At 29.7% G+C, this 72089-nt stretch overlaps 4 protein-coding genes across 5 annotated transcripts in view; all 4 read left to right on the top strand.

Annotated features, from left to right (window-relative positions):
• The first annotated feature begins 14022 nt into the window (after positions 1-14022).
• LOC105257342 (aminopeptidase N-like) lies at positions 14023-20581 on the top strand. The gene is made up of 12 exons (XM_025410124.1): positions 14023-14169; positions 14466-14991; positions 15624-16082; positions 16706-16889; positions 17224-17380; positions 17589-17670; positions 18191-18567; positions 18963-19237; positions 19386-19576; positions 19772-19844; positions 20157-20238; positions 20386-20581. The coding sequence occupies exons 2-11, from the start codon at positions 14486-14488 to the stop codon at positions 20160-20162; spliced, it is 2310 nt and encodes a 769-aa protein (XP_025265909.1). The 5' UTR covers positions 14023-14169; positions 14466-14485; the 3' UTR covers positions 20163-20238; positions 20386-20581.
• A 1940-nt stretch (positions 20582-22521) lies between these two features.
• LOC105257344 (aminopeptidase N-like) lies at positions 22522-28752 on the top strand. Its single transcript, XM_025410050.1, has 13 exons — positions 22522-22663; positions 22900-23429; positions 24072-24530; positions 25203-25386; positions 25717-25873; positions 26082-26163; positions 26496-26664; positions 26869-26875; positions 27263-27537; positions 27688-27878; positions 28066-28365; positions 28457-28556; positions 28747-28752. The coding sequence occupies exons 2-13, from the start codon at positions 22900-22902 to the stop codon at positions 28750-28752; spliced, it is 2460 nt and encodes an 819-aa protein (XP_025265835.1). The 5' UTR covers positions 22522-22663.
• A 3760-nt stretch (positions 28753-32512) lies between these two features.
• LOC105257345 (luciferin 4-monooxygenase-like) lies at positions 32513-34438 on the top strand. Its single transcript, XM_011267905.1, has 4 exons — positions 32513-32713; positions 33409-33599; positions 33730-33967; positions 34244-34438. The coding sequence occupies exons 1-4, from the start codon at positions 32513-32515 to the stop codon at positions 34436-34438; spliced, it is 825 nt and encodes a 274-aa protein (XP_011266207.1).
• Positions 34439-68009: 33571 nt separating this feature from the next.
• Positions 68010-72089, top strand: part of LOC105257340 (nephrin) — a 243633-nt gene continuing 239553 nt past the window's right edge. For both annotated transcript variants that reach the window (XM_011267899.2, XM_025409989.1), the window contains exon 1: positions 68010-68871. The gene's annotated coding sequence lies outside the window, so the exon portion shown is untranslated. The remainder of the gene's footprint in view (positions 68872-72089) is intronic.

Raw genomic sequence — 72089 nt, forward strand, 5'->3', positions numbered from 1 at the left:
TATATAATTTCTCTATTAAAAAATATATTATTATTATTATTAAATAATAAATTATAAAATATATATATATATATATAAATTTAAAAATTTATATACCGTAAAAGCATAAAATTTTTTGGAAGAGAAAATTAAAAACGTTATCATTTTTAATATATTATAATTTTTCACTGTATCATATATATTTATCATTTAAGTTAAATTCACCATATGTCACATGTAAAATATAACTTTTACATTTGGTATTCAACGTTTTTATTTTAATAATCAATTTATTATCATTAGATGCAATTATCCCATACATGTTTTTACAAAAACTGCAATTGGTTCATGATAGCGGCAATATATCGCTGATTGTGAGAAACAATTTAATTATTTTGTTTTAATTAATCAACAAAGGCGGATCGAATTGCAGCATCGGGAATTGAAACACATGCCGTCGAGGCAGATATTTCTCTCGGTGTTTCCGCGAGATATGATTGCTCCAGGCGGCAGACTTTGCTCTCAGACCATTAGAGAGGCAAAAGGGATGAGAATAAAGACTTTTCAATCGGGTTTATTCAGACTGGCGATACCCCATCCTCCTCTCTCTTTCCTCCCCGGCTAGCATTCGCTTCGCTCGTTCAGAGGAATTGGAAAAACACAGAGGAAACGGAACTTGAAACGCTGCGTCGTCCCGGAAAAATGGCGCGCCGGAAATTGGGACTTACCCCCTCTAATTTTACGTACCAGAAGTGTCTTGATCGGAAGCGAATCGAGGGAGAAAATGGCGCGAACCATCCGAATACAAATAGCTCGCCGCAAAGGACTCCACTTAGTGTCAGGATGCAGTCGGCATGACTGCAGATTACGATACCATTCGCGACTACGTGCATTCCATGAAAGCTTTAAATAAAATACCAATTTTATCTATGTACTTTCATCCCTTTATTTTTCGATGAACAATTTCTATTCGTGCATGATTTATACATGTATACATTCGCCTGTCTTTAAATTCATCGTGCGTGGAATCATCTGCCGCTCTAAGATTATCATTTCTATTATCGCACGAGAATATATTTACAAAATGATTTTTTGCGATTAAAATGGAAATGTAATTTCGCTGTAAGTAGCAGCAATGACTCCCTATTGTATCGAGCGATTTATGCAAAAGATATTCGAAATATATAATGGAGATCCAATTTCGTTAAAATGCTAAGTTACATATTCTTGTGTCTTTGGAGTATGAATAAATTACGTTTTATAATCTCTCATGGATATCTCTTAGAACATGAATAAATTTGCATCACAATGTAACCCCCGGTATCAAGAAAACGTTGTAAATTTTAATCGAAAACGTAAACTTTTTTGATACTCGCTGGAAATTCGTGCGTTTATCAAGATTCTTCTCAGAAACCTCCTTCTTGCACGTGTGCGTTTGCACTGTCCGAGAGATTATTCAGCCTTGAGTCTCGCGAAATGAAGCCGTTCTTTAAGTACAACCCTCATAAGCCGACATCGAAATTATAGTGGCTTTCGTCGATTCGCTTGCTTTCGATTCATGTCGCAGTCTAATTTACGCAGTTTTGCGCAAAGCTAATTATTGAGGAAGAGGAAAAGGAGTGCGGGAGGGAGACAGGTCGACATTTCATGTAATCTAGCACAGGGAGAGGGAAACATCGAGACAGTCCAGCTGCCTCCGCCGCCACCGTTCGGCCCATCCTGCCGCGGACAAAGAGGGATTAGCATGGGAATTACTTCCGGCCGGACGATAAAGCCCCCGACGCGCGGAAAGTTCAAAGCCGAACCGACGTAGCTTGTTCGTAAGCGCGCTCGTTGCAGGCCATGCACGGCGGAGGAGGAAATTGACGTCCCCGCTCGCTCGCTTCGGGAGAGGAGGCTCTTCGACCTTCCCCTCTGATATTATTCCAGTTTCGAAAGTACCTTCCATTGCACCGCTGAATGTACCACCGAAGGACCAATCGTGCTCTCGATGTCGCACGACTTTCTCACTGTCGACGTCTTCGAAATCGTTTGATTTCGCAAAACGAGGCGCGAGCGGGAAATTGAATTCTCCTCTTTCTCTCCGCGCGATTTTTTGCCCCTTTCATACTTTTTGTCTTTACGTTACACGTACAATGGAGACAAGAGCCGTTCCATCGATCGTGTTATCATGCGGGGATTGTGTTAGATGGCTGGACTTTTGGCGCCACTAGCTTACTGGAAAAGCGAGCGGACTACGAGAGTAGAATAATAACGTGAAGCGCTCTCGAGCGAGAGGCTCGCGTGCTTTGTAAATTGCTTGTAGAGCGAGAATTCGATACGCCAGCAGCATGTGCCATGTAAAACGCTGTTTGTTTGCATTGTCGTTTATTGCGAGACGTGACTGCGAGGCAGGAGGAATTCATTCGCATAGCCGATGACCGCCCTGTCAGATTAATGTCTTCCTGTAGAGGCCCGCTTTTCGTTTACTCGCGCTGAGAAAAAAAAATATACAGAGGAAAACGAACGGCATAAACGCGGAAGCAGACTTCTTAGAAATTTTGGTTTATTTTTCATTTTGTTGCTATTTGTTTAATGCCTTAAACTAACAGAGAATTCCGTGTTTTACGATATTTGTGTAAAAAGATAGATTCGATTCAGGGGGAGAGAGAAAGAGACAATACGCGCTTTCGCGATCTATTGTGAATCAGATACGAGATGCAATATAAACTTTCACAGCGTGATTGGAAAACAACGCGACAACAACGCGTGGGCGGACGACAGATTTTACTTGCAAGGGATTTTCCGCGCACACAAAATACATAAAATGGGCGGAAAGCTCAGGATAAAAGCTGAGAGTTAGAAGAAACGATCCTTTACAATCCTTCGTGTTTTGATTTTTAACCGCGTTCGCGTGCTCTCCTTCCTACACATTTTATATCCAATCTCATAAGGAAGCCTCCTCGATAAGGAGAAAAGGTAAACGTTATTACAGTCGAGAAGAATGCAATCGATGTTTTATGAGCCCGGATCGACAATGAGAGTTCTCGAGGAGCAAAATTGAAGTCCAAACACGCGGAAAATCGCCGTGTAAAATATGAGAAACAAAGATGATCGAGAGAGGACGAGCAAAATTTTGTTCGATATGTAAGTCAAACAGCATGACCGCAGAAGGATATAAACGGGGAATTGAACTTATCGCCTCGAACCTCATCGTTGTTTCACGATCGGAAGGGTCTGGATCGATGGCTGGTTTTAAACGAAAAACGGAACGGCAGAGAAATATCTTTAGCGTTCAAATGGAGCGAGAGTCGTAACGGGAAAGGAAAAGGATGAAGAGCGAGAAGAAGTACGTCGACACGAATGATGAAACAAAGGTAGAGAAATGAGCATAGTGACGGTCGCGAAATATTACTCGAAATATAGCGCAGCATTAATATTCTGTTTTATATCGAACCGACGAGACAAAGTGAAAAAGTTTTCTCCGATGAAACGAGAGCGACGCTGTTTTCTCGGCTCTTTCGGAGATTCTCTCACTCCTTCTTTCCACCCTTCGTCGAACTTCATTTCGTCGACGACGAAAAATGGGAAGAGATATTGAGAGACGGCAATGCAATAATTAATGTTTTCACGAAACGAAAGATTAATAAAGTGATATTGCTTGCGAAAGCCTCGTGGAAATATTTGTGTGATTTTAAATTTTATTACATTTTATTAAATCGACGTACGGAATAAAATCCTCTTATATTCGTAATAGAAAAAAGATGCATTCGGAATTTTTATTTTCAGGATCCTCTCGCAGAATGAGAGGACTCCTCCTACTTTAATTTGTACGAGATTCCGTTGCAAATTCACTTATTTTCTTCTCTTCAATGGGAAAAAAATAGTAACCAACTCGCTTTAATCTATCGCGTTTAAAAGATACAGTATTTATAAAAAGCAGTGATATTTTATAGAAAATATTGGAGGACGAATTTAACATTATCTGTAGAATTTTCTTGTATGCGTCGCAATTCATCGCTTTAAATCGAGAAGCTTCACTCTAAAGAAAGAGAGAAAAGTATTGACGCGATCGTTATCGTTTCTTCGCGGCAGCGCAGATGGAATAAGTGAAATAAATTTAATGGAGCTCGCGAGTCGCGGTTCGTTTAGGTGATTCCGAGCGCGAAGGTTTCGACGCGAAGGGTTCGCGCGAGAGCCGAGCTTTTTTCGCGTAATTTATAACGTGTCGTTGCGAATGAGGAAAGTTAAGTGGTCGGCCGTGCGCGTCGTATCTCCGAGTTGGAAATGCCTCCGAGGTCTTTAAAAAGTCCCGCAAACTTCATTAAGAAATTCGGCGCCTCGGGGGGCACGAGCGCATCCATTCTCGCGCTTTATACATACGAAAGTCCGGCGCGGCGGAAAAAGAACTTTTAAATTTAGTTGGCTTAACTGACTCCGCCCGGCAGTTTAAATGAAATTACATGATTTCGGAGCGGGACGAGAGACTTAACGACTTGCTACTCCCTGTCTCCCCCTCCTCCCTCCTCCCTCCTTCCACCCTCGCCCCCTCGGCAAGTCTGACGTCTCGCTCATAACGTAATCCCCGGTTGATATACATCGAGGCGAGCCAGATTCCCCAGATGAACTAGAAAAGTTGGTTCGCTCCGTCATTAAGTTGGCTTTGTTAACTAACTCGTAACATCTTTATTCGGCCGACGACATTCGATAACGAAACGTGCTACGAATTTATTTAGGCTGAATGAAATCAAATATTAAGATTAAGATCAATCGAAACAATTATTTCTTATTTTATTTAGTCTACTTAATTAGAAGTGAAGAAATTATTTTATCATTTTAAAGTTATCGAAAGTTATCGTAAATAGTTTTACCGAGTAATTTCCGAATAAATGTATTATCATATTTATAACGAAAAGATTCTATAGTCTGATTAGAGTCTCTCTGTGCAAAATAAAATAAATTTTAAACATGGTGTAATAGATATCGTGTGCTTTCGACTATATGAATTTTTGTTATTAATTTAGTCAATCTTATTGTTGATGACAAAATGGATTTGATCATCTATTTTAATATGCAAAATTTTTATTGCTTTTCTTAAAATAAAATCAAATTGAAATAATTTTATCTATAATTTCAAAATTATATCAAAATTCATTAACCTATTTGATCAAAAAATGTGCAAAAAATATGTGCATGATTGATTATGTTAGAAAGAGTTTTGCTACAATGGTTTTAACCCATTTTAAGCGAGCGGCATTTTCCTTATTTCATCAATTAGTAATCAAAAGCGCGCGACGATAACAGAACACTCCGTGTATCCGGTCCATCCTTTGGCCAAACTGTGTTTCCGTCCTATCGATTACTCGTTGCAATCAGTAATTCGATTTATGCTGTCCGAGAACATTGCTGTTGATCGACAAAAGCGCGGCCGCTAAAGGATCGAGAAACGAAACGGTAGCTCGACGACGACAAGGTGCTCGTGTAATCAAGGAAACGATCGAATTATAGCTGCTTGCGAAAGGCTGATTGCTCGCCCACGGGGAAATTACCCTCTCTTCGTTTGGTCGACACTACTCGGGGACTCGGACCTTTAATTGGCGCTCGTAATTAAGCGTTTCCTTTTTCGCTCGTCCTGATCTGCGACGTGATCGTTCCAGAACAGCGTATATGCGAGAAACAGAATGCAAGAAATAGAAATAAGATGGTAGTATAGTTTGAAATATGCTGGAACCATCATACGCGATTTAAGTCGCTTGCATAAAATTGTAAATAATCACGGCAAAATCAAATTTCTCGCTAAATGTAATTTCTGCAAACAATTTTACTCGAAACTATATCTTTTGGAGTTACTCTATTTGGACTACCCTCGAAATTAACCCTCTTATTTAAGTGTGTGTCATTTATTGCAGCAAATCAAAATAAAAAGAGAAAATTCAATATATATTTAAAATTTAATATATATTAATTTAAGAAAAATTAATATGTGAAAAAATAAATTCCTGTTTCTGTCTTTTTAATATTTTAACTCAACAATAATATTATGCCATTTAAAAAAAAAAATTAAGTTGATAAAATAATACTATAGATAATGATAGATTAAAAAAATACTAGACAATAATACAAGATTTTTTAATTGTACAATATTATAATAAGTAATATAATAAAAAAAATCTCAGAGAAATTTAACATTCCTCTTGGCTAGCAGTGCACATTTTGATATGATTGTATTGCACATTGACAATTTTGCGATATTTCGAGTGAGATATCATTAAGTTGATGGAAGCGGAGGAATCTCGCTCCGCTCCAGTTTATCCTGCAACCTCTGCTATTATTTCTCCCGCCGTCAGCCGCAAATTGAGGATTCCCAGGTTTATAAACGAGATCGAATGAAATTAATGGCAACGAGGGAAGGATTACGAGGAAGAGGACCGAGCAGGTGACCGAGATCGAGAACGTAGAATGTCGTTTCGTGAACAAATTCTGACAGCGAGAAAGGAATTTCGAGCTTTCCAACGCGAATCGTGCACGTTAAATCCGGTTACTTAGCAGATTGAACCGCCGGAATGGAATTCGAACCGATAGTTTAGGGGACGTTTGATCAAGCGACGAATGCGGGACGATAAACCAGATGGAGAAACAACATGGAGAATTTTATTTTCAGTCGTTTCTCTTCTTTCAAATCAACCGACGCCTATGTTCACACTTCTCGAATTAAGAATTTGATTCACTCATATACATGTTATGCAGGAGCACACAATTTACACAATTTTCAATTTACTATTCTGAGTATTGTATATAAAATAATTTATAAGAAATGTTGAAAAATTTTTTTAGAGGTATATAACAAAATATCTTGGAGAGAGAGAGAGAGAGAGAGAGAATTCTTTCAATTTTTAAAAAATTACTTTATATTCCTCAGAATCGCAGCTTGTCATAATTTTGCTTGCTTACCTTATCAGCTACTGTTGCCTTATTCTTCCTCTCGTGATATGAGAACGTATATTGCAATTTGCAGCTTCCTCTGATAATAGTGCCGAATGCTCGCTATTCAAGCCGTCAAGGAGAACCTGTCAACATTGATTAGACGAATGTTAGAGCGTCTACTTTCAGCAGCATATATTATCGAGTTAACAGCGCAGCTCTAATTACATCCCCGTCTAATTAGCTGTCGTTGAGCGCGTTGCGTCGTCGTGTAAACATTCGAACACGTCCGTATCGGAACGAAGCGTGTCGCGACGATTAACGGCCTCGAATTGAATTCCGCCCTGTATCGCTTGGCCCTCGGAAGGAACACGAGATAACCCCGATGACCGTGAGGCAGGCAACGACCATAATTACAGGCCGCGCAAGCGTATCAATAAGGGATGAGGGGGAAGCTGCATATCGATAGGGAGGAAGCGTGTATCGATGACAGGGCACAAAGCAATTCAGTGGCGGCAAGCCGTAGTAAGGCGAGTCAACTATCGGGCAGAAACGCATCTGGTCCAAGAGAAATCCTAGATTTCCCCCGAGGACTTCTTTGGAAAGCACCAACCGACCGGTGCCTCACGAGCCCTTTACCTACTTTTGTATCGCAGTCACAAATACTACACTCGAATTCAATTCTAACCCATGTTGATAGTCCGCTTTACTCGAGAATGATCAAAAGTAACCAATTTGCCTGCAAAGAGTAGATTCAAAAAATGAAAATCATGAAAAATATGACTCGTATATGACGTATAATCATATCTAAATTTAATATACATTAGCTTAAAATATAATTATATGTATAATATACATTTTTTTCATTTTTTGTTGCAAATATCATTGTTTATCTCATTGATTACATCGCGAAAAACAAGAGAAATTGTTTTCAACAAATCTAGCATAACATAATACGAGCTGTTTATGCGAAAAAATAATTGACTCTCTGAAATGTTGACTTTTTAAATCATAATTTAAAATAATATGAATCGTATAAATCAAACACATTTATTTTATCAAAAACTGTTTGGGAAATAAAAATATTCTACACGAAAATGGAACACGCATACATGCGCGCGAGCGCGCACGAGAGAGAAAGAGAGAGAGAGAGAGAGAGAGAGAGAGAGAGAGAGAGAGAGAGAGAGAGAGAGAGAGAGAGAGAACCTGAGAGCTTATTTACCGCTCGTTAAATTCCACCTCGCCGGTTGAATTACATGGCACATCAAAGCTCGAGTGAGTACTGGAAGTGGAATCAACGTTACCAGAGTTTTCAGTAAATACAGTAAGCTCGTGCGCCGCCTTCTGTGTATCTGTTACCTCAATATTGTAAAGGATTGAACCTCCCTTGTTTGGAAATGCTTACAGGAAATTGTCGGATGCCATGTTGTTTGACCATAGCATGGACATACTTATAGTAAATCATGTAATATATTCTATGCAGATATGATGTATATATATATATATATATATATATATATATATATATATATATCAGAAACTACAATCCGCAATTCACTATTATATAGTTTGACTCCTGGATGTTTCTGCGCTATTCACAATTCACATGTGTGTCGGAAAGCATATTGTGCGCGTAAGTTACAATACGAATATGCATAGCTTTATAACGATTTCGTATTTCATATCATATGAACTGATTTGATAATAACAAAAAAAATGGAACATTTATATTTTTTTCATTTTATTTAATAATTAATCTATATATTGTAGTTCTATGCGTATTGTGCATTAAGTAAAATTTAATTGTTATAATTATTTCTGTTCTCTCACACATATGTACAGACAGAAGTAATTATTCAAATTAATTAATGTAATGTTCTTTCTTTTAAAGCTTTAGAATTATAAAACGACAGTCATACATAACTTAGAGATACGCAGTTTATACTTGTAAATGCCGTTTTGCCTAAAACACGTGAATAGTTTATTTGTGGAACCATTTACTTCGATGTGTAAATGAAACAGCACAGGGAATAGATCTAAATAATTAAATATAGACATAACGATTCCTCGTGAGATCGCACTGCAATATTCATCTTCATTAGAATAACTACTTGTTATGGATAACGAAAATCATAATATTACATGATCGTAATAGCTAGTTAATTTTCTCAAAAATGTCCGAATATAATTAATAACAACAATATTCAAAAATATTACGATCCAAATCAATTATTTGGTATGTGTGTGAGTGCATAGTTAAAGTATATATTATGTAAAATTTTTACGTAAATTTCTTGTAAAAATTGCTCGTTAAACATCATTATCTGCTATCGTAATATATAACGTTATATGATATAAACTTAAGCTCTCTGTTGCTCAAGCACGAAACTTCCTGTGACATATAACGAGAGGAAGATAAAGATCAGTCAAGTAGAATCTCAGGTTGTTTGATCGAACATGAGCCATGATACGATGAAAGCGTTGTATCGTTGCGAGCGTAGAATTTCTCGATGCTTGTTAGATTTTTTTTATATTGGTGACGCGTCGATGCAAAATTTTAATTCCTCTCATCAATAAATCGATTGATTCATATCGATCGAAAATCGATTTCATAATAAAACAAAAATACGCGAAAGCGCACGATATAAAAATCTAGAGATTTGAAACGTTGTATTTATTCTGTTGTGTAAAAGTTGCAGTGCATTTATTAATCAATCGATAAGAATATATTCCGATAAGAGAATTTTTCGTTTAATATTTGTCGAGATTTAATTAAATTTTCGTTTCATTGATGTTATTTTCATCTTATGTTGGCGGTGGCATAATTTTGTTACGTTTTGAACGCGAACATCTTCAAATACGTAAGCAAGAAAATTTTTGACGATAATCTCGAGATTATCGTTGAAATGCGGATAGTTTAAAGATTAACGATAATGCCGCGAATGTAGAATAGATGGACGAGAATTGCCGAAAGGACAGCGGCTGGATAAAGCGAGAGCATTCGAGATTGTCGATGCTAAAGTAAAGTTCGAGAAACAGGAACATTCCCATCACCTTGAGTCGACAGCCGCATAGTGCACTCTCATGTCACGTTGCCGCATTCATAAATTGGTTAGAACTTAGGACCGACGACCAACGCTATCCAATTAGCCCTTTAACGCCGCTTAATGCAATAATAAACTATGCCGAGTTAAGGAGAGAGAGAAACGTAAATACTATAATTACATAAAAAATATGAATAAAAATATAATATTTAAGAATATTATATCTGCACTAAATATAATCATGATTGTTATTAAAATTTTAATGAATCCTTTTGTACCTCCAGCTTTCTCAAAAGAGAGGTGTTTCATATGAAAACAGTTTTATAGGTTTATGGGGGTGCTGATTCCAAATTTACCATCAAAATTTAAATTCAAGATGGCGACTATAAAAGGATTAAATATCAATATATTTAAAATATGAGCTTAGCTCTAGAAATTTTATTTTTTAAAATTTATATTATGTTTTTTCCTGAATATGCATACACACGTTCGATTCGTAGCGTTGTTATACACTTTTTTTTGCAAGCCGCGCATCTGCTGCGAGATTTGGATGGTCGTCGCACGCATCATTCTACTTTGATTACACATAACATAAAATATTATAATGTTTATCGTAATAAAGTTGTAATCACATTTAAATAAAACTTTAAGTTTATAATTAGCGCATAAATTCTTTTTAAATGATTTTTTGATTAATATACAGTAATCTTCGATTAATATACAGTTAATCTTCATTCTCTAAAAGTTTAATTTTTTGCAAAGTTTAAATAATTATATTTTATTGTAAACATTACATTTCAAACTGCGCGATATTTTTACATGTAGCTTGAACCTTCTTCTTTAAAACAAGCCAAGGTAAAAGTAGATAGGATTATTTGTTTAAAAGTTATGATTTTTTTCGTAGATGAGACATATAGTCTCGAAGGTACGAAAAGGTTAATTAAATGCATTTTAAAATTCTTGTGAATTTTGTTCCTAAATTTTTTAAAATTAAAACTATATAAAATTAAAAAAAAAATCTATATTCTTTCTAATTATTATCTATATTTCTTTCTAGTTACTATTTATAAGATACTCACTATTTTTTTAAATATTTGTAATTGATATAATGCTAAGAGCTCAAATTAGATTTACAACTTTTATTCACTATTATTTCAATCGATATCTTGTTGACAAGTTGCTCAGACACAAGTTAGAATCATTATTATTGTTATGGACAAACCAGTTATTCAGATACGAAGCTATAGATGCGTGTATAGATATTCTTCTTTAATATAGAATTTTTTTCAAACAAATGTTTATTGCGTGTTCCGCTTTTCTCTTGCCTACAATTCAATATTTTTTCAATATAAAAGTATTTTCTTTTACATTTTGTTAGAATAAAATCGGATCGCTGCATTAAATCAGTGGTTTTTGTTCAGAAAGACTCGGAATTACTCAACAGAAAAAGAGAAACATTCGTGGACGGGACTTGCGCATCCGAGTTTGCATACAAATATTTGTCTTTTCTCGGTACATCATGACAGCATTGTTTCGCAACGCGTTTGCGAGTGGTGGGTTTTTTTCCTAATGGATCTCTTGATAATTTCCATCGTAAAAACAAATTTCCGAGGAAACGTTGATATATTCACCGTTCGCCACGAGATCATTTATCCCTTCCATCTGCGTGAAAATCACAATGCACTTTGATGCATTATTGCATTTTATAATATTGTTTAAATAAATTATTGTCGTAATAATATCAATAATGCAAGAATTAAAATTAAGCCGAGAATAAGATAATGAAAGATGTGCACTCGTTTTAGTCTTACACGACTCACTCGTTAAAATATCGAGTATTAAGTGCAGTATCGAGAGAGAGAGAGAGAGAGAGAGAGAGAGAGAGAGAGAGAGAGAGAAAGTGCATTTTTACGATGATAAACTTTAAGATTCATTGAAAAGGTACAGATACAATAAATGTCAAGAATTATTATTGGAAGTCTGTATCGTTAGCGCTATTTATGACATTAAATTCAAGTTTAAAATCTTTTTATTCAAGACTTGAAAAGTATATATCCAAGTGTCCTCGTCTTTTTTCTGTCTCTATCAGAATTAACATTTAAATACTATTTAAATACTACAGAAAAATGAGTCGAATGTCTGCTGCATAGATTCTTTTATACCGCATTGTAATTTGTCATCTTCGACGCTTAAATTTTCAATTCATGGTTATCAAATAATTGCACTTGCAATACAGACTTTCAGGATGATCTGACGTTTAAAATAGAAGACAACATATTGATCGGCAAGGAAGTACCGATTCACGAACGGAGCATTGAGAGTTGGAAAAGCTGCGGAGCAAACTAGAATTCGTCGCGCAAGTAAATAGATATAGACTATTTCTATGAAGAGAGTGTCAATAGACGCGCCATCGGATCGACTTTAACGTAAATTCCGCTAACGTAGATTCGCCTCTTAACCCGCTACCCCTTTCCCCCTGCTCCTCGTTCGATCAATGATGTGTGTGTTGGTGGAGGCGGTTATCGGCACAAAGACCACTTTCGCGAAAATGACGGAGAAAAGCGTGAAATGCGCGCTGTGGTTGAGAGAGCAAGCTGTTCAACCGGGCGACATAATCGGCATTTGCACTCACAATCACTCGGAATCATACGTACTACGTTGCTAGCGGCACTCTACGTCGACGCCATTAGCAACCCATGGGACAACGAGCTCTCTCCAAGTACGTTATTACTTTTCTCCCGCTTTTCCGCAGCCTGTTCCCGATCCTTTTTTTTTCTTGCACCGAGCATTAAACCACCGCCGAACGAGATCTGATTTTTCCGCACGTACAGCATACAGCGACGAGTGCGTTCTCTGTTGCTGAGCATTTCATTCCATTTCCAGTCCTTTTCCCTTTTGATTTTCTATACCTTTATTTTGATTTCGGTTTTAATCAATCGGCGCGATACGGCGCGAAAAAAACATTCGAATTATTCGTATACGAGTAGTTCCGCTTTTATCTTTGTCGAATCTGCAACGAATATAGCAGATTAATGCGTACAAATATTATAACGAAAGTAACGATGGGATGATGTCGCGTCGAGATTTTTTCAAAAACGCGTGGAATAAATTTACATGGAAATCTCTTCATTTTTCAGCGACCGCGCGTTTTTTTCTCTCGCTAACAAGATCGAAAATAGTGTTTGCGAATGTGGAATCGATCGAATGTCTGACACGGACTCGTCGAGGAGAATTATGTGGACTAGGGCTCTTACTTTTGACAAAGATTCGAAGCTTCGAATTTCGATGTTAACTTCGAACCTTCGAAGCTTTGAAAAATATAATTTTGCAAATTCATATGAGAATGTTGAAAATATTATAAATAAAAGAGAAAATAATATATAATATATAATTAATATATATATAATAATATATAATTAATATATATATAATAATATATAATATATAATATATAATAATATATAATAATATATAATATATAATTATATAATAATATATAATAATATATAATTAATATATATACATAAAAAATTATTTGAAAAATAAATTATTCAAACTTATTGAAAATCAAAATTTTTAGTCATATTTTTCTTGGCAACATAATTGCAACGTTTCAGATTTTATATTTTTATAAATGTATATTTATCGTGATAAGATAATATCCGAGGATTCGAATTTTCGAATATCAAAGCCTTCGAACTAAATCATCAGTCTTCATACTTATAAGACTATAAAAAAATTTATTTTGTTTCAAAATTTTGAAAAAACATATGTCTGACATATCGATCTCACGAGGATTCGCATATGTATATTGCATATGCATTATATTCGGGCGGATATAGACATTTATTCAATACGTATATAAAGAATCAACTCAAGAGAGAACGCATTACATACCTCATATAATTGTAATATATTAAAATTTCAATTATTTTTTGACTGTCTATTTGATCCCTCGTTTTAAACTACAAAATTGAAAACGAAGCGAAAACAACAACATATACTTTATAAATATACTCAACATGTATACATATGATGACATGTATACATATGATGACATGTAACTTTACTGAAGTCGAAAATAATAGACCTTCCCCGTGACTTCAAACAGCAAACAGCTTAGTTTCCTTGGGTTCGCCAACTTTAACGGACGATATCTTGAAACATCCAGATTAGAGAATACGAAATAATAAAAGATATTAGTTCACAGTGTTCCATCTCGTAAATAAGAATAGCAATCGGTTATGTAAGTAGACAATAAAATTTGAATTCTTTTTAATATGTATCTAATAATTAATAATTAATAATCTAATAATGATAATCTAATAATAATAATTAATAATCTAATAATTAATATGTATCTATGTATTATATCTTTATTTATTATTTATTATTATTATCTATTTTGTTATTATCTATTTCATATATTTTACCTTCATAGTTATAATATGCTAAAATCTGTAACTCATATAAAATATAAATTCAAAATTACAGTTTGTATTATATTATTATATTATTCTTCTTCTAAAAATATTTGTGCAGATTTTTAACAGCGACACGACATGGCTATTTTGAAATTGTTAATAAATCTTGGCCTAATATTTACTGTTATGGCGATTCCTACTAACAAGGATTCAAGCAATGATTCAGTTCAGAAAGTTGACGAAGATTCAAACAATAATTCGGCGATTAATTATCGTTTACCAGACAACGTAGTTCCGATACATTACAATATTAAGCTAATGCCACATATTGAGGAAAATAATTTTGTTTTTATAGGAGAATCCAATGTTAATATCACAATTCGTCATGTAACGCAAAACTTGAGTTTACACGCATTGGAATTGATAATAAACAAAACGGTGATATCATTGTTCGACAACAATGGTACTGTTTATACATTGGCAACACATAATTATGACAATATAACACAAATCTTAGTTCTTAATTTTAATAATAAACTATTACCTGGAAATTATACTTTGAAAATGCGATATGTTGGTATTCTACATAAGGATTTGAAAGGCTTTTTCATCTCATCTTATACCAACGAGAAAGGAAATAATATGTAAGTATAAATATTAATATCTGAAACGTTTCTTTCGGATGCCATGTGTATTTTTTGAATATTATTTATTATTATTTATTTGTTACTTCTGTCATCATCATATATCGCTATAATATGCTAAGATCTTTTAACTGTCATATAATATGTATGATTTAATATGAAATTGCTTAAGATCGCAATTTGAGAATTGCATATATGTTTGCAATATTTTAAATATTTGTCTACATAATATTATGTATTTCTGATAATGTACTAATATGTTTTCTTATATTTCATATTTTTTGGAAAATTCCGGAATAAAATTTTGCCTAATTCTTTTTTTATTATAAACTGTTTTATGAAAATTTTCGAGAAGTTTGTCTGTATAATTATGTTTAATAACGCATAATTATATTTAATGCAATATAATAAAATAAGATTAACAGATTTGTAAAGAAATGTATGTATTTTGATAAATTTCATTACTTTATATAGTACAGTGTCTAGACTTTACAAAAATGTTATTTACTATTGTTCGAGCGTGAATCATGAATCACATTTTATGCGTTTCCATATTTATATATTTCATTCATCCTCATTCATGACAACAGAAAATTTATCATAATCAAAAGCATATCATTGAATTGTGGCAGGTGGTTAGCTGCAACGTATTTCGAACCGACTTATGCGCGACGAGCATTCCCATGTTGGGACGAACCGGCATTAAAAGCTACTTTCGATATCTCCATAAAACATCATCGAAATTACACGGCTCTATCAAATATGCCAATACGAGAACAATCGAAAGATTATAACGAAGACGGCATGATATGGACGCACTTTGATACGACTCCCATAATATCTACCTATCTCGTAGCGTTTGTATTAGTGGCCGATTATGTTCGCGTTCCTACTAAGGATGAAACCATTAATATATGGTGCAGATCGAAATTAGTGCCCGATACCAAATTTGCACAAGAAGTTGTTCAAAAATCTAAAAGGCTATTGACAGAATATACCAACAGCATTTATAAGGTTCCAAAAATGGATCTCGTAGCACTCCCGCAATTCATATCTGGTGCCATGAACAATTGGGGACTCATTACTTTTCTGTAATATATGCGATTTAAAAAAATTATCAATAGAACAATGCGTATCAGATATCTTGTATCATATAAATTGAAAATTTTTTTCAATTTTTGTCAAATTATTAATTCTGCATAAATAATATTAAATATTATAACTATAGATTATTACGAAAGAGTAGATTATTTATTTTATTGAAAATTTTATAATTATTGTTTTTTGTTTCATTTTTTAAAACTATAGAAATTTTTTTTTGTAAAAAAGGTAGTCTTAAAAAATTTTGGTTATTTAAGTAATTTAAGATTGAACACAAAATTATAAATTTTTTCTGTTGAATAATTTTATAAAATGTAGAGTATATGGATGTACGCGCGCACACACACAAAAGAGAATAAAAATATAATTAAATTATATATTGGACCATACAAAAGTTGAAAAAAATATAATTTGAAAATGTAAATCATATATATATATATATATATATATATATATATATATATTTTTTTTAATATAAAAATTATTAATTTTTAAATAATTATGTATATACTTTGACATTTATAATTATTTAAAGTAAAATGTTTTATATTAGATTACATAATTATAAAGTATATTGAAATAAACATAATTACATTTATATAATAATTTTTAGTGAAAGAAAACTTACATACAATGAAAATCTCGATACGGTATTTACTAAACTAGAAGTAGCGGGGACAATAATACATGGAATGGCGCATCAATGGATTGGTAATATAGTCACTCCATTATGGTGGTCTCATCTATGGTTAAGTGAGGGATTTTCGTCGTTCTTTGAAATATATATTTTTAATGAGGTAAGTAAAAATATAGATATTATTGCAAGTTTTGTTTACATGTAGGTGAGTATTCAAAAAAATATTTCTATTAAATTTAATGTAATATAATACGGATGAATCATTCATGATTTTCTATATGAAAAAAAGAAATGTATCGCTTATAATTTTAGATCATAATTACTTAAGATTTTTACACTGTTTCTCTAAAAACTAGTTGTGTTTACAAATGTATTACATGCCAATATTATTACAAATCATAATTGACTTTCTATTATTAATTTATAATATTAAATTTTATTTTTAATTTTAATAAATTTTAATTGGATGAAATGAAAACTTGTGTATATTTTAGATTTTCGAAGATTGGCGCATAACGGAATATTTTGTTGTTAATATTCAACGAGAAATTCTTTATTCGGATATTGGTATGCTTATGAACCCAATTACATTAGAAGTCAATACACTCGAAGAAATTGAATCACTCTTCTCTGGCTCCATTTATCGCAAGGGTAAGGTAGAATAAATAAGTCATTATCCTCAAGTTTTCGAACATAGATGAAGAAAAAGAAGAAACAATAAAAAGAATTTTTTATTTTATTAAAATGTGTTTATCACAATGATTAATCTCTTTTATCAGTTATGTTCACAAATTTATAGATGATATTTTATTTTATTATACATTAGTTTTTGTGTTTTTTTATTTATTATTTATTGCAGCACCTGCTATATTGCGGATGTTACAACATATAATTACCAATGAAATATTTCAAAGTGGTCTTATTAAATATTTACACACTCAGTAAGTAACATATTTATTTTTTTGTGTAAATCTTAATGAATTATTCAGTGTAATAGTAATTTAATTTAAAAGCAAAAAGTTTAAACTTTTTATTGCTCAAATTAAATTGCTCAGATAATAATTCTACCAATAAAATACTATATAGCTAAAACTTTTTACATTTCTAAATGAACAATTTTGAATAATAAATATTTCAACGAACTACTTTTACATTTTTCACTGAACAATGCAACAATTTAATCATTATAAAAAAATATTAAAAATTTTATTATTAAATCAATAACTTTTAAAATGTTAAAAAGGATTGAGATGATAAAAATAAGTATAACCATTGCAGATAATTCCTGAGAATTTTACAAAACTTTATTCTAATCTTTCTCAGAATAAAAAAAATAAATCATTATTATATTTTGAATGCTTTAGTGTAACATTCGACAATTGATTGCATTTATTTATGCTTGTATGACTTATTGCATTATAATTCTCTTAATAAATATATCTTCTATGTTTTACAATTTAGCCAGTTCAATTCAGCTACTTCAGATGACTTATGGAACGCTTTGCAAGCAGTCCTAGATAAATCAGATGCCCCGTATAATACTTATAAATTGAAGGAGATAATGGATACTTGGATAAAACAATCGGATTATCCTGTAGTACATGTGACTCGAAACAGTGACAACAATAAGATAATAATAACGCAAGAACATTTCCTTCAAAATGAAAATAAGAACATCAGTGATAATAAATGGTGGATACCTTTGACTTTCGTTACGCAAACAAATCCTGATTTTTCTAATACTTTACCCACTCATTGGCTAAAACCGCAAGATCAATATATAACGATTGATGGAATTGATCCAAATGATTGGATTATTGTCAATATACAACAAATGGGTGAGTATTTTTGATATATTCGATATTAATTTAATTTAAATATAAAAAAGGAATCCTTTTTAAGACCAATAATCATGTTAAAATGTTAAAATGCAATCATTTTTAAGATCAATAATGATTTATTTTATAATTAATAATAATATATCACAATTAGCATTTTTATATTTATTTATTTTCTATAGATTTTTATTTTTAGGCTTATACATTTTTTATAATATTTTCAGTTTTAATTTATATATAATATAAATTTTCAACAGATACATATAAATGTAATAAATGTTGAAATAAGAAAAAACTATGATGTATATGTATATGTTAATTTAATTTAATTTTTTATTAAATTGTTTAACAAATCTTAACGTAATGTAATTTACTATTTTTATTTAATTTTAAAGGATACTATCGTGTCAATTATGATTCTTCAAATTGGCAAAAAATTATGAATTATCTCCAGTCTGACAATTATACAAAAATTCATCCACTCAATCGTGCTCAAATCATCGATGACGCTTTTTTCTTTATGATATTGGGCGAACATGATATCATGATGTTTTTGAATCTTATTGACTATCTATCTGAGGAAATAGATTTTATACCATGGTACTCTATATTTCAAGTGTTAAGATTTTCAGAAGATATATTGAAAGTTCCAGAAAATGAATTCCTCAAAGTAAATAATAATATAATCACTTAAAATGGAGAAATATATGTGCACGCGTGCGTGTGTGTATGTGTATATGTACACGTGCATCTAACCCATAAAACAAATGTTCATATCAAACTGATGTAAAATTTATATTATTCTATGATTTTTGTAGTCACGCATGCTCGAAATTTTGGATGGATTTATTAAGAACATAGGGTATGAAGAAGATCCTACTGATGATGAGCTTACGAAACTTCAAAGAACCGAAACTTTAAAATGGGCATGCACTCTAGGTCATTCCGAATGCAAGAGAATGGCCACTATTGAACTGAATAAACATTTCGCAGATCCTAAAACATATAAGTAATTTTATTCTATTCATTAAGTTTCAATTTGTCCTAATAAATTAATATGAATATACATATGACATAAATTATTTAAATAAATTATTAGGATTTTATATAGATATCCGCTCATATATATATATATATATATATATATATATATATATATATATGTAATTATACACACATATAAGTTTTTTATAATGTGTTATAGAGTTTCGCCAGATTTAAAAGAATGGATGTATTGTAATGGCTTGATGGAAGCAAAAGCTTTTACTTGGAATAAGGTATTCAATATATACATAAATAAATTGGATGAAAAGGCTTTGACGTACTTGGTTTGCTCTGAAAATCCTTACATTATAATTAATTTGCTAAAAATATCTATATCGAACAATTCAATAATACAAATTGAAGATTACTATGTGATTTATACTTCTATTATCAAGAAACATGCTAAAAATAACGTAGTAATTGATTATATATTAACAAATTTAAAAAAAGTAATCTCAAGGTATTTTAATAATATATTTTATATTAATTATAAGCACATATTGTTTTTTGTATTTATTTATTATAATTTTTTTAATTTTTTGCAGATATGAAAATAATGCATACAATGTAAATAATGCATTACATGATATAATTAACAATGTGTATTCTAAAAAAAAACTTGACGAGGTAAATTTTATTATTTTAAATTTTATATTTTTATTTATTTATATTTAAGTTTATTTATCTTTCTTCTTATCAAAAATTATAGATTTTAAATATTTTCGATAGAATGCTCTTAAATTTATAATAAACATAAATATAATTCATTTTCAGATAAGCGAATTTGTCAGAAATGAATTTGAAGAAATATTCAAAGATGTTCAAGACAAAATAATAAAACGCAAAGAACGGTTGAACGTATATAGCTCAATTCTACCACCTAATATAAAACAGAAGTTAAAATTATAAAATAATTAATAATTAATTATAACAATTGCAAGATGGACACATACGTTTATTTATTTCTGATATTAATTTTAAACTTTATTAGAATCCTTCTCGTTTTTTTTAAATTGAGAATAAGTTATAAGATATTTTTTACGTTCCTTACACTAATACCTCTTCAACTTTATTCTGCATAATTTTATTTCTTTTGTCTTTTATTCAAATTATGTTTTATATTACATGTGCAATATAGATCTCACAACATGTAAAATAATAAGTAAATTGAATCATTACTTATATATATATATATATATATATATATATATATATATATATATATATGAATTGTTCAATATAAATGAATTGTGAATTGTTATTAATTGTTACTTGGCATATGTATTGTGTATATATATGAATTGTTAAATGTAATATATTCAATGAAAAATATATATTTTTTAAGTAACTCGACATAACACGTGCTGAATCATTCTGCTAACAAATACGACAATAATAGCTGTTAGAATTTTATTTGCGAAATAAAAAGTTATTTTGTATGAATGAATAAGATTTAATATTAATTGATATCATTTGATATATATATATATACAAGTCAATGTATAGAATACTGTAAATATACTTTTATTGATCTCTTATATATAATAAACCATATTGTATAAACCAAATTTATTAATTCATGTGATCTTAATTTATTGTTAGCTCTCAACCTTGCAAATCTTGTATAGTCTTATATTTACTTGGAAATTACTGTGGCAATTACTATGACACTATTGCAACTGTTTTCAAAAAATTATTTCGAATGAATTTAATGTTAACAAGAGATTAATAAAACTTTATATGTGAAAACACAAAATTGAATTTTTGCGGGCGATAAGAGCCAGATGCTGATAATTATGTGTCTCAGTTTCACATAAAATTAAAAATTAAAATAAAAATTCATAAATAAAATAATAATAATTAAAAAATTAAAAATTGACAAGTAAGAGCCAATAAGTCGTGATAATTGGAGCGCAAGGAAGCTAAAAAAATTATCCTTTTTCTTTTAGTTATTAGTATATTTAAAATTTTATGTTTGATCATTATAATACATGTATTAAACACGAATACTTTACTAGCTTTTATTGGTCAATTTTTAATTAATTTTTAAAATTAAAATTTATTCAATTCACTGTTTCGCTTGCCGAAAGACAAGTTCATTTTTTTCTTGCCTACGTTTCAGGAAAGAAAAAGGGAAATATTAAAAATAAATTTCAAATTTTGATTTACTACAGCTATTATTTTTGACAATTTCAAAGTTTGAGATAGTTTTTCGATGTTTTAAAAATTCTTGTAAATTTATATAAGAAATATTGAAAATATTGTAAATAAAAGTGAATTAATTAATATATGTACATATATTATTTAGAAAGTATATTAGTAAAATATTATTAAAAATGATTGAAAATCAAAAGTTTTTTTATTTTAATCATATTTTTCAATTTGGCAACACGATTGCAATGTTTTTTAGATTTTATCATACAATTTTATAAATGTATATTTATTGCGATAAGATAATCTTCGAAGTTTCGAAATTTCGATCTTCGAGGATTTCAATACCAAAGTTTCAAATCTTCGAATGTCGAAACCTTCGAATTAAATTAGCTTTGATATTTACTATAAGATCAACAAAATTAATTTTGTTTTATTGTTCAAAATGTTGAAAAAACATGTCTGACACCAATTCCACAAGATTTGGCACATGTACATTGCATATGTATTATATTCGGGAGGATATAGTGCATTTATTCAATATGTATAAAGAATCAAATTTCGAGATAACGCATGCTTCATATAATTATATTAATATTTCAGTTACACTTTTCGATTGTGTATTTGATCCCGTTTTAAATTACAAAGTTGAAAACGAAGCGAAGACAACAACATAAATATATTTAACGATGACGTGTAACTTTGTTCGAAATATAACTTTGATCGAAAATAATAAACCTTCCCCGTGACTTCAAACAGCACACGGCTTCAATTTCCTCGAGATCATCAACATTAACGGACGATATCTTAAGCCATCCAACCTATTAGAGAATACCATTTAATAAAAGATATTAATTCACAGTGTGAATTTCATCTCGTAAATAATATAATAATCAGTTATGTAAGTAGATAATAAAATTTGAAAGTCCTTTTTAATACCTATCTAATATATATTATTTCTTCATTTATTATTTTTTATCATTATCTATTTTAATATTTTATTATTTTATTATTATCTATTTTTTGTCTTTATCACAGTTATAATATGCTAAAATCTCTAACTCATAAAATATAAATTCAAAATTACAGTTTGTATTATATTATTATATTATTCTCCTTCCAAAAATATTTGTGCAGATGTTTGAAAGCGACTTGATTGACATGGCTATTTTGAAATTGTTAATAAATCTTGGCCTAATATTTATTGCTAAAGCGATTTTTCCTATTGACAAAGCTTCAAACAATGATATGGTTTCTGTTGACAAGGATTCAAACAATAATTCGGCGATTAATTATCGTTTACCAGACAATGTAGTTCCGATACATTACAATATTAAGCTAATGCCATATATTGAGGAAAATAATTTTGTCTTTATAGGAGAATCCAATATTAATATCACAATTCGTCACGTAACGCAAAACTTGAGTTTGCACACATTGAAATTGATAATAAACGAAGCAGTAATATCATTGTTCGATAACAATGGTACTGTTTATACATTGGCAACACATAATTATGACAATATAACACAAATCTTAGTTCTTAATTTTAATGATAAACTATTACCTGGAAATTATACTTTGAAAATGCGATATGTTGGTATTCTACATAAGGATTTGAAAGGCTTTTTCATCTCATCTTATATCAATGAGAAAGGAAATAATGTGTAAGTATAAATATTAACATCTGAAACGTTTCTTTCGAATGCCATGTGTATTTTTTTAATATTATTTATTATTATTATTTATTTATTATTTCTGTCATCATCATATATCGCTATAATATACTAAGATCTTTTTAACTGTCATATAATATATATGATTTAGTATAAAATTGTTTAATATCGTAATTTGATAATTGCATATACATGTGCAATATTTTAAATATTTGTCTATATAATATTATATATTCCTGTTAATGTACTAGTATGTTTTCTCATATTTCGTATTTTTTGGAAAATTCCGGAATAAAATTTTGCCTAATTCTTTTTTTATTATAAACTGTTTTATGAAAATTTTCGAGAAGTTTGTCTGTATAATTATGTTTAATAACGCATAATTATATTTAATGCAATATAATAAAATAAGATTAACAGATTTTTGAAGAAATGTATGCATTTTAATAAATTTCATTACTTTATATAATATATAATGTCTATATAATATATAGTGTCTACAAAAATGTTATTTACTATTGTTCGAGCATGAATCACATTTTATGCGTTTCTATATTTATGTATTTCATTCATCTTCATTCATGACAACAGAAAATTTATCATAATCAAAAGCATATCATTGAAATGTGGCAGGTGGTTAGCTGCAACGTATTTCGAACCGACTTATGCGCGACGAGCGTTCCCATGTTGGGACGAGCCGGCATTAAAAGCTACTTTCGATATCTCCATAAAACATCATCGAAATTACACGGCTCTATCAAATATGCCAATACGAGAACAATCGGAAGATTATGACGAAGACGGCATGATATGGACGCACTTTGATACGACTCCCATCATGTCTACCTATCTCGTAGCGTTTGTATTAGTGGCCGATTATGTTCGCGTTCCTACTAAGGATGAAACCATTAATATATGGTGCAGATCGAAATTAGTGCCGGATACCAAATTTGCACAAGAAGTTGTTCAAAAATCTAAAAGGCTATTGACAGAATATACCAACAGCACCTATAAGGTTCCAAAAATGGATCTCGTAGCACTTCCGGAATATAAATCTAGTGCTATGGAAAATTGGGGGCTTAATATTTTTGCGTAATATATGCAATTTAAGAAAAATATCAATGAAATAATGCGTATCAGATATCTTGTGTTATATATAAATTGAGAATATTTTTTAACTTTTGTTAAATTATTAATGCTGTATAATTAATATTGAATATTATAACTGTAGATATGAGTATATTTAATATTATAACTATAAATTTTTGCAAAGGATAGATTACTTATTTTGCTGGAAATTTTATAATTATTATTTTTTGTTTCATTTTTTAAAATTATAGAAATTATTCTTTTTTGTAAAAGAGGTAGTTTTAAAAACTTTTAGTTATTTAAGTAATTTAACATTGAACTCAAAATTATAAATTTTTTTCTGTTGAATAATTTTATAAAATGTAGAATATATGCGTGCGCGTACGCGTAAGCACACACACAAGAAAGAATAAAAATATAATTGAATTATATTTTAAACTATACAAAAGTTGAAAGAGATATAATTTTAAAATGTAAATTATATATATACGTTTATAAAATACAAAAATTTTTTAAATAATTATATATGAACTTTTACATTTATACATAATTATTTAAAGTAAAATGTTTTATGTTAGATTACATAATTATAAAATACATTGAAATGGACATAACTTATATTTATATAATAATTTATATAATTTTTAATGAAAACATTTATATAATAATTTTTAGTGAAAGATATCTTGCATACAACGAAAGTTTCGATACAATATCTATGAAATTATATGTAGCGGTAGCAATAATACATGAAATAGCGCATCAATGGTTTGGTAATATAGTCACTCCATTATGGTGGTCTGATGTATGGTTAAAAGAGGGATTTGCGTCATTCTTCCAAGTATATATTTTCAATCAAGTAAGTGCATCATTGCAAGTTTTGTTTGCATGCGGATGAGCATTCGAAAAGAATGTTTCTAATAAATTCAAATATGTAATATAATACATGAAGATGAATTATTCATGATTTTCTGTATATAAAGAAATGGAATGTATCGTTTATAATTTTAGATTATAATTATAATTATAATTATAATTTAAGTGTTTAAAATATATTTATAGTTTCTCTAAAAACACTTATATTATTATATATCATAATAACTGTCATTCTATTGTTAATTTATAATATTAAATTTCTTAATTTCAATTAATTTTAAATGATTAAAATTAAAATTTATGTATATTTTAGATTTTTGAAGATTGGCGAATAATGGAATTCTTCGTTATTGATATTGAGCGAAAAATTCTTTATTCGGATATTGGTATGTTTATGAACCCAATTACATTAGAAGTCAATAGACCCATAGAAATTGAATCACTCTTTTCTTATCCTATTTACGGCAAGGGTAAGGTAGATAAGTAAATAAGTCATTATCCACAAATTCCCGAACATAGATGATCCAAAGTAAAAGAAACAATATAAAAAATTTTTTATTGTTAAAATGTATCATAACGAATAATCTCCTTTATTAGCTGTGTTCATAAATTTATGGATGATAATATATTTTATTTTATTATATATTAGTTTTTGTATTTATTTATTAATTATTCTAGCACCTGCTATACTGCGCATGTTACAACATATAATTACCGATGAGATATTTCAAAGTGGTCTTATTAAATATTTACACACGCAGTAAGTAACTTATTTATCATTTTGTGTAGGTCTTTATAAACCATCTAGTGTAATAATAATTCAACTTAAATCAATAACTTTTAAAATGATAAAAAAAATTGAGATGATAAAAATAAGTATTAGCATATAATGCAGATAATTCCTGAGAATTTTACAAAATTATATTCTAACCTTTCTCAGAATAAAAAAAAATGAATCTTTATTATATTTTAAGTGTTTTAGTAATATTCGACAATATCGTATAATATTCGACAATTGACTGCATTACGCTTGAATGACTTATTGCATTATAATTCTCTTAATAAATCTATCTTTTGTGTTTTACATTTTAGCCAGTTCAATTCGACTACTTCCGATGACTTATGGAACGCTTTACAAGCAGTCCTAGATAAATCAGATGTTCCGCATAATGCTTATAGATTGAAAGAGGTAATGGATACTTGGATAAAACAATCGGATTTTCCTGTAGTACATGTGACTCGAAACAGTGACAACAATAAGGTAATAATAACGCAAGAACATTTCCTTTCACCAAATGAAAATAAGAACATCAATGATAATAAATGGTGGATACCTTTGACTTTCGTTACGCAAACAAATCCCGATTTTTCTAATACCTTACCCACTCATTGGCTAAAACCACAAGATCAATATATAACGATTGATGGAATTGATCCAAATGATTGGATTATTGTCAATTTACAGCAAATGGGTGAGTATTTTTTATATATTCGATATTAATTTAATCTGAATTTTTAAATATTTTTTATGAGATTTTTTTATTTTTAAAATCAGTAATCATTAATTTTATAAATATATCAATTAGCATTTTTATATTTATTTATTTTTTGTAAATTTTTACTTTTATGTTTATTTTCTATATACTTTTTACCATATTTTTATTTATATAATATGAATTTTCATTTAAATGTAACAAATGTTAAAATAAGAGAAAATTATGAGATATATGTACATGTTATTTTAATTTAATTTATTAAAAAATATAAAATAAATTAAATTAATTTAATTTAATTTTTTAATAAATTGCTTAATAAATTTTAGTAATATAATATACTATTTTTATTTAATTTTATAATAGGATATTATCGTGTCAATTACGATTCTTCAAATTGGCAAAAAATTGTGAATTATCTCAAATCTGACAATTATACAAAAATTCATGCACTCAATCGTGCTCAAATAATCGATGATGCCTATATTTTTTTGATGATGAGCCGTAATGACATCACAATGTTTTTGAATCTTATTGACTATCTATCGCAGGAAACAGATGTTATACCATGGCTTTCTATGTTTAAAATATTAGGAAATACACAAGATATATACAAAGTTCCAGAAAATGATTTTCTCAAAGTAAATAGTAATATAATCACTTAAAATGAAGAAATATACGTGCGCGCGCGCGCGCACGCATGTATGTGTATATGTGCGTCTAGTCCATAAGACAAATATTCATCAATTACAAACTGATATAAAATTAATATTATTCTATGATTTTTCTAGTTATATATACTTAAAATTTTGGATGGACTTATTAAGAACATAGGATACGAAGAAGATCCTGCCGAGGATAATCTTAAGAAACTTCAAAGAACCGAAGCTTTAAAATGGGCATGTACTTTGGGTCATTCCGAATGCAAAAGAATGGCTACTGTTAAACTGAATGAACATTTCGCAGATCCTAAAACATACAAGTAATTTTATTTTATTCATTAAGTTTCAATTTGTCCTAATAAATTAATATGAATATACATATGACATAAATTATTTAAATAAATTATTAGAATTTTATATAGATATCCACTCATATATATATATATATATATATATATATATATATGTAATTATACATACATATAAGTTTTTTATTATGTGTTATAGAGTCCCGCCAAATTTAAAAGAATGGGTGTATTGTAATGGCTTGATGGAAGCAAATGTTTTTACTTGGAATAAGTTATTCGATATATATATAAATGAAACGGATGAAGAGGCTTTGATGTACTTGGTATGCTCTGAAAATCCTGACATTATAATTAATTTGCTAAAAATATCTATATCGAACAATTCAATAATACAAATTGAAGATTACTATGTGATTTATTCTTTTATTATCGAGAAACATGCTAAGAATAATGTAGTAATCGATTATATATTAACAAATTTGGAAAAAATAATCTCAAGGTATTTTAGTAACATATTTTTATGTCAATTGTAAGCACATTATTGTTTTTTTTTTGTATTTATTTATTAGAATCTTTTTAATTTTTTGCAGAAATGTAAATAATGCATACCATGTAAATAATATATATTATTTAAGTAGTGCATTAAATTATATAATTGACAATGTGTATTCTAAAGGAAAACTTGACCAGGTAAATTTTATTATTTTAAATTTTACATTTTTATTTATTTAAATTTAAATTTATTTATCTTAATTTTTATCAAAAATTATAGATTTAAAATTTTTTCGATAAAATACTACTGTTATTAAAATTTCATAATTTAAATGGAAAATTATTTTTAGTTTTGTTAAAATTATATACAATAAATGTATTTTCAAAGCTTTGATGATAGAATGAAATAAATAAAAGACGAGAATATATTTCCAACAATATCAATAATTATATTTCTCTATATGTTTTACATTGATTTATTAGCACATTAGTTTTATATAGAATATTGTAATATTTAACTGAAGTTGTTGTATCATGTTATTATTACATAATACAGCATTACATTTCTAATAAATATAAATATAATTTATTTTCAGATAAGCAAATTTATAAGAAATAAATATGAGAAGAAAGTATTTGAAGATGTTCAAAACACAATAATAGAACGTAAAAATTCGTTGGACTTACTTATTTTAACTATCTAACATAAAGGAGAAGTTAAAATTATAAAACAATTATAATTAATAACAATTACAAGAAAATATATGTTTATGGTCATTTGTTTATCTAGTTCATATCACGTACACTATAAATAAATGAATGACATCTGCGGCAGCGGCTGCGTAAACGAACGCACCCTATATGTTATAATTAACTATAATAATTGCAAGATGCACATGTTTATTTATTTCTAATATTGATTTTAAAACTTATCAGAAACGCTCTCTTCTTTTTTTAAAGCAACAATAAGGCCCGGGTGCACAAACGTTATTTTAGCTTTAAACGAGACTTAAATATATGTCTGTCTTTATTTATTTAGAAAGAAAGATTAAGATAAACATATATTTAAGTCTCGCTTAAAGCTGAAATAACGTTGGTGCAACCGGGCCTAAGAGTTATAAGATATTATTTTACATTCGTTATATTAATATCTCTTTAACGTTATTCTTCATCATTTTATTCCTTCTGTCTTTTATTGAAATAATTATTATTATGTTTTATATTATACATACAATATATAGATCTGACTGCATGTATTAAAATTATAAGTAAATTGAATTATAATTTATATATTTAATATATATGAATTGTTCAACATAAATGAATATACATGAATTGTTATTCAATGTAAATGAATTATTATTAATTGTTATTGTTATTAATTGTTATAATTGGTATTATACGTATATGAAGCGTTCAATATAAAATATATTCAAATATAATAAAAAATAAACATTTTTTTTAAATAACACGTGCTAAATCATTCTGCTAACAAACACGACAATAATAGTTATTAGAATTTTATATGCAAAATAAAAAGTTAGTTTATATAAATGAAATAATATTGGTTGATATCATTTTATCCATATGGAAGTTAATTTACAGAATAAATTCTATAAATATATTTTTGTTGATCTTTTAATAAGTCATGAAATTATATAAATTATATATAATTCATGGATATGTCTTATTTTATTTTTGATTCTCAATCTTGCAAATCTTATATGTATAGTCTTGTATAGTGTTATATAAATTGTAATTTACTTGAAAGTTACTGTGGCAATTACTGTGGTACTATTGCTCTTTTCAAAATATTATTTCGAAAGAATTTAATGTTAGTAATCAAGAGATTAATAAGGTTTTATATGTAAAAACACAAAATTGAATTTTTACGAGCAATAAGAACTAGATGTGGATGATTATGCGTCACTTTCACATAAAATTAAAAATTAAAATAAAAAATTAAAAAATTAATTAAAAATTGGCAAGTAAGAGCCAGTAAGACATGGTAATTGGAGCGTAAGGAAGAGGAAAAAAATTACTCTTTTTCTTTTAACTATTAGTATATTTAAAATTTTATCTTTGCCCGTTACATGTGTTACATATATTAAACACGAATACCTTACTCGGTTTCATTTGCCAATTTTTAATTAATTTTTTAACATGAAGTTTATTTCAATTTACTCTTTCGCTTGCCGAAAGACAAGCTCTTTTTTTTCTCGCCTACGTTTTCAGGGGAGAAAGAGAAATATTAAAATTAACAAATTAGTTTCAATAGCAATACGAGTCGAGCGTCGATGTTATGACACATTTATTTATTTAATATAAGAGGCATGACAAATAAAATAAACATAAAAATAAAAGAAGGAATAACGAACGTTTCGACCCTATTTTTGGGTCATCTTCAGCGCAAATGTGATGATGTGGTAAAAATATAACAAAGGTGTTACATATCTGAATCAATGAGATAGAATGCCGTCCAAAGTAATACTAAATGTCTCGGTATCTCATTATCTTGACGATGCCTATGTAAAATAGAGGTGAAAATAAATGGATAATGTAAACTAATATACAATAAAAAAAATATTAAAATTTAACGTAAAAAGATTAAAAAGATTAAAAAGATTAAAAAGATGCAAAGAATTAAATGTCCATTTTTAAAAATTTTTTAAATAAATATAAGCTGAACATAGAGTCAAAAAGAAATAAAAATTAAAGAAAACCATGAAATTGAAACATACCTTTCAGGCATCGAAGATAATGGCAGATTGAGGAGACAAATGGAAACAAGTCAACATCTCCAAAGACAAAGAACGACTAGTCTTTGACAGATAGATGTGACAGATAGATGACCAATTTATAAACGGTAAAGCGAGTCAAAAGATATACAAAAATATACACTTAAGCAAAGTCGCAGATCTATTTGTTATGATAGAAAACTAAGTTAAATCTTTGACAAATTGTTTATATATATAATATTTAAATAGATTTCTGGTAAACGTTCAATGTTCGTTTGCAAATTTAAACCATTTTTTTGCTTTTTTATATATAGCATTTCAGAAATTAATCTCTTACTCAAAAATGGTTCCTGATCTAAATCTGTACATCCTCCCAATTAAAGGCATGATCAAAACCGACCCTGTAGTTAGTGATGACAGACTGAGTATTAGTATTGCGTCTAATGTGACTGCGATGTTCGTTGATTCTGGTATGCAGTTGTTTACTCATTCGTTCAACATATGACGCATCACAATCCATACAATTTAATTTGTATATGACATTCACAGAATTAGAAACAGAAAGAGGGTCCTTATGAACCCTGATAATTTTCATTTTGTTGATGCTGAAGTACGAGAGTCGAACATTCAAATCCTTAACGATGTGTTTAAAACGCTCAGATATTGAAGGAACATATGGTATCATGTTCCTTTTTATGTTTATTTTATTTGTCATGCCTCTTATTGTATAATAAATAAATAAATGTGTCATAACATCGACGCTCGACTCGTATTGCTATTGAAACTAATTTGTTAATTTTATATTTTGAGTCTTATATCTTTATTATTTGTATTAAAATTAAATTTCAAATTGAAATTTGTATATTTACTAGGGTTGTTACTTTAACAACTTCAAAGTTTGAGATGTTTTCGAAGCTTCGAAGCTTCGAATTTCGAAGTAACTTTGAATCTTCGAAACTACAAAAAATTCTTGCAAATTCATATAAGAAATGTTGAAAATATTGCAAATGAAAGTGCAAATTAATTAATATATATACCAAAAAATTATTTAAATAAATAAATTATTAAACAATTATTCAAAATTATTGAAAATCACAATTTTTAATCATATTTTTCAATTTAACAACATAATTGCAATGTTTTATTCAGATTTTATCATATAATCTTATAATTGTACATATATTTATGTATATATATATATATATATATATATATATATATACTTATGTATATATATATTCGCGGTAAGATAAATCTTCGAAGCTTCGAAATTACGATCTTCGAAAATTTTAGTACCGAAGCTTCGAATCTTCGAAACTTCGAAGTTCGAATGTCGAAGTCTTCGAACTAAATCATTAGCCCTAATCTGGTCACCAAGCTGGCGGGATTCGAGAGCGCGTCCTACGTTCCCAAGATATGACGGAAATCAACGAGTTCGGGTACTCGAAGCTGACTAGTCCCGATCAGATTGCTAGAATCGTTTGCTCATCCGGCATCAACGGTTTTCCGAAAGGCATCAAGATCAGTCATGCCTCCATGATCAATTACATGACTCACGTGAAAATTCACGATCTCAGGAGACATGTATTCATGTGGACGCTTTCGATTGATATTGCGGTCTGTTCATTATCATTAAAGCTATTCTAGATTGCTCCAAGAGGATTATCGATCCGGATTACGATGACAACGACGAGCTGCGCCACTTTATCGAGAAACAAGTAAGGTAGATTAGCATACAATCGTATAATTGCATATTAACGGCAAATCAGAATCATTCCTACGTACAATAATTAATAAGTGATCATAAGATATGACAACGTTTTATTTTAGCGAGCAATAGAAATAGACCAGTTATTTAAAAGAATTTTCAAAACTTTTAACGTTAATTAACACATTTTTTTAGCAATAAACACGGATTTGTTTACACATGTATAATAATATATGTATAATACCTTATAAATTAATTGCACATTTATGCAAATTTACGAGATAAAATTTGGCGAAATCACGTGATTTATCATGCACTTCTCGCACACAACATCTGTTCGCGTTATTATTTCCATTTGAGGATATTCTTGCCTATGGAGGATATTATTTCACGCGACATTACACTCGCGCGTTCGCGTTAATTTGTGTTAATTTATGTCGCGTGGCGAATTTGCTAAAGGATAACACGGTGTGTCCGAATTGAGGTACATCTACAACTGAGCGTGATAGTTATACCGAATGATTTATTGCCTCGTACAGGTAACACTGTGCGGGAACGTCCGAGTTTAACGGACGTCGTTTTGCATTCAGGTATCCTGGTTTAGATACGATTCCTGCTTCCCCTACCGACTGGTAAAGTTCGACGTATTAAGCAAGCACCGACATTGAAAATCCTTTTGTTTGACGGCGCACATTTTCGGAGAGAACTGCAACAATCTCTGGTGAAACTTTTGTCGCACACTAATGTCATATCGAGCTACAGTGAGTTGTATGGATTTTGTCATACGGCCGACAGGTAATAAATCGTTATTGCAATCTCGTCATTTCGTACAAGTGTGATAGCGCAAACAACGCTTTACTTAAAATACATACGATGAACACATGCGATGCGAAAGAAAAACGATTTTTGCACAAACTGCCCGCAGGAATGACGGATTACGGTGGATTATGCGCCTGTCAGACGAAATACACCGTAAACCGGGCAGCTGCGGATTTGTGTGCGAAACAGAACGGTTGAAGGTGGTAGATCCTAACACAGGAAGAATCTTGGGGGCTAACAAAACTGAAGAAATATGGGCCAAATCGTCGTACATGATGAATGGATACTACAACAACCCTGAGTCTACGAAGAACGTTATCGATTCGGACGGTAAGCATGAAATGGTTCGATACGTCATTGTTTAGAGCAGATGCGAAAACTTTAATTCGAAAATATACAACGTCCCAGAGAGAACATATTTTTGCTCTAACATATATTTGCTCCATACTCAACAATTAGAAATAGTGCAAATAATTTTAATTATTAATAAAATGTTTCGCATGTTTATATAAATTAAAAAACTGCAAATTTTTAGTATACATAACTTGTTTTAATTTTGAAGTGGATACAGGCGATCTCGGTTATTATGATGACTATGGCGAAATATTTCTCGTCGATAGAATGCCGGAGCTCAATTATATAATTCTATCAAAATATCGCCTGCGGAAATCGAAGTTTTGATTCAGCAACATTTCGTGGTTCTCGAAGTCGCCGTAATGGCGATGCCGCACCCTATCGACAAGGAACACGCCATGCTTCTGTCAAAATTATCAGATCAAATAAAAGGTAATATTCCAATAAACGAAAGTTTGTAATTATTGCATAATATAAATACGTGATAGATGTGTCTATCTTTATCCAATCATCTCAAATCTTTAAAAAAAATATTTTTATTTTTCTTTTTTTCATACATATACATATATTATAAATTATTTTCAAAAACTTATTTTTCTATACTTCTATAAATTTTTTCTCTATTATCGATATTCTCTAAACCGATGACATAATAGCATGTTTATTGAATATTTTCATATTTTTTTAAAAAGTACTGAATAAAAATACCCAAAGTAACTCATGTGGCCTAAATTTTTCCTCAAAGAGAAAACTAGTTTATATAAATCTTCTATATTTATTGACTTTCACCAAAAAGAGAATTGACCTATTTTTGCGCACACAACTTCAATTTACTGCAAGTCCTAAGAGTTTAACCATCTTGCCCTACATACGTTACATTACAATTTCTCACGTAAATTCCAGGCGACGGAGCTCGACATAACCGACTTGGTGGAGCAGAACATGCCGTGGTATTGTAGATTGCATACGGGAGTTAAATTCATGTTACGGCTTCCTCGCACGGTTACGGGAAAGATCGCTAAGAAGGAACTCAAGGAGTTTGCTAAAAGTTATAATAAATTGATATTATATAAAAATTATCGATATTATATTTATATATAATTATTTCAGTAAACAGTTTAATTATTTAATTATATAAAAATTTTTCTTTTAGATGTTTTGAATAATTTTTTCCATATAATGTAACAATATACAATAATATATGAAAATTGAGTAATAATTTTTTATATCTATATTGTTTTATTTCTCATAAATTAATTTAATTAATGCAGTTAATGTTACAGAGCATTACGTTTTGTTTATCATTAGTAAATATATAGAACGAAATATCGTTTTATCGCGTATTCGCGTGGCTTACACATATATTTGTTAGATAATTATTAATGAAATATGATATTATGATAATGTCATGATAGTGTTAGGATACGCGTATCATTGCATATTTATGATAAACTAATTAATAAAGCGATATGAGATAAACAATATCTATAGAAATAAACATTGTATTACATACATATATACATACACACACACAGATACTTATATATATATATATATATATATATATATATATATATATATATATAAATCAGTCCATGCATATAAAATATTATTCACTGATAATAAAATAATATTATTTTTAAAATATTTAAAAAAATAATAAAAAAATATAATTAGGAATAAAAAAATTCTAATACTTATTCCGTTCATTTCTATTTTGCTGGAATTATCTTGGAACGCAGATTATATTATTTCTCTATGTAGGAAACATTATGATATAAAATATTGTAACGATATTATAGTTCAAAGTAAGAAACTATCGTCAAAAAACGTTAGAGCGGAATCCAAGAGATTTTCCGAACGTCTTACTCGTCTATTTCACTTGTCATTGTTGAAAGCGGATTTTCTTTCGCAGGACATTCATGTTACGTCGTCCCTATTACGTACGTCTACGAGTATCACGATGCATATGCATCAAAAAGAGAAACTCGAGCGAAGCAAGAAAAGCTCCGTGCAATACCATAAAATATGTCTGCTCCAATTGCTTCCGACGTAAGAAGAGCAGAGAAATAAAATGAAGGTAAATCGTATCCCATTTGACGAAAATGCGACTTAACAATATGATATAATGCTCAACTGTGTTAATAAGCACTTAAAACAACAAGTAATATAAAGGCGCATGTGATACGATTAGACAAATTATATTTACTATTGCATTTTATGTATTTACGAATGTAAATGATAATGCTAATAAATTGTTGAAATATTTCATTGTTCATTAATGCATTTATATGTTTAATGTTAATTGCTTTTGCAAAAAGCACCGTTGAAACAAATTGAATGTAATTAAATGAAATATACCCATTATTATTTGAACATTTATTTATTAAATTATCTAATCATTTGCTCAATTAGATCACATAAAATATTAATTCTTCCTTAAAATTATTTTGTTTTCTGATTAGATGATATAATACAGGTTTTATTGAATATTAATTAGAATCGGTTTTGCAGAGAAATATATAACAAAGCTATACATAACGAAAATTAAATAAAAAATTTTTATTGTACTACAAATATTGTTGCAGAGCTATGATAAAATAAAAGATATATAATTTCAAGTAAATAAAGATTTATGCAATGTACAAAAAAATTAAAAATTGTAAAATAAAAATTTTTCTTTCTATATTTCACACAACTCAATGAAAATTTAGACAAAAATTAAACAAAACTTTTTATATCTATTTGTCTGTTTCTACAATTATAACTTTGTAATAAAAAATTTTATCATAGACAAACATGATGCAAGAAAATTTACATCACTTATGTTGTACAGTAAATAAGTACACTATAATAAAAATTACAAACGCTATACTTCATGTAATTCTGTACTTTTTATTTACAAAATTGTATAGCATAAAATATTAAATATATATATATATATATATATTTATATATTATATATATATATAAAATATATAAAAAAATATAAATCTCTAATAAGAATCTAAGTAAAAGCACGATTATAAACTGCATTAAATATTATAAAATTTTTTACATTACTTTTTGACGCGATGATTAGTATTTATTATTTCAATTGCTTTTATATAAAGAAATTTTCAATCTTTTAAATTCTGTATCAATATTTATAAAGAAAAGATATATTTGATATTTTTTAAGCTCCCTTTACAAATCTATGTATTTGAATAATAAAATGCATGTCATATATTTTTACGGTGTATAGAAAAAATATTTTGTCAATGTTGAAACCAGTTAAACTGCATCTCGGTATAATAACTGCACGTATACATCGACGCATTTAACTTCAAGAACTAAACTTTCGTCTAATTCTTCTCGAAAATATATAGCGAGGAAAGTGCAAGCGAAGTGGCAGTTGCTGCGGTTATACTTCCGTAATCGCCTTCAAAAGTGAACCGCGCTAAACTGCAGCAAAGTTTTAATATTTGTTTCACGGTGTGTTTATAATCTGACTACGCTTTCTCTGTTCGACAAGCAAAGAAAACTCAACTAAGTGTTTGTAAGTAAGTAAACGCGCGAGGTTCGAAAAGAAGCGCGCTGAAATAATTTCCTCCTCTCGCGCAATCGGTCGGCTTTAAAATCAAAGTAATTTAGCGCGACCGGATTAAGTAAATCAGATTTAATCAAGCTATTACGGGTCGCGCGGAACTAAAATACCTGCATAAAATAAGCTGCACATTGCACGATTACTTGTGATTAAGAGTGAAATGATAACGAGTATTAGTTATGTGGCAGGATTCGTTTTCCGCGCAAGAAAATCGCGCAGCGATCGGTCTTCTTTAAGATAAATTTATCTTTTGCAAGTGACAGTTGAGAAATTGATGGAGCCGATGCAGGAAAATCGGAAAGACTTTTGCAGACTTTGCGGGAATCTTAAATTTGCCGAAACATTGGCTTGTATATTCTCATCTCTATTTTATCGCTAAATGTTGCAATAAATGTTCCTTGCATGACACGACAAGTGTTGTCCTTCTGAATATTTGTAACAAATGTAACAAAATTGTTTCAGCTATGCAATTGAAACATTTGATGCGTGCAATGGCAGAGTATATGATACCTGATCAAACTAAAATTATTTATTTGCTTGTCACTCGAGTGTTTTCGCTCGAGAGAAGGTGATAATTGCCAAGCAAGAATAGAAGCTGCAGAAGATTGGAGAGGAAGAAAAACTGGATAAAAAAGGATGCAATCACGAGCGCGAAAAATATGAAATTTCACGGCGTTACCGTCGAGAAATTGTCACGTCCATCTGTATAACAGCCTCTCATAAAATCGATTCCTTATAATCTCGCTAGAAATTCACCAACTCCGAAATACGCACCGCGCAACTTTTTATCAGCAATGAAAAAAATAACGATGGACGTCATGAATAACGAAATAGAGATGAGATATATAAGCTTTACCAAAAAATAGATTATTTAACAGAAAAATCATTACAAAATAATTTTATAAAAAATTGATATTTTGATTTACATCGGTAAATTACATTTTATTAAACTTACTTAAATTAAATCATCAATTTTAGAAACTAATAGTTACTCTAGTTATTATTATGATTATTTGGCTCGAAAAATTTATTACAAATGTTTTGTTTTATAGCTTCTGCTCGACTTTCCAAATAGAAAAATATAAACAGATAAATAAATGTTTTTATTATACGTTATTTAACATTACGCAGAAATATGTCGATTCCGCGTTTTATTTTTGTCAGATGGAATGTCATTTGAGAATGGACATCGAGCGTTTTCTACAGTATAGGTACCTATCAAACATCCAAAACATTTTTCAACGTTGTCAGAGCAGACACCAGTTCACGAATGCAGCGAATAAATTTCATCATTTCGACTGCAATAAATTACTGTGACATCGAATAGGCGCAATGCATAGGTATAGCAGCATCCAAATGCAATTCCGTTTTGATAAGCGTATTTTTATCGCCCGCAAATGCATTTTTCAGACCACCAAACGGGAATCTCTCCTCTCTCTTTCCTTCTTATAACATAAATTTATTATGTATATCATCGAACACAAAATTTCTCGAATAAAAGTCGATTCACATTATACGACAAAAGCTATATTCACATTTATTCACATTTATTAGTAATCATACAATAATAATTTTTATAAACAATTTTTATAATTCATAAAATTTCTCTACTTTATAATCTTTATAGTACACCCTTTTTAAAGCCCTTATCAAAAAATATAAGCTTCTTATAGTTAGCTTATCTTCACGATTTTGTATTAGTGAATGCGAACAGCCTAACTAAACTCACATTATAATCGATTGACAATTCAGTTATTTACTATATAGTAAATGATGGCGGAGATTAAAAGCCTGATTATAAAAACTCACGTGAAATGTCGACGTGACTGAAATTTCTTAGCGACGAACAGAGAAAAAAATCGACGAGATAAGAACGTTATCGATAGACTCGGCGAATTGACATTTGCATCAATGGAATTATTGTCACGATGTATCTTCGCTTTTCTCGAATACGTATCGTCGTTCAGAATCGAGGATAACGTATTGATTGGCGTGGAGGAAACTCATCCGACATGCATGAACATTGGAGAACTGGTTTTCGATAGGTTGAGGAATAAGCTGGATTTCGTCGGACAAGTACCGTCGCATGAAAATCTTATGATTCATTAGACTTCGTCGCACAGCTTTAACAACTTTAATTAGTTCTGAGTTTGGCAATATTAAATGAATTTCAAAATTATGTTAATAATAAATTAAAAAATAAAGTCTTTTCCAATTCTTCGTATTTTTTGTACAATGTCAATTGATACGGTATTAATTTTTGAATATCTAAGGAAAATTAAGAAAAAAAAATTTATAAATAGAATTTATAAGATGCACATCTCTCGAATATAAAATAAATTAAATCAATATAAAATTTATATAAACTAATTTATTTCTTTAATAATTATATAATATTTATAAATGAATGTGCCATTTTGGAGAAAAAAGCACTTATGCAGAAATAAAAGTACCAAACGTGCCTTATAGTTAGGAAAACATGGCGTCTAAAAAGATGACAAGATTCCAGGAGCAATAATAGATGATGATGAAATTGAAATATTCGTAATTATTTGTAAGTACGGAATGAGTTTTATAAAATAAATTTATAATAGCTCATGTGGAAATAAAAGTTGTATATAGTATGAAACAATATTGTGTCAAAGCAATAAAATAGTAATGTAATTGATACTCATTTTTCTTTTTATGTCTAATTATCATAAATAAAAATTATATTAATTAATTACTTAAATGTTTCTTCAACACAGAATTTATGTTATTTTTAAATATTTTGTTGTACATGTTTTTATATACTCGAAACAAACGCTCATTAGAAATTCTATTCACTTTTTCAACTTTCCATTAGCATGTATACAACAGAACTGTGTAATATCTCGGATTGTCTTTTTTACTATCTGAGTACCGCTACACTTTTAAAGTCTGATATTTAACTTGTACTTGAAAGCTTTTCCTTCCAATTTTCTATCTCTTTTTTTCTCACGTTGTTTTATTTTATTCCTTTGTGTAATATTACTTTGGAACATTTTACACGCTATCTCTTTTTTCATATTAATTACTTTTTACTTGTACATTGCATTATTATTCATATATATAACTAATTGTTAATATTAATTAAAGTTAAATAATTTTTCATTCAAGATATAATATTGTTTTTAATTCCAAAAATATATAAATAATTTCTTCTGTTATTATCAAATAAGAGAAGAATTTCTTTCTTTCAAAAATTATATTTTTTATTTCTAAAGTAACTGATAAAACATATTTTCTAATAAACATAATTTTTCAATTTTATTTCTAGCTAATGTGATTCATGAGTGATATTTGCATCTTGATGCGCTTCCTTAAGTACAACAAAAATTACGCTGCATATCCAAGTGAAATTATTATGGCAAAATAAATTGAAATGAAAAACAGTTATGAAAAACAGTTATGAATCAAGAATTAAGAATATTACAAAAGATGTTTTTCTATGTAAACAGAAATATTGTTAAAAAAATATTTTATCTTCTATTTTTTTAAAAAGAATTCTTATAAAAATAAGACATTATTATTTTATTATAGGTCACGATATATATAAAATACAAAGATATAAATTTTTTCTTTCGAAAAACTTTTATCTACTATAAAACATTTTCTAAGGACTGACAGATGCTAGATTGTGAGTCAAGCGAGAAATAGCAAGCCAGGTTCATGTGGCTTTGTCACCAAGGGAATACGGATAAAGGAGACGGACGAAAAAAACTGTCGAAGTTTTGGGAGCCAACAAGAGAAGTGAACTCTGTATAAAGTCGAAATTCTTGGTTATCATAAAAATTCAAAAACTAAAATAAACGGTCATCGATTCATTTTGAAAATAAATGGGATCTATTGTATTATATTTTTTATTATATTTGTATTATATTTGTATTATATTTGTATTATATTTTTAATATTTTATGTCTCTCTCTCTCTCTCTTTTTTGCAGATATAAAATTTAAAATATCATATTTCATTATAATATATTTAAATTATCATATTTCATTTTAAAATGAACATATAGATATCTATTTATATAGATATCTATTTCAAATTTCAAACAGAAAAGTCCTTAAAAAATTTATTAAAGATAAGAAAAATTTAACTTAAATAGTAAATATAAGTAATCGAAAATTGGCAGAATAATAATTAACACACTTTAATAGTTCCAAATAAATTAAAGCAAATTTTTTGTTATATTTACATTACGTATTTTTTGTTATCTTTACATTACGTATTTTCAAGTAAAAAGAAATAATTATAATTAAAATACAAATAATTAAAATAATTAGCAATTTTTATTGTTTCAGTTGACCTACTATATCAATTGTACTATATCAAAAAAATAGTAAAAATTATGTTATTAATTTATGGAAAAAATATATAAAAATAATTTAATAAAAACATGCACACGGAAAATTAAAATTTTTTTTTATTATAAAAAATTGATTAAAAAACAAATGTAACTTGTTTATTGTAAAGTTAATATTTTTTTATGTAAATGAACAAGAACGTTCATGCATTTCATGAATCAAATTTTTGTCATTCTTTTTCTTTTTAGAATCTTTTCAAAGAGATTCACTTCTTTACTTTCTTTTATGCATATATTCTTATAAAAGAATATCTTTTTGTAAAAGTTGTTCAGAGAGTTATTTAATCTATAACCTTAATAGATCATACTTTGTCTTTTTTTGACGATAACTCTAACATGATAATAGATTCTTTTGATGTTTTGGTTGATCATTTCTACTTTTTGCGAAGTTTCACCATTGATCGCGGTCCATAAAGATTTCTTCTAGACGCAACTCTTTCCTTCGAGTGGGTTCGTCCGTTAAAAGCAATGGTTTCCATATACAGTTTTCCTCTTTCTATTTTATAAACCGGCCAACTCTGCTTCCCGTTTCATTTTTCTACGATGAGGATGATACCGTTTTAATTAACTCTTTGAGATCCAGCATCTAAGTAAACTTAACGAGATTTTTAACTTTCCTGCATATTTTTTTTAATATATCCAGTAAATAATTACAACATTTAAACATATTTTTAGAATGTATTTATTCTATCTAACGATAAAAACATCCTAGTTTATTTTATTGTCGCATTGATAATTAGTCGATATTATATCGTATTACCTAACTTATAGTAATAGTTTCCAAACACTGATTCTGCAGTATATCTGAAATAATCATTATTTCATCCTCAAAATATTTGAAAGAATTGAATATGATAATATATAGATAAAACTCTTGATCTTTTTACTTTTACAATTACACACATTTCCAAGAGTTTTCAAGAGATGTTTAAAATTATTTTTGTACTTAGCGTATTATTAGTTTCGATTGTTTTTAGCTGTGCTATCATTGATTGTTCGTAGTATACAGTTGAGACAGATAATGCTAAAATACCAAAAATTTTTATTGGCTATTTGATTGGCTGAATGCAATATGTACTTCAAACAGGCCATTTTATATAGACGCATTGGCTATTTAAATAATTTGTTATGCCTGTTTTTGACATAGTGTGTTTACTTTTCGTATATAAAACCTAAAGATTATAAAGATTATAACTAAATATGTTCTCCAATCATATAAAAGCAACAAAAACTATTACTGTACAATTTCGAGAATAAAAATATTGAGAAATTAAATATCATTTAATCTAATGCTATTCTTTATTTTTCTCTATATATAACTGTCCATATATCATTGAATTATTTATACTTATACAATTTATCCAAATAAAAATAATTTATTATACATGACATAAATGAATTATTTAATATGCAAATTATGTATATTCAATGAAATGCACTAATTTGAGAAATTAATTTTTCGAAGAGAGTTATACATATTAAATATATAATTAAAAATTATACATATAATGATTTTTTATATTATTAGCTTTTAATATAAAAAAATTAATCGGATAAAAAGTTTAATAATTAATTATCAAAATAGTATGTGTACGTATATGATAGTCGAATTATTTTTGTGCGCCATATAAACAACAAACAATATCGTCAATGTGTATCAATGTATAGTAATAATACTGCTACATTAATTTTATTTATAAATTTCATCCAATTTAAAAAGAAATTCATCATATAAATCAATCATCATATAATAGCGTGCATATATCTACTTTCCATTGAAATGCCATTCTTTCGAATCTAAAATAATAATGTGTTAAATCAATATTTGAAACATATTTCACGTTTAATAATGGCATTATATGCATCGTCAAGATATATAATTTGATATGATATTATGTTTAAACAAATCTCATTTTTCAATTTATAATAGATTTTATTTTTCTCACCCTCTTCTCGTTTCATTCATTCACTCATTCTTTCAATATTTCCCCTTACATAAGTTGATAAACTGTCTTTTATATTGGCGTAAATATATCATGATACATTTTCGTGATATTATGCGAAAATTTTAACATCAACACAGTTAAGATTTATCTTCAGAAAATATTCCAGCTCGTTGTTTCATAAACATTATTGCCAAAATCATTATCAATTAAATGAAGAAATCCATCATCAAAAGGTATCATATCAATAACTTCGATTTATTTTCTGTATACCGCTCATTATCTTTATTTTTCTCTAGAAGCACGGTCTTCTTTGTCAATTTATCTTGAGAGCCTGGTCGAGGCATCTTATAAGTGAGTATAAAAGCGCGCTGAAGCAACAATACTTTACTGGTTAGACGCGCCGCGACGTTTTTGCATTTCTTGAAAAGAAAGAGTTACTTCCCGCTAATGCTTCTCGGCGGCATGCATATTTATTATTCGAGAGTCGAGAGATGGAGACTCGCCGTCTCTCAGATTTCAGTACTTCTTCCATCCGGCGCGGTTCTCTCTTCTCTCATCTAATTTCTGACGCTATCAGAGATTCGTAACACAATTTTTGGGATTAGTAAAATTTTTTCTCAACAATATGTTTGTTGAATCGCGATGACGAGTTCCAAAAATAGATCGGGAATAAATAGTGCGATCGCGATTAACTTTTAATTCGCGCGAACGTACGTATTTTTTCTTTAACGAACACAACGTTTCAGAAAGCTAAATTTTTCACATTTTTGAGAGAGAGAGAGAGAGGAAGTTTCTTCCCGGCGAAACTGAATTATTACTGGTTTAATATAGTTTTTATCTAACACGCGCACTGCGAATGTCAGGTCGGGCTCTAGCTCGCGTCAAATTATTTTTCGATTAAATTCTTTTGCAGCAAACGCGCGCGTGTTGTAAGAACTGCGAGGCGCGAGGATTTTACAGAACATAACGCGGAGACGTAATGGAAACAGCTGGCAGAAGCTTACAGCGATTTCCATAAAATCGGGCCATTAAAATCCTGTACAGCTGCAAGCCGCGTCTTCATCCCGAAGAATGTTTCAGCAGAGTAGAATCGATATTTCAGGAAATAAGAAATGTAAGATAACAAAATGTTTGTATAGTCGCGATTTAATTTTGTCAATATTTCTTTTACGCTTTCTTTCCGAAATATTTACTGCTGTCTAAATGCGAGTTTGATCAAAAAATTTCAGTACCATCGACAAAAATTGAATTGCAAAGCAGTCGTGTGTATTGCCTTGCTTTCTCTTTGTCTTACCAAAATGAAATATTTATTCAATGTATAGCGACCGCAGTCCATAATGGAATGCGTGGTCTTTTTAAGCGCTTCAATGTAAATTTTTGCATATGTGCGACTATATATACTAAACAGAACGAGATATAGAGAAAAGCCCAAAAGAAAGAGAAAGAGAAACGTGAAAGACAAGAACTGGAATAGAGACGCAGCAATTGTATGGGCGAAATATTTTTCAGTAAATCTGCGCACGTGCATATCTTCGTCCTGCTCTCTCAGGCTTGTTTCCGCTATTTTACTGATATTCAAACGAACCAAAAATCGTGCGAGCTTCAATTCTGTTCTTTTGGTTTTGTTATTTTTCTTTTCTTCTTGCGAACGAATACACAATACATCTCAAAGCGAGCGAATATGTTGTGAATGTGATACAAAAAATATGACAGTATATACACAGTATATTTTTCCAACATGTCTCGGAATTTTTCCATATGTCTCTCCCAGAATATGCATGAGACATTTGATCGTTAACTCTTGTTTTTCAATTTTCATTAAGGTAGAAAAATACAAAATAGCTATTACTTTTTCATTTTCTGGCAGATTATAAATTTCATATAAAACAGCCGTAAGGTTTTTATATTTCTTTCACATCACTTCTTTTAATAGATATATTCATGGATAACTGGAACGTATGTCGAACTGCTGGCTAAAGCGACGAAGAAGCAACGAGAAAGAAATATGATAAACGCCTCACGTTTTATATATTCATAACTTATATTCACTAACTTATATATAACTCAATAAAAATGCGTAATACTCTCGATATACTTCATAAAGAATCTCGTTCGATGTTTAATTTCCGGCTTTCGAACTGTCAACGCATTCAAACTTCTTTCGAGAGACAACTGCTTTCAAGACGAGGCCGAAACAAACTACTATTCTCTTCGTTATAAAGAAAGAATACTGGGAAACACGTTAATTAAAAGCACAACTTTGCATATCTATTTATTCCAAAGATGTTTTAAAAATAATAATAAATAGCAAATTTAAAAGAAATAAAATACTTCATATACAACATATATATATGGTACGATATTTCTAGATATTCTTAAAAAATATATTTTATATAGTATATAATATTAGAAGTGTCTCCATTTTTTAAGTCTTTATTTAAATCAAAATATAATTGATAACTAAATTATTAAAATATTAGATAATAAATGCAATAATTTTTTTATAAATGATAAGAACTTTAGTAAAAATTCGATACAAGAAAAATTAAAATTTTAAATTTGCTACGCACAATTTACAGTTAAAAAAGAGGAATCTTTTATTCTGCATAAGTTTCCCGTTATTCCATCGCACTTTTATAGACTGTTATTAAAGATTATAAATTCTACCATCGAAATCGCAATCGAAGTATAAAAGCAGACAAAAAAATTGGATAAAGGAGGCAAAATGTATACTACCTTACGCATATTAAATGTCGCACAATACTTTCATTGTTGGAACCTTCATAGAAAATCCGCGAGTGTAGGTGCGATAAATCAAAGGCAAACCTCGTTCCCTTTTCCCATTCGCACGCACCAAAACGGCAATTCCATCGAACTTGGGCACGCGGGAACACTTCGCGGCACTAAATTGGATTATTCGCTTACCGAAATCCCCGAACCGTAAACTCCCCGATGGCATCCATTTCCCATTTTCACAGAACAGAAAAAGGTAAGATGACGTCATAAAAAGTCCGTATGGACACACATTCCCATATTCCCGGCCTGTAAACGCTTTTCCACGCTCGTCATTACCGTAAGTTTTATCCGAGAAACATTTCGCCGCTTTTCTCGAACATTATATACGTATTTATGTACAATTAACAAATGTATAATTTTTATAATTATATAATATATTATTAATTACATTGTCTTTTATATATATCTTATTATAACGGAATTGATCTATTCAAGAATTCGATATAATTATACAGCCACTTTATCATTCAATATTTTATTGCGAAAATTTTATATTCTAATTTCAAAGTTGATTCTTAATCGAGAATTATTTATCAAACGTTATTTACTATCAATTAAAATGTAAGTCAGATTATATATGTCGTAACAAATGTCGTAACTGCGAAGTTCTCGGTTTCAAAGTATACGCGGGTCGCCAACAAACTAAGCGTTAGCTGTTAAATATTCATACGGGCCCCGTCTACGGCGCCATTATAATATAGTCTTAGCTAATTCAGCTCGTTATCGCCGAGAACCAGTTCGAAGTAATTCCGGCTCAGCGAGCCAAGATGACTTCGCCGATTATTGCAACTCCGAAAAGGACTGGAAGAGACGCAGGACATTTATATCACGTTCCACGTTCGGCGAATTAGAAAAAAAAAGGAAAGAGCTCGAGCATAAAACAGAAATAAACTATTGTATTTAATTAATCCGTTGCTCGCCGCGACTCGCGCGTGTGAAATTAATAAACTCGACATCGAAAAGTACTTTCTCGTTGATAATACGAATTTAAATCTTCAATGAGTATCTTCTCTCGTAATAACATAACGGGATATTTTAGTGGCACAGTGGAATTAAAAAGTAAGATTTTTTCGCGCATGATCACTCTTGATAGCGAATTGTCTTGATAGCTTGAATCCTATATTTGTTAATTTTAATTATTAACATCACAATGCAAATAACTTTTCTCATTTTTATTATTATTGTTTCCTTGTCGACTTGCATCACAATTTTGTATTCGAGTTTTTACTAAATTTTTTTTATACATGATTCATTCTTTGCCAAGCGATCCTGTTCCAAGCTCACTGTTCCAAAATTGTACTCGACGTAGAAAAACCACTTTACATAAATGTAGTTGCAGATCTGGGCTATCAAATGCCGCGTGAATTTTAGAAAAATTCAAGATGGTGGGTCCAATATAGCGGAGATAAAACAAAAGAACATTGAAAAAGAAGAAATGATACTCGTTCTTCTAGTTTTCATTCAAAGTTTTTCTCTGTGAATGCATATTTTATTTTTGCTAAATATCTTAAGTTATAACTTTACGCTTGAAATAAATAACAATTTTTTTTATTTTTATTTCTATTTTATACTTTTATGTCCGCCATGTTAAATTCATCATTTTGAATTTCTAAAATTTGACAACAGATTTATTAAAACTCCAACAAAACTTGAAAACTAAGTGTATACTATGAATACTGGCAGCGTCTTTTCTTTTACTTCCATATTTTTTGTTGTATTTGACAACTGTATATTGACTTGCCATCTTGAATTTTTTTTAAATTTACATGGCTTTCGATAGCTTATGCCTGCTACTATATTTATGTGCAAGGTGGTTTTTCTATATCGAGTATAATTTTGGAATGATAGGTGGCTCGCTTGGCAAAGAATGCTTCATATATATGTACATTTCCGTCAATATATTATCATAAATCTAAATTCCTATCACTTTTTTATACGTCGCATATCAAATGTATATGAATCGAATTATAATCTTGCATAAATCTTGGATAAATAAAATCCTAGTAACATGATATTGCATAAAGATTTTTAGCTCGTCGGAAAAATATTTCTCTTATCACGTTACTTAAATAATAAACATTACATGACTATTTTTCTTGAAACGAGAGTCATAATTCTACACAGAGCCGGATTTAGGAGAGGAAGCAACATGGGCTGAAGCCCAGGGGCCTCCACAACTCAAATTCTTGGGTAAAATTTCCTATCGAATGGTATACAACACTTACAAGATCTATGTATATTGCTTGACCTTGTTATTTTGCAATAAATTGTTTAAACAACGTAAAAATTTCTATTTGATTTTGGTTCAAAAATGGTTAGGCATCTCCACTTCTTCGTTGCCCCAGGGCCTCCACATCTTTAAATCCGAAACATTTACATCTGAATTTAACATTATGTAAAATTTTTATATTGTAAAAATAATTTACAATATAGCATAATTAACAATATAATTTATACAATGTAAAAAAGAACGTAACTTATATAATATAATCATTATTAGACATTTACATTACATATAATTCGCATTATATATGCAATGTATATTTTTAAAAATCAAGAATAATGTCGGACATTAATGTCGATAATCCTACTATATAAAATAGTATATCTAGCAATCCTAACAATCCTGATCATCCTAAACAATTTTGGTGATCCTAACAACCCTAATGATCTTAACAATTCTAACGATCATAACAACCTGAATGATCCTATCTAACAATCCTACTAAGAGATCCTAATAACTTTAACGATTCTAATAGTTTCAATGATCCTAACAGCCCTAATTGCTCTGCAAATTAAACCAGCGGAAATATGCGATTTTTTTAAATTTGGGGAATATGTCCTAATTAAGATTTTATTACACGAACGCAGTGTTTCTTTATTTTTCGCGAGTTTCTGAGTTTATTTTTATATGTTGTTATCTATTTTATGCGTACCCATTTATTTTATCTATTTAATTTACGCGTTTATTATGTGCTATTGCACATTTTTAGATTAACTTACATACGCGTTTATTATGTGCTATTGCACATTTTTAGATTAACTTACATACTTTTCGAATATCCAGACATTTGGTTATTTTTAGCCAAAGATAAAGTAGCTTTGACCTGTATCATAGGTCAATGAAGGAAAAAAACTCCTTCCGTTCTAAAAACCGGCTACTTATTTTCACCGGTACATAAGCATAATTTTACGCTCATTTACAGTTGTAATATTATGACCGTTTGTTATTGTCTTAATATAACTTTGTTTTAATTAATATAATGCTATATAGTGTCAAGTTAATCAAAATTAAATGATTGCAATTTTTACAATATAATAATATATAATATTATTTATAATAAAAAATTTATAATAAAGAATTACGATAAAATAAATTAATTCCACATTATTTATGCATTTTCTACTATATTTTCACTCTATAGTATTATTCATTGGTCTTTTTAAACATTACATATAGTTCAAGATTGAACTTACTTAGGTTTATATCAATTAAAGCAAAGTTTTTTAATATGTTACACTACATAAAAATAATAGACTATAAAAAATTAAAATAATGTCAGTATGCATTATAAAAGTAAATTATTATATAGTATTAAAAAATAAAATTACTAGTATGTTCTTTATGTTTTGTATTTATATATATTATTTATTTTAAATAAAATAAATAATTGATGTTATAATGTAAAATTAATAAAAAAATGAAATTTTCCTTCAATTAATATTTCAATTTTGCATTTTTAATAAGCTTTAATATATATTTAAAAAAACTTCAAAAAATTATATGATTAATTTGTTCTAGTCCATCCATTTTAAGGTAGCAGACCTACAATCTATATCTACAAGCTCTACACAAATTCGTTACCTTAAAATTAAATAAAAGTTTTTCACTCACCGACACTGATGCGCAACAGCGGAGTTGTCAATATTGAAGCTACGTTGTCTGTAACATATAAATATAAAATTCATATAATTAGCAGTTCTTAAAATAATTAATCTTTCATTATATTTAATTATTATTGTGCACACCGAATTTTACATCCGATATGTGCAATAATAAACAAAGAAATAAATATGCAATAATTTTTTAAATTCTGAAAAACCTATTTTTTTTAAATAGAAAGTTTTATAGGATTATTTATATACAACCTTTTTTCTTTAAATTTTTCTTGTTTCATCATTCAAATAAATGACTCAAAGTCGCGTACACGTACTTATTAGTACGTGTACGCGATATAATAAATAATATAAATAGTACTCACCATCAGGTTGTTCCGCCGATGCAAGATGCCCTTCCTAGGCCTGCGCTTCCTCTCAGTCTTGGACGCGCGATACTTTACGGCACTCCCGCACTCACGAGCGATATCTTTATCGCTATTTTCGCACTTTTACGCGCGATACTGATGGGCACTCTCGCACTATTTCGATGCAATTAAAAATTTTATATTTGATCGCGCGATGTATATACTTAATATATATATACTTTTAACGGCACTCCCGGTACTTTCGGAACGAGCGAAAATCCCATTTCACTTATGAGAATCCACTTCGAGTCAACAGGTCAGGAATGCAACGATACAACGAGCATGGATTAAGTCCAAACCGGAAAGAAGACGAAACGATTGACGGAAGTAGAAGAAAATGAAGTTCACCAACTCTTTTTTGCGCATAATTATCCTATCTCGTATCGAACCTGGACCCGCTAAGCACGATTTCAGGTGCACCGCAGGGACATATTATGCCTCCCGCGGTTGCTATACATCAGTAGACGGCAAAAGAAAAGAATACCCACATTTTTTAAATGCTAGCAATTTAGAAAATGGGGGGCAACCTCTTTTACCGAGCGAAAATCATGCCTAGGGGAATCCACTCGACTCCTCGACAGGATTAACACACGCAATGCGTGTGGCTGTAGATGAGCAAAGAGAAGGGACCCATTAACGACCATTCCGAACAATCGATCGAGTTCTAACCAATTCGGACCGAATCACTTGACGGAGCACGAAGCATGAGTGTACGTTGCATAGCGCAACATGTACAAACTCAAAATCCTAGTTAATTAGCATCGTAAGTAGAAACTCGTGACAATAATGAAATTGGGATTTTTATACGAAAAGTCCAACGCGGAAGCGCGAAAACGCGGTAACGAGACGCCGCCGTCCGCGACACGTTGACGGCACTGACGACGGAAAGTCGACGACGCAATGCGTCCAATGCATTAAATGCGCGTGCCATGTGAGCCATTGTGCGGTTCGTGGCAATGCTGGGTACTTAGCTTCCCCTTCAGGCTCCTTGAGATTTATCCTAAATAAAAATTTAAAATAAACCTCAAGGCACCATCCAAGTACTGAGCCACCCCACCGCGTCAAGGTGTACCCATGGGGGGTTGCATTATATAAATTTATAATATAATATAATTTATATATATGAAAGAGAAAGAAAGAAATTTATATTATATATAATTTTATATAATTTGTGTATGAGATTGATTATATTATTCAATAAAATGTAATCTGACTCATTATAGCGCTTCCGATTTTTACGTCATGTATGAAATAAGTGTGTAAGCATTTAGTTAAAATAAATTTTTTTTCTCATTGTAATGTCTACTTATAAGAATATTATTGAATAAAAGATTAGGTACACGACGATCATTTTCTTTACTAAAGGAAAATTGGAATCTAATTCACAGAGATGTTAGAATAATAAATAGCAATGAGAAAATTATATAATAATTATATTGTATATAATATTATATTGTATGTATTATATATAATACATAATACAATATAATATTATTATATATAATATAATAATTATTATCACAATTGCTGCTCCTTAGATTTGTAACAGTGTTTATATTAATACATAACTACTTAACTCTTTTTTTAATTATTTATTTTCGTTCCTATATGCGAAATGTCGACCGAAAGATAAAAGCAATCTGGATAAGAAAACTGTCTCTAATTGTCTGTATATATAAAACATACTATCTTAAACTGAATCAATGAAAATTTTTATTGATTAAAAATGTAACTAAACGTATCTCTTATTTAAGTAAGCATTGTCTTTTTATAACATTTTTTGCGAATTGTTTATATAGAACAATAAATGTGTTTTTAAAATCTACAAATAATTTTTTAAAAGATATAGTTAAAATATTTTAAATATATTTTTTTCTTAATTGCAAATCGAAATTATCAATGAATTAATGTAATTAATTACATTAATTTATTGATAATTTCGATTCGCATTTAGAATTAATTACAACAATATTTTATAACTGAAAAACAAAAGAATATATGTATATCTAAACATTTATACAGATAATATTGATTGCTTTAATTGTAATATATGAATAATATATAAAGTGCACCTTTAATAAATCGAGTTTAAAGAGAAAATGCTCAAAACTACACGGTTATAAACGAGTGTGTAAGTAACTGAAATATATGAAATAAATTTGTGTGAGTAACTAAATTGAGACATAAATCTTGTACGCGATAAGAAAGTGATGACAAGTGGACACGAAAATCGGTATTATTTTGGTTTAGTTTTTATCTGCGTATCAAGTTACAATAGATAAAGCCGAGTCGAGGCTCGCTCGAGCTTGGCCTTTAAAAGCAATTAGAGAAAAGGATGCAACGAGAGTGCGACAAGGATGCGAGAAGACAGGCGAATAAGACGCGAGATACTTCGCGAGTGACAAAATCCGAATTTTCTATTGGATTTGAGGATCGAGGAACTATGATTATTGGCTATCGATCGAGTCCGCGTGGAGTATTTAGCTCAGCAGTCCGCGCGGATTATTTAAGTCAGAAAAAAATCAGGATATTACCGATATATCGAACATCTGACCAATATTAATCGTTACGCAAAGGACAAACACAAATTAAATGCAAATACATTCAATTTTAATATTTTTATAAAGCTATTTACTAATAAAATTAAGTATCTAAATTAATTGATTGTAAATTAATTATTATGCGCAATCAATTTTTTTGCCTTTTAAACAGATATTTAATATTATAAATTATAATTTATATAATTTATATAATCTATATAATTATCAAGCATTATCTTGAATATAAACTTTTAATAAAAATTCAGTCTATTTAAAAATATCTAATTCTTATATATAATGTATATAATAATTACATTATTGTGAAATATTTTATAAAATATTGAACTATCTTGAAATATCAATTAACACGAAAAATATTTTATTATTATTTAGAATATTTTAAAATAAAAATTGAAATATTTTTTATATATGCGTTATGTGTTAGATGATAATTAAGAATAAATTCGAAAAGGTGAAAAAGGAACAGGCAATATGTCTAAAAGTAACATGAATGATAAATAATTTATAAATGACTTACATTTTATATTTCGTTGCTCCGCATGTGTTGTTCGATGCTTTTGTCCCTTTTCTCTCTTTTTCGTCCTTTGCTATTTCTTTGTAGCACTCACATTCACTTCCGAAAATACGAATAATAATAATTAATTATATATGGAACGATCGCGAGACACTTTGCATGACATTCCCGATCGCGGAATAATTACATAAGAAACGCACTTTTTAACATATCCTAAGAAACAGAAGATACGAGAGAAGTACTATTGTCGTTCGATATTTATATAAAGTTTCAAATTTATATACTACTCATTACAAATGCTCCGTTTTATTAATATTATATTAACATAAAATCAAAGATTAATCTAATTGAAAATCATGATAATCGTCCAATTAATAATAAATTCGATAATATGCAAAGAGTATCGTTCCGCACTACTATCTTGCTCGAGTGTCGTCGTATGAATGATACCAAGACCGCGGAATGTAAACATTAGCACACTATTGTATACGCCGTCAAAGCCGAACATTGTATTATTGTCTGTTCGAAATATTTTACGTACGAGAGAAGAGTACTATTTTCGTTCGATATTTGTATAAAGTTTTAAATTTATGCACTACTCATTACAAATGCTCCGTTTTATTAATTTTATATTAACACGAATTATACACGTGTTATTGTCTGTTCGAAATATTTTACATACTTTGACAAATATATACGCGAAATTATAAAATCAAAAAATTAATCTAATTGAAAATCATGATAATCGTTCAATTAATAATAAATTTGATAATATATGAAGAATATCGTTTCGCACCACTATCTAGCTCGAGTGTCGATGTGTGAATGATACCAAGACCGCGGAATGTAAACATTAGCGCGCTATTGTATACGCCGTCAAGGCTAAACATTCTTTCAACAGTTATTGTCTGTTCGAAATATTTTACATATTTTGACAAATCTATATGCGAAATATTTTAAAGTATAGAAATTTAGATTTTAAATGATATAGATTAATTATATGATTATTTATTGAAGGATTACTTTTATTATATTAAATATATATTTATATTTACGATTCGATCGTTTTATTGCACGATCTCAATCTGAATTACATTTAAATAATCGAAAAATAGATAAAGAGTCACGAATGATTTATATTTGACTAATGTAATACTTTGGTGGTTTAAGCTAATTTTGGGATCAGAATATCTATCTGTGATTTATATAAGTTTTACAAAGTTCACGAGAAGTTCACAAGAAGTTTTACAAGTAATGCTCTATACTGTAGCTGCTTTACTAAAAATCGAATATATTATTGACAAGTTACAAATGAAATAGTATAAATATAATTTTTTTAAACTCAAAATCGCAAAAAAGCGCATTTTGAAAAGTATAAAAGTCATATCTCATATTATTTTGCAAACAGTTTAATTAAGATTAAAACGTCATATTAAAGACAACGAATTTAGCAGCGATTTGTGCGAATTTCGCAAAGGACAAACCGGACTATGAATACGACTCTCTCTGGCAATCGCTGATGCATCTGGACTCCGAATGAAATCCGTTGAATGCAACTCCAACGGATTATGAATGTTAACTCGTATTCCTTTGCCGAGTTAAGCCTCAAATATAATTAGGATCAAACTACCCTCATGTTCGCGTTATTTTAGAACGCGCTTATATACATTAGAAAATTTACCAGATATCCTATAACATTCTCTGTCTGGAATTTGAAGACTTTCAGAATAAGAAATATTTTAAAAATTTATAAATGTTAATTCGAAATAACAAATATTTTATATATATAAGTTTATATTTTTATAAAAGTGAAACTAAAATAAAAAATAAAAAATTGAAAATAAAGAATTGAAAAATAAAATTTTATAACTTGATTTTATTTATAAATCTAAAATTTAAATCCCGAAAAAAGAAACGTAATAGATAAACATCCAAGAAATATCTATAAGTCTATATTTTCGCGTTTTAATATTAGATAGTCATGTAAGTCGCATTCTGGAGATAAGTTGAGTCGATTTCATATTACACAATTCAAAAGGAAATGAGGCGCCACAAATGGCACGACTCATGCTGCAGAGCTTGATCGATGATTGCATTATGGTCGAGTCCTTTGTATAGGTGGCACTTGCATGTCACAGATTGCCTAATCTCTCACTGCGAATTTGCGCCTCTTGTGACTAATGCCGGTAGCCAATTCTGTTTCGCGGAATCGCGGCTAATTACGATTTTACGGGATCGGATATATCATCATGCCGTGTAAGTGGATTTCGTTATGCGTGCCGGACAAACGGAATATTAATCGGAAATACGTGCTTCCGTCTAGTATTACAAGGCGCACCTCGTACTTCGTATTTAACGGTTAATCGTATTTAAACGCTTCTAATAAATCATGGATTAGTTCCCTCTTGTTGCAAAAAATTGAAACAATTGATGAATAATTCATTTGTGTGGTTTTATAGAAAATATTTAAATGTGTGAATATATATGATAATAAAATAATATTTATATATGATAATGAAATGATATTCGGAAAAAACTTGATTTATAAATTTGTGCTATTCATTAAATTTGATACATTCAACTCAAGGTTATAAATATCAACTTAAAATCATATTTTTAATAAATTTTTTTAGAAAACTTAACTTATTTTCTTTTAATAATTCTTTTTTTCGAAAATGAATTATTAACTGTTAATAGATGACAGTTAGGTGACATATATATATATATATATATATATATATATATATATATATATATATAACATATATATACCTTCTTTTCTTAACATTAAAGTATCAGAAAATTTAGTGAATATTTTTAGAAGCCACTTTTTACTTAAATATCAACTATTAAGATGCGTTCTTATTCTTTCTCTCTCTTGCTGTACGCAAAAAAGATAATATATATAATTAAGAAGACTATATAAATTCTTTTGAATTTCAGCCACACTGCACCAAACTATGAAAAGTCATGTGCAACCGTAACGGTGTGTAATGTACACCTCTTTCAGTATTTTCTTCTTCAATTTCTGTAACGAGGTAATGGACGCTCCCGCGAGACACGAGTGTCCTTGTCCGGAAGCGAAATTTATGATTGGCTCGCAATCCCAAAGTAGCACGGCGAACGTAGCGTGTGTTTATCCGCCACGGATGCTGGTAAGTCTAATGGGGTGTAAAAGGGCTGAAGGTATATGGCGAATGGACGAATGGGTCAACGAGCCGTATACTGAAGGAGAAACAGGGCGAGAAAATGCGCCGGACCCGAGAGAAAAGTACTCGTGCACCAATCAAATAAATCACTCGTGCCGAAGACTGGTCCGTCTCTCTCTCTCTCTCTCTCTCTCTCTCTCTCTCTCTCTCTCTTTTTTCTCTCTCGATTTTTTTCCTACGCGTTTTCCACCGTGTATCTCTCTCCGGCCGCGCAATATAAATTGCGACGCGAACTTCGGTTGGCTGAGAACTCGCTATACCTTGCTGGACCGATTTTTCTTGTAATTACGTTTCCATTTTTGCGATGATTGCTTGTTACGTAATCAAAGTCGGCAAAAGAGTAGATAGATACTTTGGATCTCAAATAACCGACGAATATTCATGCCTCCCAAGTAAAAATAGCAGACAGATTATGAAAATATATTTATACGTATTGTTTAATATATAGATAAAAATAAAAATTTCTTTCCGTAAATTTTTAACTTTGCATCATTTTAACGGGAACGTCTAAAACCGTTCTCGTTTCGTAACATTAACCAGATTTACTGGGTAGTAACTTTTTATTTCGTTTCTTCGGAAAGAATATGCGGATGTTATGTCAGGAGCAGTAGTTCTAGCGAAATTAATTACAAGCTGCTTGTTATACACGGAAATAAACTTGTCTAATGTAAATGGTTTGTTTTGCGCAGCAAAGATAATTTTTAATTAATATCTTTAATTATAATACATAGCACTTAAATTATAATAAATATTTCTACAGAGAAATATCTATTAATATCTGTTTATATGCATATCTTTTTTTATTTCATTTCATTTAGTTTTATTATATTGTAATTTACTTTATAATATATATATATATATATATATATATATATATATATATATATATTTTGGAATTTCTCGTTACGTAATTTATTAACTCGCACTCGTAAGCTTGAACAAATAGACAATTAAGATTCGAATTGCATTTAGACTCGGAAGAAAGCCCCGGCCATTATCATTGCAATTCAAATCGCGTTACAAAAACCAATTTCCATAAATTCCGCGAAAAGCTTTTGTACTGTTTTAACTAGTTCTGCATGGCCACATAGTCTAAATTTAAGATTCCTTTAAATACTATTAGATGCAATGATAAAATTGAAGAGAGCAAAAAAGTATCCTGATAAAATATAAAACTTTTTTAGAATCTGCCGTGGATTTTGTTTTTGATAAACTTAGATTAAAGCAATTTGCTTTAAAAATTCTTCATCAAGTAATGCAAACAAATTAATATAAATCATTAAAGTTTAATGGTTTCGCTGTGTTTTTCGAAGGACGAAAGTTGATATGGGTAGCAATGCGGCGCCATGAAAACAAGCGACAACCTTTAGTGTAAGTTTGCACAACCCAATTATATGAAAATTTTGTTACAAAAATCAGTTTTCTTTCATAAGTTTTCTCTCGGGCGAAGTCGCCGGCGCTTTCGGTTGATTTTACACTGTAGGGACATCACTCCGTTAGCTAAAATCCCGTTAAAACATCGTTAAGCGGAGTGGAAGTTCCGCGGAAGCGACACTTTCGTCAAAATCAGAGACACATACGACATTCGAGAACAAGAAATACGATTTTATGCTTCTCAAACTTCTTTCTTGCTCTTTCGCCCACGAATAAACAAAATCGTCATTCGCGAAAAAAGTTCGCGTCGTAAGCAATCGGAATCATAGTTGTTTTAATATTATTAAAACTGTTTAATTTACGAAAAAAAGCGCTTTTAATGATAAAAATCTTATTTAAAATTTTACAGATTTTTAATGTTGAATTTAAAAAAATCTGAGAAGCAATTTCCACACACAACGAAACAAAAAATCTTCAGCTATAAAAATAAAAACGTGAGTCTCGATATATCCCGTGTAACAACATGAAGCAATTTACCGAGATTTCTCGGGTGCTTTTCGTAATCAAGCGTACGTAGAGAACGACGAAGAAAAGTGCAACGGTAAAGGAAAAAGACGCAAGAGCTGGAGAGATCTTTGATAGGACCGATAAAAGTGTCAAGCAGTAACGGCAGCGACGTGCAAGGTTTCGTTGAGACCCTAAAAGACGGAGGGCTGGCAATAGGGATGGCGTGAGACGAGAGAAGATAGAGGGATGCTATTCGCGACAGAAGATAAATTTTACGAGGCATAGACTACGACCCCGTAAAAATGGTGGCGACATTAATTCGGCGACGGTGCATCGAACGTAAAAGTGTCTAACAGTCGTTATTACGTCCGTTCGTGTAGATCACATATATATTTCGGACTTCCTCGATTTTAACCAATGACTAGAAAATGATCTATCGTGAACGTAAAGTTATTACGGCGTACATTTTCTCAAAAGCGTGAAAAAGATAGCAACTTAACTAACTGGCTATTAGAGATACTGTCATCTAGCAAAAAAATGTTTAATGAATATTAAGTATGAAATATATAACTATAAATATTAAAATTGAGAATAAAACGTTAAGTTAAGAAAAAAGTAGAACATGTTCAATATTTGCGCAATTATCTCTTTAAAAAATAAAATTAATAATCGTAAAGTTAATAGTCGTAACAAGTGACATGACAAAGATAATTATAATAAAGATAATTAAATGATTAATTTATCAAAGAAATTTATCATCAGTATTATACTGAATACAACTATGATAATCTCTTTAGATAAACTAAATGAACGATAGATATTATTTATCGCCTGCTTCCTTTAATTACAAGATAGTTTAGATATCCTAAATGGAAACTATCTCTAGACCTTCGATATTATTATAGTAGAAAACCACGAGGATCGATTAACAAACGAGATCGCACCGATCCGAATCACATCGGAAACTATTCCGTTTTCCATAATATCATCGTTTATGTAAGTAACATAACTTTCTACTTTAGATATTGATATATGATAAAGGGACACAACTCATAAATAATAGCTTCTCCGATTTTTAAATGGAGACTTTTATATTTATGTGTTCGATATTGAAGATGATATTACACGCAGCTTTTGTCGTAAAAATAACGATTCTGCTCATTATAAATTTATCAAATTCAAATTTCACAAAGATAGATCGTAGATTTTTATTTTATTCAATAACTATCATTAAATAAAATTTTAGACTTATATTTAAACTTTACATTTAAAAATCTTCGATCGGATCTATCTTTGTGAAATCTTTTGATAAATTTATTATCAACAGAATGTCTCGTTATTTTTATGACAAAAGCTGTGTGTAATGTCATCTACAATATCGTGAATGAATAAATATAAAAATAATGACACAATATGATCTTTCATTATTTATAATTTATATTAGTATTAGGGAAATATGATCACATTTCAAATCAAAAATATATAAATTTAACTTTAACATGCATTTTGCCCATTTAGAATAAAATAAAAATATAATGATATATAACATATAAAACAAATAAATTAATTAAGATATGTATTGCAAAATATCGATATGAATAAATTAAATTTAACAGTCTGTTCGGAATAATGTCGGTTTTACCTACTTAATGCCAAGCAATATTTACTCGAAATATTGTCCATTATATGCGATCATTATTTAAATCGATAATTAATGTACTATAAATTACATTTGCATGAACCACTAGTCTTTCTTGTTACCAGTATTTGTTATTCATTACCGATTTGTCACGTTTTATTTAAAATGGATATATTGCCATATTTTAACTCTTTTATCATGCCGAGTATAACTATATGTAATCTTATTTTTAAATGAGCATGGTAAAAAGCAAGTAAAAAAATTTATTCTGAAATATTCAACTTCATTCTGAATATATTTAATTGCAGGAAAGTTTATGTAATGAGTGTTTATATGATACGCGTTTTATAATAAACCTTTTCCGCAAATAATTTTTTATGCCGACGTGTTTTATAATTTTGGCGCATTTGTTTTCTAGAATTCTCGCAGAATTATAATAACAAATGATGTTATTATATAAATGATCGTTTAGATTCGAGAAGAATTTCTCTATCATCAAGATAGAGCAGAATATATAAGAATAGATCGAAAAACAAACGAAATGTACCCACTTGAGAAGTAAATTTCGAAAATCCTATTATCGTTCTTATCGTTTCTTAGATTTGCTAAGAGTATCCCATTTGGTTGACAAAAGAAAAAACTAAAAGAAAAACTAAAAATTAATTTTCCTCTGTACACAACATATAGAGAATTTATTTAAATTAAATTATATAAAATTATATAAAATTATATAAAATTATAAAATTAGGTTTTTATATAATTCACGAGGAAATTGAGGAATAAAAAACTAAAAAAATATGAGACTATAGCGAACAATAGCTTGAAATTATATTAAAATATTAAATTATATTAAAATACTAAATTTGAATTTTAAATTTATCCATCTTTTGAAAGCACTATTGTGAAAATTTAAAGTATCTTAATTATATCATTCTAATACAAATAACTGATCTTAATTCGTTTCACAATCACATATTCTCATTTAATTTTGATATACCTCTTGTGTGTGATTCGCTTTTAAGTTCTCAAATATCGAAATCCCTTGTTAATAGCGAATGTTAGAGGAGAAAGATATGAGAAGGAGAGAGGAAGGGACAAACATTTTGGATAAAGATATCGCGTCATATCGCGTGTCTAGAGAAAAGCGAGCAATCGATTCTCGGGTTCCTCTCCTGATTCAATTTTCATTCGGTCTGAGGTGAAATTATCGCTCGCATTAAGAGGGATTTGTAGCTCGAGATTTCTGAGAAGACAATACATAATAATGAAGTCATTATTATTCGGTGTTTCCTTACATTCGCGTGCATAAAATTTCTTATAACTTTAATATCCATAAGATTATTGCCAAAAATTAACTGTCTTGATTCGTATTGTTTTTTTAAAATGTACCTTATTCGATATATAAAAATCTCAAACATCAATATTCTAATTATAAATTTTTGCTATAAATTTCTAACTACAAATTTTTGCACATATATGGAAATATATATTTTATATATAGTTATATAATATATTATATAATATATTTATATATTTATATAAAATATAATATAATGATAATATAATGATAATATAAATATAATATAATGATATATATTTATATTTGGAGATATATATTTATGTTAAAGATTCCAAATATTAAATTTCCTATCTTATATATGTCGGAAGAGAAATAATATTATAAAATTATATTATGGAGAGAAAATTACATTATTATGTGAATATTATTTAAATAACAAAATATATAATTTTAATTATTTAACAACATTAATAAAAGAATACGCCATTCATAATCTGCTCATTTCTCCGTACTTTATTTTCGTATCAAAAATTTTTCACCATTCATTTAGTTACAAAAATTTTAATTTGACCTCTATTGTTCCAGAAGAATGGAAAGATGGAGAACGGCATGATTGCCGAAACCATTTGTCCGCGCAATTTTCCAACCGAGCCGATTTCAGGAAACCTATGTGCGACCTGGGTCTGCGTCGCCGCAATCACGAGTCTCCGCGCGACTGTCGCGCGTTCGCTGCTCGTAACGATTACGTCTTTATTAACCGCGGCGACCAGAACGAGACCCAGAAACGCCCCGGTCGCTGGCGCCTCTAATTAACGCAGCTAAAGCGAATTACCGGCGTCTGGAATTTCGCCGCTAAAGCGCGTCCAGGAAAACACGGAACGGCACTTTTGCGCGGGGCTTCGAATCGTTCGCTAGCAGTGATACGAGCTTGGTCCGAGATCGCAGTTCAGTAGCAAAAACCCGTCCCGTCCCCTGACGATTCACAATCGCACTTCGTTCCCCCTTGTTCTTTTTTGTCGCGTTCGTTTCTTCGTGATTATCTTCCTGCCTCCATATCGCGGCTGCTTTTTATGCAATAGCGCGACAACGATAATATCATCGACTAATTGCGTTCTTTTATTTTTGCAGGGAAAAGGATCGTTAAGTACGATGGGATGGATCTGATAAGGGTGCGGTATCGTTTCCTTTGACATCTATGAGTTATTGAATGAAAAGAAAAATTATATAAGAAATATTATCTTTAGTAAATTACTTTTGAAAAGTATTTTCTACGATAAATATGAGATTATTGAATAAAAGATAGATTAATTATATTCTTTTATAGTTTTATTTAAATTATAATAGTGTAAAATTGAAGATTTGATAATATTTTATGACACATATATATATTAATGTGATATGTTTTGGAATTTTCTTCCAAAAATAATTGTCTTTATTTTATTATAATTATTATATTAATTTTATTAAATTTATTAATATTAATTTTATTAAATGATTAATCTTTCTTTTCTCTCTTCAAATTTTTACGTGAACAAGATTGTGATATGAGATTCTATAACAAATAAAAAAAATCAATTAAAATTAATTTTTAAATTTTCCATTACAAATTCTGTAGTTGAATTTTGATTTATATATCTCAATTATCTAACTATAATAAAGTATATATAATAAAGTTGTAATATATTATTTTTAATTTATATAATTTAAAAATTTCTTATTTTTGGAAATATGAAAATTTGAGAATGTTGGAAAACTATGTCAAACTGACATTAGCCAACGTACATCATTCGACAGCTGTCAAAGCCAGCAACGTTGGTCAACGCTTAATGCGAATCAACCATATGTTGTAGGATACTTTATTGGTACACGACGTAACCAAGCTCAAATGCCGGTTTCAATCATGTTCATTGCGGTTATTGATACTACCCCTCATCAACCGTTGCGATCCCGTATCGATTCTATAAATTAGCTGTCACAAACGCACAATAAATCTGAATAAATTGTAGGCAATATTGTACATCGTTAACACAATTAACGATAGCTCATCAAACAAAATCAACCAAAAACAGTCTACTATACGTAAAAAAATAAAATAAATAAAAATAAGGCTTATAAGAATAAATTGTCTCCAGTAGAATAAATAATATTCCAAGTATCATAGAGTAAAACAGCAATATCCAGTAGAATTGAAAATATATATAAAAAAAATTCTTTATAAAATACTACATATAAATAATTTGTAATAATTAATAGTAATTTGAATTTTTGTTAGATATTTCTCTAATCATAAATTAATATAAATTACTTACATCACATGATGATAACTGAAGACAGGCATTAATCGAACAAATGCGATTCGTATTGATCGCATACGTGAATTAAAGATGATCGTCCGATATTTCATTTAGCATATTTCTAAAACGTTACTCGATGATACTCGATGTTCCCGAAGTGTAAGAAAAATTCTCGCACGCGAATCATTTTGCGCGAAACATTATCGAATGGTACATTTTCGTTGTTTGATACTTCCAGGATTTTATTGAGCATTTCCGAGACTTTATTTGGCATTCGCGAGACTTTATTCGACGCTATCAATACTCATTTACATATAAGGGTTGCTTTGACGAATAAAATCCACGTAAAACACGGAGCGATTTTGTTACGTTTGTTAATCGACGCGATGCGAATATGAAACTAATGTAAGATGGCACTATAGACATATAATATATAGACCGCACGTTCCCATCACATACGTATAATATAATAATAATATAAATAATAATAATATATATATAATACATATATATGTATTCTACGTCTATGGATGGCACCAATGTAATACATTGCGATTTATGTACACAAAGCATGCATGTCGTTCAGACGATATGCTTCTCTAGTGCAATTATTATCACTTATATATCGATAAATTATAAATAAAACACACACCCGATGTCTCATTCACCATTTCTAAGACGTTACTTAACGCTATCTCGATACTCGGTTACAATATATAATAAATTTCTCCGCTGTATAAAATTGACGGAAGAGTGATTTCGTTCCACCAAATAATCGATACGAAATGCAAATAGCGATGCGAGACAGGAACTATAATCAATCACGCAACAAGAAGTACATGAACGATACAATTCTCCAATTGACATTACTTTCATCGATAACGATCACCTGATATTTCATATTTGTCGGGTGGCTCTTGGGCTCTCTCTCGCTCTCTCCCTCTCTCTCTCTCTCTATATATATACATATATATATATATGTATATATATATATATATATATATAAACTATCGTTATGTATAAACTATCATTAAAATTATTATAAATATATATATAATATATATTATAAATATATAAATATACTTATATGAAATAATGAAATTAGAGGCAATATTTCGAATAAAAGTGGCTTTTCCTCGGAATATTGTTTATTAGATTAACTGTACCAGAAGTTCTTCCTTTTTTTTTGCATGAATTTATGAATTTATTGCTCGATATTCAGATTTGCAAATTTTCGGCTCGATATATTTTTACTTTTATTAATGATATTTCAAAAGAATTAAAGATATCCTATAAAAATTACATGTATTTTCTGACATTATTCAATCGATTTCTTTTTTAGAAACTATTGTTAGCTCGGATATTTTAGTCGTCATTAATAAGACCGTTTACAGCCAAAAGCATCTACGTTAGTAGAGGATCTAAGCAGCACTTCCGGGAAACAACGGGGCGGCAACTCGGTAACGCGGAGCGACTTTGCAACAATACATTCGGTTTAATCGGGCAGAAAACCGCGTTTCGTGTAGGGACCCGCGTATATTCAACAATGAGCTTAAATGCACGCTCAGCTCGGCGTTTCTCTCTGTCTCACTTCGCCTAAATCAAGAGAGGAGACAGAGTCTGTTTAGTCCTTCAATACATGCTGTCAAAATAAATCCGATATAATTTAATCGAAAAAGTTAGAATAAAAAAAGTTCTCTTTTTTCGCCAAAATTTACGGTAAAAGTGAAAACTCTCTCATATATATAAGAATTTTTGTATAAACTGTCTACATTTCTTTAGTAAAAAATTTATACTGAAAATATTTAATTTTAATTTCGCTTAATTAATTCTTTTTTTAGAAAATCAAAAAAACAAGACTTCTGTTACATACATTTTGTAACAAGAAAATTCTATCTCTATTCTCTAATTGCGCGATAGGATCGTCAAATCAAAAAGAGCGAAGATTTTTTGCTCTGATTGGTCATATTCTATGTAAACCCAATTTTCAATGCGTATAGTCTATTCCGGATTGAGGGCCATTTAGACGAATTCTTGCATAATTGCATAATACATATTCATAGACGAATTGACCAATCACATGTTTAATATGAAGTATGAAGTGTTGCTATCTCCATATTAGATTACTCGTGATCGATTTTTCTATGCATATGCATTACCCGAGTTGTGTTACAAATGCCTCGAAGAAATTGATTGACCAATCAGAGCAAGGAAATCTTTGTCTCATTTCTTTTGATTGGTCAAAATCAAATCATTCGAAATATTTTTATTATTTTAACTAAAACTTACTTCATGTGACGTCACGATTTATATTTTTTTACGTCCGTGGTCCGAGTAACATTTCATCATACGTACACGCAGAAATGATGTCCAGGCATGTATGTGTAAATGGTCAACGTCATACGCACACACGCGAAGCGCGCACGTACGTGAGCTAAGAATGTATTCTTCATTTATATTCAAATTTCCTTTTTATATAATTTAATTATTTAGTGCACGCAGTTAAGCCGCATTTCTTAAAGAAAGAAAAGAAAAGTATACATATCGATACTAGAGAGCACGAGACACGATAAAGACAGCGCGATATATAGCTGTCTCGCTCGCACTCTTTTGTTCGAGCGTCGAGCGAGAGAGACGGCTATCGGATACCTCTAAGGCCGATATTACATTTGTCGTACGACAAATTTTATAAGCACATTGATTGACTGGGAGATAATAATTTTTTGAATCTTTAGAAACTTTCTATCTTGCAGTCAATCAATGTGCTTAAAAAATTTGTCGTACGACAAATCATCGTTATCGATGAAAGTAATGTCAATTGAAAAATTGTATCGTTCACGTACTTCTTGTTGCGTGATTGATTATAGTTCCTGTCTCGCATCGTTATTTGCATTTCGTATCGATTATTTGGTGGAACGAAATCACTCTTCCGTCAATTTTATACAGCGGAGAAATTTATTATATACTGTAACCGAGTATCGAGATAGCGTTAAGTAACGTTTCAGAAATGCTGAATGAGACATCGGGCGTATGTTTTATTTATAATTTATCGGTATATAAGTGATAATAATTGTATTAAAGAAGCATATCGTCCGTGAACGACATTCATGCTTTGTGTTCATAAATCGCAATGTATTACATTGTGCCATCCATAGACGTAGAAACATATATACGTATGTATTATATATATTATTATTATATATATTATTATTATATTATACGTCTATGGTGGAAACGCGCGGTCTATATATATATTATATATCTATGGTGCCATCTTACATTAATTTTATATATATTTGCATATTTTATATTTGCTCCATGATTTACGTGGATTTTACTCGTCAAAGCAATCCTTACATGCAAATGAGTATTGGTAGCGTCGAATAAAGTCACAAATAAAGTCTCGGGAATACTCAATAAATTTTCAAAAGTATCAAACAACGAAAATATTAGCCTAACTCGGTATTATATCCTATAATGCTTTCTCTCTCGTTTTTGCGCCGTGCGTGAAGGACGCAACATCGGAATGTTCCCCCACTATTCTACCCCTACTTTCTCTTTCGCTGCCGGGCCCGCGTCATGTTGGTGGGAGTGTGACGTCAGTGACGTAGTTGTCGCGCGTGTTATCATACGTACGTTACAAAGGTCGCGTCTTTTCGTAAGATTTTCTAACAATAAGTCGGTCAAGTCAAGTTATAATCTTTCAGTCCCGGGAGTGTCGCGCTCGCGAGTGAATTGCGGCAAGTGATTACGTGGAAAAGTGTCTCATTTCACGTCGTAAGAGCATGGAAACATGGCGTCACATTGCGTACATCGTGCTTGTCTATCGCCGGCGTGAGAATTATTCCGATATCTAATTTCCTATGAATATTTCTCGTCTCGTCGAAACCGCGAGTGTGAGTGAATTTCGACAGTGAAATTGATTTACGCAGGCGAAGTCACGCGATTAACTTCAACTCGTTGCGTCGCGAAAGAGACGACAATATGGCGCTTTTGCGACGACAATATCTGCGTCGCGCATAATGGCCAACGACGTCGCGTGAGTTTGCTTGAAATTTCCAGTTTTGTCGCGAGTGAGTGAATTTTGACAGATGGACGAGATTCACGCGGTTAGGTTAGGTTAGCGCTTTCGAATTCGGTGAAAAGTGCGTCGCAATAAATCGAAATGTGCGGTAACGAATGCGCGAAAATCGTCGTCGGACGATTATTCGGACCCGAGATATTTCGAATAATAAATGATCGCGCGCGGACAAATATTCGATCGTGTGAAACACCGCCTCGAAAATGAATATCGCGTCGCGGAGTGTCAAAATGCACAAAAACGGGGACGACTCGAACATTCGTTATAAATTTTCTGGTCTTGTTGGACATCGCCCTGAAATGAAAACGACGCCATGGACGTGAACGTCAAACACGATCGACGAGAGCGGGGCTCATACATCGTTTCGGCTCTCGGGTTGCAGTTGTGACAATGACGGTGAGTGTCAATTTAAAATAAAAATGATCAAATTTAATAGAGTATCGATGCTTTGTTTTATTCCATGTTAAACACGCGAGTGTCAGTATTATCTGCTATTTTATTGGTATAGTTCGATTATTATGGTAAGGGATTTTTTCGTGATATTTCAAACGAATGAGCGAAATTATCGATGTTCTATTAAATTTAAACAATTCTTTTATTTTTTCTATAATTCTGTGTATAATTGTTTTTCCGCAAATTGTAAAGTACGCAAAATTTAATTTAAAATATATTTAAAATATATATAAAATTTAAAATATATTTAAAAAATATGGAAATGTATGAAAAAATATATAAAAATGTGCATTACACGCAAGTGAATATTATCTGCTATTTTATTGGCATAGCTCGATTATTAAAATAAAAAATTTTTTTGGTAACATATCAAGCGAATGAGTGAAATTAACGATATCCTATTAAATTTAAACAATTCTTTTATTTTCTTTACAATTCTGTGTAATTGTATTGTTTTTGCGTAAATTGTAAAATGCACAGGAATTTGATATCAAAATATATTAAAAAATATGGAAATGTATGAAAAAATATATGAAAAGTACATGAAAGTACATAAAGGGAATATCGATGGTATTATAATTCGAGACAAATTATTAGTTTTACATATATATTATAAATATTATTAGTTTTACATATATTATAAATATTATATTATAATTTGGAATTTTTGAGATTTTAATACAGTTCGCGTAAAAAAAATCTCTAGAATTTAAACAAGTAAGCAAATATTTTTATTCTACACCTAGTAAAAAAAATTAATTTAAAATAAAATATTAAAGACATATTTTGAAAAGAGCGAACAACTTGAAACAACAATTGTTATTTTCAATAATTGATAGCATTAATAATTAATATTTCGCTTTAAAATATTTTCTATTATTAATTTAACTATGTTAATGTTTACTATGTTAATATTATAACTTACATCAGTGTTAGAGTGTTGCTAAGAAATTATTGATTTTAACAAAATATTTATTTATCAAAGTACAATACATGTAAAAATATACTAAAATATCGAAATATACACAGTAAAAAATTGTGCGCCCATCTATTAAAATTTTCTTGTGTTACCACGTTTTGATTAGTACTTTAATGTAAAATTAACATACAATTTATGTTATTATTTTTATAACGTTTTCATATGTTACATTCAACTGTCAACTTTATAACTTAACACTTTGTATATATCTCTTAGCAATGGAATATTATTTTGAGTATTGCTAACATAATCATTTTAAATAATTACCATGTCTCAAAGTCAGCTTAGCATTCTAAGAAAAGTTAAACTAAATCTTTAAATAATCTTGAACTTTGATATACAAAATAATCAAATTTACTAAAATTAAATGTTTCTATTACAAATAATTTAAATGAAAATAATTACTATTATATGTTAATGTCCTCAACATTTCTTATGAGTTATTGTAATTATTTTTTCATGTAATTTTTAATTAATTTGTATGTTATTTTTACATTACATTTAAAGTCACTATAACAGAAATAAATATAAAGTATTGTGTTAATTATTTAACATTTTTAATTTGTCAATTAGTAACATACGAATGAGTTATTTTAACTTAAAATTTAGAGTGGACTTTCTGGGACATGTGAAAAATGATAAAAATTAACATTTTATTTTTTACTGTGTATAAATATTAACGGATTATTACGGTTTATTATTTTATCATTTCGCGTCAATTTTCGAACTTAGAAGAGGATAACGACACGTATAATAGATGCAATCGTAATCGAGAGGGGAAAGCAAAATATCCTTACGTATCTTGCCGGATACTTTAAGCTCGTATACCGATCCGTCGACGAGTACGCGAGTGGTGCTTCATCCATATTCAGCGATCGCCGAGGAAACGGACGGAGAGAACGGATGCTACGGGGGGGAAGTTGGGTTCCGGAAGTGCACGGAGCAGACGAACGTTACACGCTCGCGATACGAAACACGCTCCTCAAAGCGCGTACGATCAATATTCCATTTTGCGACCCTTTTGGAATGCCATCTCTCTATGTGTCGCGTTTCTTTCTTATCTTTCTTTTATTCACCTTTGTACTTAAAGTCGAACAGAGTCTTCCGATTTCTTTCAATGCATATACGTCTCTACGTCGCGCCTTTTCAGCGGCATCTTTTCTGATGGCAAAAGTTATTTTTTTAATATCATGTAAATTGATTTTAGAAACCGTTCTTCTCATTATGATGAGTATAGTTTGTCAAATATCGATCGATATCTCACGCGGCAATTATACGCGAAATATTTTCTTCTTGGAAATATCAAAATAATGCTAACAATGTTTCTGAAATTTGTTGTTTACGTAATAGAATATTTAATAATATTCCGAAATAGCGATGTAAATTCTCGGGTCAGGATAACTCAGGATGAAAACAATTTTACACTCGAGATTGTTGCAATAAGAAAAATATAGAGCTGGTCGAGAATTTATGAACTATTATAGCTCAGATTTGTCTTTAGACAGAAATGGACATCGCAGACATCCTTGAAATGAATGCGATTTATTTTCCATTCCGATTTTCTTTCGGCGCAAGGTTTCCTCTACGTTTCTCGACATCTTTACAGTGCACATATTTTGCTTTAATTGCTGCTATTAATTCTCTTTATCATTACCGAAAATTTATCTCAGAATTATTCTTGAGATTGTAATAATAAGAGAAAGATATATATATATATATATATATATATATATATATATATATAAGATGATTCCGAGTCTAATTATATTCAACGTGAATTATGAAATTAAAACAAACAAATCTGTCACAAATATTTACATCTAAAGTATCTCTTTATTTTTATTCGCTGTGGTTATATTTATTTTAAATATACGGAAAAAATAATTTATTTATATTTATGTTCAAACAGCTTTATTTATACAAATGGATTTTAAATATTTATATAAAATTAAAACAATTTTTGTTGTATTTTTCTACTTTATGTATAATATTAAATTATCTCAATCTTCTGAAACCTTAGTTTTTAATAATTTCTGATTGCATAATTTGTTTCTTCAAATTCACGCGCTTTGAAAATTTGAATTTCAAATCCATTTGAAAGAGAATTATTAAAATATTTTTCGATAATATGGTACATATTTGACACATTTTGTACCAACGTACGAAGCCAGGGATAATACAT

Source organism: Camponotus floridanus, unplaced genomic scaffold, assembly GCF_003227725.1.
Source record: "Camponotus floridanus strain SB8 unplaced genomic scaffold, Cflo_v7.5 scaffold3, whole genome shotgun sequence".
In the NCBI taxonomy this organism is placed as follows: Eukaryota; Metazoa; Arthropoda; class Insecta; order Hymenoptera; family Formicidae; genus Camponotus; species Camponotus floridanus.

Excerpts from the sequence above, each read along its gene's own strand:
- LOC105257342 (XM_025410124.1), top strand. The coding sequence starts at position 14,486 with ATGGCTATTTTGAAATTGTTAATAAATCTTGGCCTAATATTTACTGTT. Across the intron at positions 17,381-17,588 it reads TGGCTCCATTTATCGCAAGG|CACCTGCTATATTGCGGATG; the intron begins GTAAGGTAGAAT and ends TATTTATTGCAG. Across the intron at positions 19,577-19,771 it reads GCAGATCCTAAAACATATAA|AGTTTCGCCAGATTTAAAAG; the intron begins GTAATTTTATTC and ends AATGTGTTATAG.
- LOC105257344 (XM_025410050.1), top strand. The coding sequence starts at position 22,900 with ATGTTTGAAAGCGACTTGATTGACATGGCTATTTTGAAATTGTTAATA. Across the intron at positions 24,531-25,202 it reads TGGGGGCTTAATATTTTTGC|TGAAAGATATCTTGCATACA; the intron begins GTAATATATGCA and ends AATAATTTTTAG. Across the intron at positions 26,164-26,495 it reads ATTAAATATTTACACACGCA|CCAGTTCAATTCGACTACTT; the intron begins GTAAGTAACTTA and ends TTTACATTTTAG.
- LOC105257345 (XM_011267905.1), top strand. The coding sequence starts at position 32,513 with ATGACGGAAATCAACGAGTTCGGGTACTCGAAGCTGACTAGTCCCGAT. Across the intron at positions 32,714-33,408 it reads CGCTTTCGATTGATATTGCG|ATACGATTCCTGCTTCCCCT; the intron begins GTCTGTTCATTA and ends ATCCTGGTTTAG. Across the intron at positions 33,968-34,243 it reads CGGACGGTAAGCATGAAATG|AATGCCGGAGCTCAATTATA; the intron begins GTTCGATACGTC and ends TCTCGTCGATAG.